The sequence below is a fragment of the Cannabis sativa genome, chromosome 9 (genome assembly GCF_029168945.1).
Source record: "Cannabis sativa cultivar Pink pepper isolate KNU-18-1 chromosome 9, ASM2916894v1, whole genome shotgun sequence".
Lineage (NCBI taxonomy): Eukaryota > Viridiplantae > Streptophyta > Magnoliopsida > Rosales > Cannabaceae > Cannabis > Cannabis sativa.
In genome coordinates this window covers 27,851,471-27,910,837 of record NC_083609.1, presented here as the reverse complement: position 1 = coordinate 27,910,837, position 59,367 = coordinate 27,851,471, and the positions used below count along the sequence as shown (strand labels likewise).

Genomic DNA, 59,367 nt, shown 5'->3' with positions numbered 1-59,367 from the left:
TTATTTGGTCTTGAGCTGCTGGAAAATATTGGAAAGATGTTAGTTTGAAGCTCAAGTTTAGAGCTTGAAGTTTTGGAGTTTAAGGCATGATTTTAATTATTGTGCAATCTGAAATTATGGGGTTTATTGTTGGATTTTAATGCATAAATATGTTTTTAATCCTATAATATTTGATAGCTGCTGTAAGTGGATTAATTGTAAATTTGGTTGTGAAAAGCAAGCTTGAGTTCATGGAACTCAAGCTTGGTGCTTTAATGGCACTTTTTGATTTTTAGTGCAATTGTTGGGTTTAAGTTGTGAAATATGTTTATTATGACATATATTGATGCTCTGGAAAGTTTGGGAATGTTTGGGGATGATTTGAGTGAGTTTTGGGGGTTTAAAGATTGAGAAATTTCGTGTTCTCTGCCCAGACAACCGGAATTCCGGTTGGTTCATCCGGAATTCCGGTTGGAGTTCATCGGGAAATGCTGAGATTTGTTTTGGCCATAACTTTTGACTCGGGACTCCGTTTGGGACGTTCTTTATACCATTGGAAAGCTCTTTTCGAGATCTATGTGATTATCTGTATTTGAAATGCCATGAATTTATTTTATGAATGTGAAATCAGGGGTTAACCCTATTTGTGAAAATCGCGGATTGTGTGTGACTAGGATTACTGGCACCTGGTCAGGAGCACCCCGGGGATTTGGAATCTCTACTATTGCGGGATAACAGGTAAGACAGTGATTAGCACGTAGAGTATGCGCAGTGGCGCTTATATTGAGAATGATATGCATGAATGTTTAAGTAACCGGGATTAGGGTTATTACCCTAATAGGAACGGTCTAATAGCCTAGGGTTATTACCCTAGTGATATATGTGTATAAATGCCATGCCATGTTAATTGAAATGAGATTTAAGGATTATGTGCTCAAGGCATAATCAGGTTGGACTCGGTACTCATAACCGAGATGAACCACTTCTAAGGCCTTAATGTATTTAGACGTGTGAGAGTAACACGTGGGTCTACGTCATGTAGATTTAATTAGATGTGTGAGCGCAACACATAGGTCTACGCCACGTAGACATAAATGGGCAAGATGAAATAATGATCAAGTCTGTGCTATACAGACATATATGAATGAGCATAATATATTTGTTATGATTTATCTTTATTTCTTTGGGCTTGGCTCACTACTCTCTTGTGCGGGGAAAGGGTAAGGCATTACCTGATCAGCCATGAGTTTCAGGAGCAGGGCGAAGAATGTACATGTTCATGCCACTTCAGACCAAGCGGGTTATGGGTCTAACAATGTTGACTTTTGTATTCTATTTTGCCGCTTAGGTCGGCTAGTAAGAAAGAACTTGTAATAAGTTTGTAAATATTTTTGGGATCCCAACTATTTTGAAAATTTTAAATATATTACAAGTTTATTTTGAGTCTGTTTAATATAAAAGTTTAAATTCTACGCTATTTTAATTAGTAATCCCGATTAGGGGATTAGGGTTTCATAAGCATTATGGGTAGCGTGCCTAATTATTTAGGGCGTTAAAATTTGGTATCAGAGCGCCAAGGTTTTTCAACTTCCTGTAGACCGGCCGAGCATGTACATTCGTCGTCAGAGATAAGCTCGACTCATGGTGCAGTAAGTATTGAGAGTAAATACTTGACTGTATGTGTGATCATCTGTTTACCGCTTTCCATTTTAGGCAGTATGCAAGCATCTTGAGTATGTATGTGTTATGTGATGCCATGCTATAAATGCTATTTGTTTATGTAAATATGTATGAGGTAAATAGATGAGTTAGGGTTTAAGGCAATAAGTGCGTAAGTGTGGTATTGGTGCTTAACTCGCTGGGGTTGCTGATTACAGGGGTACTAGTAATGGACCCTCCGCAATCATCTAGACCATAGGGCGAGCAAGTAGAGCCCGGGGTTACCCAAACCGATCCACCAGCACTGCCTCCACCTCCGCAAAATCCGGGGGATAATGCGGGGGCCGTTAATGCTAATCCTCCCGCTCGACGCGGCGGATGTTTCATGAAATGCGAAGTGTCATACTTCGTCAAGAGGAAGAGTTGCAACGTTTAAGGCAACAAGCTGCCCCAGTTAATCAAGGGTTACCACCAGCTCCTGTGCCAGTGGTGGGTAACCAAGGGTATATTATGCCGCATCGGGACTCTGTGTTCGAGCGGTTTGGGAAGCTGCAACCTCCGACTTTTCTGGGAGGCATTGATATTATTAAGGTTGATCAATGGATGAGCACGGTTACCCGTATCCTCGATAATATGGGGGTGACGGGAACTGAGAGGGTGAATTGTGCGGCCTTTATGTGTCAAGATCATGCCCGCGTATGGTGGGATATAGTGAATCAGACTCGAGATGTCAGTGTGATGACATGGGAAGAGTTCAAGAAACTTTTTGAAGAAAAGTTTTATAACGTTGCAGTGAGGACTTCACACCAAGAATATTTTGTGAAGTTGACTCAGGGGAAAATGTCTGTGGCCGAATATACTCTGGAATTCGATCGGTTATCTAAATTTGCTGGTGATCTAGTGCCTACAGATTTCACCAGAAAACAAAAGTATGTTCGAGGACTAAATGCTACAATTAGTCGGGACTTGAAGATTACCACATCACATGACACTCTGTATAAGAGAGTGGTAGACTTGGCCTTAATTGCTGAGGAGGCCGAGCAGCAAGTAATGAAGGAGCAGGCTGCAAAGGATGCCGCCATGGCATCAAACCCTCCTGCTGGTGGTAATGTCAGTAAGGGGACCGACAGTGGCAACCCTGAGCACAAACGGAAGGCTGAGGCTTCCAGAGCTTCAGGGGGAAATAGAAAGTTTCGGGGAAACATAGGTGGCTGTCAGGGTCGCGGGTTCTCATTCCGATCATATCCAGAATGTTCTAAATGCAAGAAGCATCATCCTGGTGAGTGTCGAGCCAAGGCATGTTTCTAGTGTGGCATGGTGGGCCACTTTATCAGAGACTGTCCTCAAGCCAAGAGAGAAGAGCCTAAGAAGAATGTTGCTCAGAACCCGGGGCAACCTTTCACTATAACTCAGGTAGATGCTGATGCTAGTCCGTCAGTTGTGACAGGTCAGTTATCTATTAATGGTTGTGCTTATACTGTGTTATTTGATTCGGGAGCTACTCATTCATATGTATCGAATAGAGTGATAGAAAGTTTACATAAGCCATGTGATATTTATGCTTCAGGGTTTGGAACCTTGTTACCCTCGGGAGACCTGATAGTATCCACAAGGTGGATTCGGTCCATATCTTTATGGATTGACGGTTGTGAGTTGACCGCCAATCTAATTGAGCTACAATTATCTAATTTTGACATAATCCTGGGAATAGATTTTCTGTCTAAATATGGAGCGATGATTGACTGCAAAAGGAAGATGGTGGTGTTTGAGCCCGACAGTGCTAACCCAGCGGTGTTCGTGGGTAAAGTTCAAGGGGCACGCATACCGAGAATATCATTGTTGAAAGCTAAAGACCTGATGGGTAGAGGTTGTCTAGGGTTCATAGTTACTACAGTGGACACTAGCCAACCTGTGACATCAGGGCCTGAGAATACGAGATTGGTATGTGAGTTCCTTGATGTCTTTCCAGAAGACTTGCCGGGATTGCCACCTGTTCGGGAAATTGAATTTGTTATTGAATTGGCTCTAGGAGTGGATCCAGTGTCTAAGGCACCGTACCGAATGGCTCCAGTTGAGTTGAAGGAATTGAAGATACAATTGCAAGAGTTACTGAATCTGGGATTCATTAGACCAAGCTACTCACCTTGGGGTGCTTCGGTTTTGTTTGTGAAGAAGAAAGACGGAACCCTGCGAATGTGTATTGACTACCGGGAGTTGAACAAGCTTACCATTAAGAACAAGTATCCTTTACCTCGAATTGATGATCTGTTTGATCAACTGAAGGGGAAGACGGTCTTTTCCAAGATTGATCTTCGCTCAGGCTATCATCAGCTGAGAATTCAAGAGGAAGATATCCCGAAAACTACGTTTCGTACTCGGTATGGACACTATGAATTTCTTGTGATGTCTTTTGGACTCACTAATGCCCCGGCGGCATTCATGGATTTGATGAATCGGGTGTTTAAGGATTACCTGGATAGGTTTGTGATTTTGTTTATCGATGACATTTTGGTGTACTCTGAGACAGAAGAAGAGCATGAATTGCATCTCAGAGCGGTTTTGCAAAGATTACGGGATCACAAGCTTTATGCTAAGTTCAAAAAGTGTGAGTTCTGGTTATCTCGTGTCTCATTTTTGGGGCACATAGTGGATAAATATGGGATCATGGTGGATCCGACTAAAATTGAAGTTGTACGGGATTGGCCAGTACCGAAGTCAGCTACAGAGGTCAGAAGTTTTTTGGGTTTGGCTGGTTATTATCGTCGGTTCTTTGAGGGTTTTTCAAAGATTGTTGTACCCTTAACGGAGCTGACTCGAAAGAACCAGAAGTTTGTTTGGACTGATCGGTGTGAGAAAGGTTTCCTGGAGTTAAAGCAACGCTTGATTACCGCTCCTGTACTAACTCTTCCTTCAGATAAGGAAAAGTTTGTGGTATATTGTGATGCCTCGAGACAGGGTCTCGGCTGTGTGCTTATGCAGGTTGGGAGGGTAATAGCTTATGCTTCTCGGCAGTTAAAGGAGTACGAGCAGAGGTACCCTACTCACGATTTAGAACTCGCAGCGGTGGTATTTGCGCTAAAGATTTGGCGGCATTACCTTTATGGCGAGAAATGTGAGATATACACTGATCATAAAAGTCTGAAATACTTCTTCACCCAGAAGGACTTGAATATGAGACAAAGACGTTGGCTAGAATTGGTGAAGGATTATGATTGTGAGATCCTTTATCATCCTGGTAAGGCCAATGTGGTTGCTGACGCTTTGAGTAGAAAAGGTCAGAGTCAGTTGAGTACTATGAAGCAAATCTCTCGACAGTTAGCAAATGAAATGACTCGAGCTCAGATTGAGTTGGTTGTGGGGCAATTGGCTAATATTACCCTGGAATCCACTCTTTTAGAGAGAATTAAAGAAGCACAAAAGCAAGATTCGGAGTTGATAAAAACCCGAGCTAGGGTTTCGGCTGGGAAGGCTAGTGATTTCTCAGTAGAGGAAACGGGAATGTTGAGATTTGGAAGTCGAGTTTGTGTGCCTATGGATGAAAACATCAAGAAAGAGATCATGGATGAGTCTCACACGACTCCTTATTCAATTCATCCAGGGTCGACAAAGATGTACCAAGACCTGAAAGCCATGTTTTGGTGGCCAGGCATGAAGAATGACATCACTGAGTATGTTGCCAAGTGCCTTACGTGTCAGCAAGTGAAAGCTGAACACCAGCGACCTGCAGGGTTGCTACAATCGCTGAAAATAGCAGAATGGAAATGGGAAGATATATCTATGGACTTCGTGGTAGGTATGCCTAGAACCACGGGACAATTTGACTCTGTGTGGGTCATAGTGGACAGGTTTACAAAGTCTGCTCACTTTTTACCTGTTCGGACGAATTTCTCCATTGATCAGTATGCTGAGTTATATGTTAGAGAAATTGTTCGTTTGCATGGTGTCCCAAAGTCCATTGTGTCGGATAGAGATCCGAAGTTTACATCGAGATTCTGGGAGAGTTTACATCGAGCTATGGGTACTCAGTTAAAGTTCAGCACAGCTTTTCATCCTCAGACGGATGGACAATCCGAGAGGACCATTCAGATTTTAGAGGACATGCTACGGGCATGTGTGCTTGACTTTGAGGGATCATGGGTAAAGTACCTTCCCCTGATCGAGTTTTCTTATAATAACAGCTATCAGGCAACAATCGGGATGGCTCCTTATGAACTTTTATATGGAAGAAAATGTAGATCACCCATACACTGGGATGAAGTGGGTGAAAGAAAGTTCTTGGATCCCGAAGCTGTTCAGAAAACAAGTGAGGCAGTTGATAAGATTAGAGCGTGAATGCTCGCAGCTCAGAGTAGGCAGAAGAGTTATGCTGATCCAAAGCGTCGAGATATTGATTTTCAGGTCGGGGACATGGTATTTCTCCGAATATCTCCGATGAAAGGCATAAAACGCTTTGGGAGGAAAGGAAAGCTTAGCCCGAGGTTCATTGGACCTTTTGAAATCCTTGAGAGGATAGGGCAAGTAGCGTACAGGTTGGCTATGCCCCCAGCGCTGGAAGCTGTACATAATGTGTTTCATGTTTCAATGCTTCGAAAATATGTCTCAGACTCGTCCCATGTTCTGAGTTATGAAGCATTGGAACTTCAGCCGGACTTGTCATACGAGGAACAACCAGTGTAGATACTTGATAGAAGAGAAAAAGTCTTGAGAAGTAAGACAGTGGCACTGGTGAAAGTACTGTGGAGGAATAGTAAAGTAGAAGAGGCAACCTGGGAACTCGAGACGGATATGCAGCAGAAATATCCAGAGTTCTTTAGGTAAATTTTGGGACGAAATTTCTATAAGGAGGGGGTAATTGTAATACCCGGAATTAAGAAATTGATTAGCAAAACCCTAACTAGATAATTATGTATAATGGAGGAATTATATTATTATATAGTTCAATATATGTGATTTTGTATGAATTTTAATATATTAACGACCCTGTTGGTGAGCCAGGGGCATTTTGGTAATTATGACCCGAGAAGGGTAAAATGATGAAATTAATTTAATTACGTGCTTAATAGAACTATATTATTATATAGTATGCCTGTGTTATCTTTTCAGGTGTGTTCTGACAGGTTAGCGCGGTATAGTCACAACCGGGAATTTCGGGCCGAACCGGGTTCGGGCCCGAAATGTAAATTAGATTGATAATTTGGCATTTTATTTGATGAATGATAATCTGAAATTTATTTGAAATTAATTGAGTATTGAAATGACTTATTTACCCTTGTGAGGGTGTAGGTGTGAATAATAAGCCATGAGGGCATTTTGGTCATTTGACCCTTATTTACTATGTTTGATTAAAATTGATTTTTGATGAAATGAAATGCAATTTTCTGGTTTTACCTTCACTCTTGGCCGACCCCCTCTCTCTCCCAAACCCTCTTGTTATTTCAAGTTGAATTTGAAGAAAATTGGTGTGAATTGGAGCTAATTTTTGGAGCTTGATTGTGGGGATTATTCTTGCTTAGTCTTGAGGTAGTCTCTATAGTTTTTAATTGAGTTTCTAATTGATTTTCCTTGCTGAATTTTATGGTTTAATAGCATGTATAGTTGATGTGTTCTTGTGTATGCATGTTGTTAAGTTTGGTGTTTAATCTTGGTGAAATTGCATGATTTGGTTGGGACTTATGTTTGTTGAGCTTGGAGTAAGATTTTAGGGTATTTTCTACGTTGAAAATACATGTTTTATTTGGTCTTGAGCTGCTGGAAAATATTGGAAAGATGTTAGTTTGAAGCTCAAGTTTAGAGCTTGAAGTTTTGGAGTTTAAGGCATGATTTTAATTATTGTGCAATCTGAAATTATGGGGTTTATTGTTGGATTTTAATGCATAAATATGTTTTTAATCCTATAATATTTGATAGCTGCTGTAAGTGGATTAATTGTAAATTTGGTTGTGAAAAGCAAGCTTTAGTTCATGGAACTCAAGCTTGGTGCTTTAATGGCACTTTTTGATTTTTAGTGCAATTGTTGGGTTTAAGTTGTGAAATATGTTTATTATGACATATATTGCTGCTCTAGAAAGTTTAGGAATGTTTGGGGATGATTTGAGTGAGTTTTGGGGGTTTAAAGATTGAGAAATTTCGTGTTCTTTGCCCAGACAACCGGAATTCCGGTTGGTTCATCCGGAATTCCGGTTGGAGTTCATCGGTAAATGCTGAAATTTGTTTTGGCCATAACTTTTGACTCGGGACTCCGTTTGGGACGTTCTTTATACCATTGGAAAGCTCTTTTCGAGCTCTATGTGATTATCTGTATTTGAAATGCCATGAATTTATTTTATGAATGTGAAATCAGGGGTTAACCCTATTTGTGAAAATCGCGGATTGTATGTGACTAGGATTACTGGCACCTGGTCAGGAGCACCCGGGGATTTAGAATCTCTACTATTGCGGGACAATAGGTAAGACAGTGATTAGCACGTAGAGTATGCGCAGTGGCGCTTATATTGAGAATGATATGCATGAATGTTTAAGTAACCGGGATTAGGGTTATTACCCTAATAGGAACGGTCTAATAGCCTAGGGTTATTACCCTAGTGATATATGTGTATAAATGCCATGCCATGTTAATTGAAATGAGATTTAAGGATTATGTGCTCAAGGCATAATCAGGTTGGACTCGGTACTCATAACCGAGATGAACCACTTCTAAGGCCTTAATGTATTTAGACGTGTGAGAGTAACACGTGGATCTACGTCATGTAGATTTAATTAGATGTGTGAGCACAACACATAGGTCTACGCCACGTAGACATAAATGGGCATGATGAAATAATGTGAATGAGCATAATATATTTGTTATGATTTATATTGTCTTGCTGGGCTTGGCTCACGGGTGCTCTACTGTACAGGAAAGGGTAAGGCATTAGCTGATCAGCCATGAGTTTCAGGAGCAGGGCGAAGAATGTACATGTTCATGCCACTTCAGACCAAGCGGGTTATGGGTCTAACAATGTTGACTTTTGTATTCTGTTTTGCCGCTTAGGTCGGCTAGTAAGAAAGAACTTGTAATAAGTTTGTAAATATTTTTGGGATCCCAACTATTTTGAAAAGTTTAAATATATTACAAGTTTATTTTCAGTCTGTTTAATATAAAAGTTTAAATTCTACGCTATTTTAATTAGTAATCCCGATTAGGGTATTAGGGTTTCATAAGCATTATGGGTAGCGTGCCTAATTATTTAGGGCGTTACAGTGAATCTGCTACATGGGTGTAAATTTGTACTAGGATTGTGCGAGGAAAATGACAAGTAATGTTTTGTGAGAGGAATATGACAAACAATGTTGTTTGTGTAATAAGCAATATTGGTTGGCTGGGGAGGAAATGTAAGAATGCTCTTTTTTAGAACTGATGTACAACATTTGAAACAATCTACATATTAATTTGTAATTTTGTATATCATGAAGTTTTACTATTTCCATTGCCTACTAAATTACAATACTAATTTTGGGATCTTAAACGTAGTAGTTTATGTAATGCAATTATATTAAGTAATAGTGCTTTTTTGGGTTCATTTTCTTGTGTCGTGGTGAAGGCTGAGCTGGTACAAGATTATTGGTCAAGTTGCAAATGGAAACTGTAGTTGATTGAAACTTCATTATTCTTGACTATTATAATTATTGTAATTCTACAACATCAACTACTAGCTGCGAGATAGAGAGAAAGAGAGAGATTATGGTTAGAAGAAGAAAAAAAGAAAAAAAAAAGAAAAAGAAAAAAAAATTCTAATTCCAGAAGAAAGAGAAGGAGAAAGAAAAGAAAAAAAATAAAGATTTTTTTTTTTATTTTTGTAAATTGTTTTTTATAATTTTAAATTATATTTTTTATTAATATTATGTGGGCCACTTAAAACGTAGACACTCTACCGTGACAGTTAACTGAGATTTTGGAACGAAATGGGTAAATAGTTAGGGTTTGGGTAGTTTTGCTACCAAAAAATTGATTTAGGTGGTTAATTTTTAAAAAATATAAAGTATAAGTAGTTTTGCCGCCAATATTCCTTCTAAAAAAATATTTTTCATGACGTGTTTGAATCTGTAGGCTGTAATTCGAAAGAAAGATTGTCTCTTTTATTGTTCTGATGCATAGTGAAAAATCAGTAATTAACTTGTGTTTTGAGCTCAATGTAGAACATGAGAGAGTTGTTACTTAGTAGTTTTATTGGTATTGTTTTTGGTGACCTGTTAACATATCTCAATATTTTTTTCCATATAATTTATCTCAATTTTTATCAACTAAAATAAATTCTTTGAGTAAAGAATTAGTATTTCACACCTATACTTAATCACACCCATAATAATTTATTGAAAAATAAAGTTAAGATTTTATGGTAACTGGATTATTTTTTTTCTTTTTGAATAATCAAAATAAAAATAAAAGTTACACCTCCTCATGGTTACATAAAATATTATTTGGTAACTTGGTTATGAAATAATGAGATTTAAGATGTACTGGGAGACTTTATCAGGAATGGGCATCATATCACCTATAATCTTCTCATTAGGGTAAATTAGTTGCCAATTGAACCTTTTAACTACATTGTGGGGTTTCTCTCCAGATGAGATGATTGGAGGTTTTTCCAATTTGACGGTCATTTGTCTTTAATAGGGGTTCTTATTGCTGAGTCTTTTCAAAAGTTACCTTTGCTGTCCCTAACTAAAAGCTTCCTTTTGTTCTGTTTTATTGTGCCGTTTTTTTCCACTGTGTAGTTGTTTTGGTTTAAGTTTTTTGAGTTGACTTTACCCTGTGAGTACATTTATTATTCAAAGGTTGGTTATTCCCCTACCAACACTGCTGCATTGATGAGTGAGTTGGTAAACCAGGTAAATAATATGGAAGGCATCATTAATGAAGGAATGAATGTCGACCAAAGGGAGGAGACTCAAACTCCCACTCTGATCCGTGAAGAGGTTACGGAAGTCATTAATGTCGATGAAGGGGGGCCCTCTGTAGAGGCTGAGAAGGACAAGAAGGAAGAGGAGCTGGATGTCCTACGTCGGACTTTTTTGGATAACATGACACTGGACTTGGAGCCTGACTTTGAGCTCAATGTCGAAGTGACACGAACAGGGGTGCTGGCGAGTTTCTTTGAAGGAAATGGTGTGTCAAGAACTAGGTTGAAGGAGATATTGGAGCAAATCTGGAAGCTTAAGGGTCACTGGAGATTCAAGACCCTCAAGCTTGGTGTTTGGGGAATCTTTTTTGATAAAGAGGAAGATTGTGTTACGGTCCTAGACCATAGGCCATGGCTCATAAACAGGAAGCTACTGATTGTTCATGAATGGCCTGAACATGGAAGTTGGAATATGGTGGACTTGACAAAAGCAGTTTTTGTTGGGTTTTGTGCCCTAAATAAAACTCATTTCAATATAATCAGATTTACTTATTAATATAGGTCAAAAATAACATTTAATGTTGCATGGTTCACATGATTTATTTCATGATTATATGTACATAATGTATGAATTCGCCTGAAACCCTTTTCACATACTTGATCATGTTTATTGTGTTGTCAACACATTGGAAAGTAAACATGACTATGTGAATAAAGTTTCCTAGATTTATCCGACACAGGGTATTACTGATATGATAATCTACAACAGAGTTTACTTGCATTTGGAGAAGTGCTATGTTCTTTCTAGAGCATTGGTTAAAGTAAAGCTCAGGTTGGATGCATGGAGTATGCATCGGAAGGGACCAATATTGAAATTTGACTTAGATTTATTAAACTTACCGTAATATCTATTCAAGTCAATGTCGCCTAGTTGATCCTAGATCAAATGATCTTAATCTTGTTATGATTAGGCTCAATCTTAAGAGGCTATTCGTGTTCTTTGATTTGTTAGTTAAGCCTACTTTTAGGTCAGGGTGATACGTACATTTTGGGAACACAGTAGTGCAATTGAGTGGAAGCGCTAACATAAACATGAAATCTATAGCTTCTATCTGGCGAATAGTAAGTAAAGGATGATCTCCTTCGAGCTTGACCAAACAAAAATAAATGGTGGAGATCTCATTTCAGATAAGCTGAAATATTATTTATACGGGGTTAAGTGTTTTAAGGATTAAATACATTGTAGGGTGTAACGGTAATCTAATCCCTTTACAGTGTAGATCATTCATATGGAGGATCATTGATCATATTAGGATTATAACAATGGATAACTAATGATGTGTCTATATGGTGGAACATATAGAGCATTCTATATACTGAGAGTGCAATTCTAAGTTCTATGCGTGGATTCAACGAAGAATTAATAAGTTAGTGAATTTTAGTTAAAAATTCTTGATCTACTTATTGGAAGCTCGGTTATATAGACCCATGGTTCCCCCACTAGTTGAGATAATATTGCTTGTAAGACTCATATAATTGGTTTTGATTAATCAATTATAATTCTCAAATTAGACTATGTCTATTTGTGAATTTTTCACTAAGTAAGGGCGAAATTGTAAAGAAAGAGTTTATAGGGGCATATTTGTTAATTATGATACTTTGTATGGTTCAATTAATAAATATGATAAATTACAATATTATTTAATAATTATTTATAGTTATTAAATAGTTAGAATTGGCATTTAAATGGTTGAATTTGAAAATTGGTATTTTTGAGAAAATCAGATGCAGAAAAGATAAAACTGCAAAATTGCCAAAAGTGAGGCCCAAATCCACTTGTATAGGGCCGGCCACTTTTGTAGGGAATTTAAACTGATATTTTCATTATTTTAAATGCCAAATAATTCAAACCTAACCCTAGTGGAATGCTATAAATAGATAGTGAAGGCTTCAGGAAATTTACACTTAAATTTTCTATTTTTCCTTCAGAGAAAAACCTGAGCCTTCTCTCTCCCTATCTGGCGGACCACTCCCTCTCTCTTTCTTCCCTCTTGAATTTTGAAATTCTTAGTGTGAGAGTAGTGCCCACACACAGCAAGTGATACCTCAATCATAGAGAGGAAGATCGTGAAGAAAGACTTTCAGCAAGAAGGAGTTTCAGCACTAAAGAATCAGAGAAAGAGATCCAGGTTCAGATATTGATAATGCTCTGCTACAGAAAGGAATCAAGGGCTAGATATCTGAACGGAATGAGTCATTATATTCCGCTGCACCCAATGTAAGGTTTACTAAACTTTATATGTGTTTATTTCATCGTTTTAGAAAGTTCATATTTAGGGTGTTAATCAACATACTTGTGAGTAGATCTAAGATCCTAGTAAAATAATTTCCAACAACTGGCCTCAGAGCCATGGTAATTGATTTGCTTGCAAGAAATTTGGACTTTAAAACGATTGTTTGATGTTTTGGATGGTATCATGTTGTATTGAGTGTTATATGATGATTGATTGATGTTTGTGAATTTTCGTGAAAAATAATTGAATATCTGTTTCTGGAATTATTTTTATTGGATAGTATGGAAAAAATTAAGCAAGTTACTTTTTTACAGAACTCAATTTCGATTTAATTTAAATTAGTTATGATTTTTTGAAGTTTCAAAAAAATCGGGTTATGATCCTGGTAAAATAATTTCCAACAGTTTTTTGGGTCAAAGCGACTGGACTACCAACCCCCTACCTTAACCGGACAAACACTCCCACATTGCAGCAAAGGCAGGGGATTACAAAGGATGTGATACTGTGGATCAAAAAGTTATTGTTCGACGAGGGTTTCTGAAATACCAGGTGGAAATCTCTACGAAACACCAGCTTTCGCCGGGATTTTTTCTTGACATTTACAGAGGTAGGAAGGAATGGATTCAATTCCAATATTTTAAGTTGCCGAAAATTTGTTACAACTGTGGTTATCTGGGTCATGATAAGAAGTTCTGGATAAGATCAACGCCTTACGCTTACCCTCCGGATGGCGATGCGGTTCCTGCGTTCGGGCCATGGATCAAAGCGGAATCGGCGGTAATCAGTTGTTTCAATACCAGGAACCAACTAGCCTTTTTCCGGGACAACACGAGAGGAAACACTACTCCGACTGCCCATGCTCCAAGCAAAGGTACAACGTTGCATGACAAAGGAAAAGGATAACTTCCTAGTAACGAGGGGAAGCAGCAGGGTCGGCAGGACACTTTGGGGAAGTTAAGCAAAAAGGCAATAAGGGTGCAGGGAGAAACAACAGAAGCCATTTCGGGGAAAGTTTTGAAAGTTGTCAACAACAATCCTACAGGCAAAGAGATTATTCAGTCTCAAAGTATGATAGATGGGGAGAAATCGAGTAAGAAGGTTTCTAAAGGAAGGAGAGCCAAGTCAGTCTCACCTCGTTCCTTGAGTAATCATCAGAAGGGAAAAAATATAGTTGTTGAGACTATGGAGGAAATAATAAAAAAATACTCCTCTCGTCCTTTACCTACAGCTAGAGATGCAGGTGTTATTACAACTATCATGGGCCATATGGGACCTACTTACAATGAAATGGTTGAAAAGCCTCACGTGGAGCTATGTGTTTCTAGGAAACCCCACAAACATCCGAACCAACTCATTTTCCATGGCCCATCTATGCCAATGAAATTGGGCTGACTGAAGAGCTTATGGGCCCTGCCCCAATAGATAAGTTAAATGACAATATTATTTAATAATTAATTTTTAGTTATTAAATAATTAGAATTGGCATTTAAATGGTTGAATTTAAAAATTGGTGTTTTTGAGAAAATCAGATGCAGGAATGATAAAACAGCAAAATTGCATAAGTGAGGCCCATTATCCAAGGTTCATGGCCGGCCACACTTATAGGCTTTTATCATTTATTTTTTCATTATTTTAATGCCAAATAATTTTAACTTAAACCTAGGTGGTTACCTATAAATAGATAGTGATGGCTCTCATTCACACTTAACTTTGTGAATTCTGTCAGATGAAAACTGAGCCTCTATCTTTTCTCTATAGGCCGAACCTCTTCCCTTCTCTTTTCTTCTCTAAATTTCGAAATCCTTGAGTGAATGAGTGAGTGCCCACACACATCAAGTGGCATCTCAATCATAGTGTGTAAGACTGTGGAAAATCAACCAACAAGAAGGAGATTCAGCATCAAAGGAAGGAGAGAAACAGAAAGGAATCAAGGGCTAGATATCTGAACGGAAGGAGTCATTATATTCCGCTGCACCCAATGTAAGGTTTTCTTAAACTCTTATGTGTTTATTTCATTGTTTTAGAATTCATATTAGGATGTTAATGAAACATATTTGTTAGTAAATTTAGATCCTGGTAAAATATATTCAACAATTTGGGCTTCAAGGACCGGGTGGATTGAGGGCGCTAAGATCTTTAGGTGAATGAGAGAGATCTAGAAGGAGAAATAGAGAGAGGAAGGTGGTGGCTCGAGATGTGGAGAGAGAAATAAGCTTTTAGATTTTTTAAGTTTTTGAAATAAAATAAATGAGAAGGATTTTTTTAAGTATAGTGTGAAATTATTAGGATAAAATGGTATAAATTTATTAGAAAAGTTTTTTTTTGTAATAGGGACTATTATTTATGATTAGTAAATGAAATTTCCCATTTTCTAAGAATTAGTTTGACTAGTCAGATATTGAAATATTGACAAGTATGTTGTTTGTTTGTAATATGTATGTTTGAAATCTGTTAAAACCTTTGGAAAACAACAAACTATATTTAAAGAAGAAAATAAAAAGAATAAAACTATGGTTTTGATTTGCTCTCCATGTGTGAGCATCATTGATCTCATCATCCTCGTATGACAAGAATATTAGACCACCTCTTCAGATCCATACTATTTACCTTTTCCTAAGGTACCCTCATTTCATTTCCAACCCAAATCTCAAATTCATTTTCTTTAATCAATCTTCAATTTAATTTTCAATATTATTCTCTCTATCAATATATTTTTAATTTCGTGTGATTAGGTTTGACAAATTTCTCTACAAACCAAATTGAGATACAAAAAATGGAATCTTTTGGATTGAAAATGGTAAAAAGTACTTTAGAATGGGTGACACTGGCTTTGGACGCTCCTTCTGCTGGAGCTGTTGTTTACGGAGTTCATATCGGCGGTACTCCACCTTCTCCAATTCAGATTCTGTACATTTTTTCCTATTCATATATTGGGTAATTTAATTTTACCAATATTTTGATCTTATGTTATTTTCTGTTTGTTTTCAGGACATTATTTTGTGGAAGGTCTTTTGTTCGTGGTGATCCTTTTCTTGTTATCCCAGAAAAGTTATAAGCCTCCTAAACGACCATTGACAGATAAGGTAGATGTTCTAAAATTCATATTCCTATGTTGAATCAAGCTATTTATCCATGTATCTTGTTAGATGTTTACTTTGAATAGTTCTATTTAAGGGTTTGATATGAGATTTATTCTTACTTGTTTAGTGAATGAATCTCTATGTAGGAAATAGATGAGTTATGTGAGGAATGGGTTCCAGAACCTCTTATTCCTCCTATCACAGAAGAAATGAAGTTGGAACCCCCGGTGTTGGAAAGGTGAAGTTAGTTCATCTCTTCATTGGGCTTGACCCTTTTCTATTATGATTTCTTCTCATGGTCGTTTTTATTTTTTAATTTCCTTGTACATTGGCATTGTTCAATAGTTTCCTTGTTCTCTCCTCCGAATACACAGGAATTGCTTCTAGTATCTTGTGTTCCATACTATGCTCTTAATGTGGTTACTACTATTTGTTATGTGTGAATGATGTTATGGTTGGGAGTAATTTCAAACAATTTAAACATTTTCCTTACAATTTAAGTTTTATTCAGTGCTGCAGGACCACATACAACTGTCAATGGCAAAGAAGTTGTGAACTTTGCTTCGGCAAATTATCTCGGATTAATAGGACATGAGAAGTTAATTGTAAGGACCAAAATAGAAACACTATCTTTGTAATCTTTGCTTTCTATTGTTTTGAATTTTGTCCTTGCAGTTTTCTTAGAAGGAGCGTTTCTAACAGTGCTTTATATCAGGAATCATGTACCTCTGCATTGGAAAAATATGGAGTCGGTTCCTGCGGTCCTCGTGGGTTTTATGGAACAATTGGTACAAATGAATTAACTTCAAAGAATTGCAGTAGATTTTATATCTATATTTATATTTTTTTTCAAAAGTCTTATAAGTTTGTCCTTTTGAATTAGATGTCCATCTCGATTGTGAAGGAAGAATCGCTAAGTTTTTGGGTACTACAGACTCCATTCTTTATTCCTATGGACTTTCCACTATGTTTAGTGCTATACCAGCTTTTGCCAAAAAAGGAGATATAATTGTTGTGTGAGTATGCCTACTCTTTTGAATTTGAATGAATGTTATTGAACTTGTTTAGCGTCGAGTTACTGTTATGAGCTCCTTGTATGACACCATTTTTCATTTCCTTTTCTAGAGATGAGGGTGTTCATTGGGGAATACAAAATGGTTTATATCTGTCGAGAAGCACTATTGTTCCTTTCAAGCATAATGATATGGAATCTTTAAGAAACACCTTGGAGAAGGTCACTGCTGGAAATAAGCGTGCTAAAAAATTGCGGCGCTACATTGTGGTTGAATCAGTTTACCAGGTGTCTATTGTCTTTTATGCATATTGAGTTTTACTCTGTTAATATGCTAAAATGTTTGTCAGACCCAGTTATATTGATAGGTATATAAGTAGTGGGAGTATGTGGGTCATCGTAGTTCGGAATGGGAATGAGCAGAAATATGATAATATAAAAATGAATGAGAGGAATGAGAAAAGCATGATGATAATTATTATATTATAAGTTGTCTTGACTCTTGGGAGAGTGCTGAGTCTTTTTGAATACTCAGTTGCTTTTCTATTTCTCTTTGGTTTTCTATAGTATTGGTTTTGAGTTTACCATTTCGATCCCAATTTCTATATTGGGGTACATCAAAGTTCTTTTTTTAAAAAAATGCAGCGACATTGATTTTTCAATATCCATTTAAGTTTTCCTAGGTTATTGATGACATGTAGGAGGCAGCATTTTGACATGTCTGTAAATATAAATATGTAACAGCTCTGGCCAAGGTATTGATAGTTTGTTTCTAAATTTCCAGAATTCTGGGCAAATAGCCCCTTTAGATGAGATTATTAGACTGAAGGAGAAGTATCGATTTCGTGTTTTATTGGATGAAAGCAACTCGTTTGGTGTACTTGGGAAAAGCGGAAGAGGTCTGACTGAACACTTTGGAGTTCCGGTATTTTTCATTTCATATTTCTCTTTCATGAATTGTTTTTCTTAAATAGAAAATTGAAAATAATATTAGAATTTCAATAGATTTAAAATATAGGTGTAATACATATGTTGGACTGGTGGTACAGGTTGAGAAAATAGATATAATTACTGCTGCAATGGGACATGCATTAGCTACAGAAGGAGGATTTTGCACTGGAAGTGCTAGGGTCATTGATCACCAGGTATGGTGGCAAGACTTTATCCAGAAGGCCTTCTATCGAGTGTTGTGTTTATTAGAAATTAAATAAGTAAAGAAACTTACAATGTTCTTTATTTTAGTAATGCTTATACATATTCTTGATCATAAACTGTATACACATCAATTTCAAGGTACTCACATCCTATAGTGCATGCTAACCCTTGACAGCGATTGAGTAGTTCTGGATATGTATTTTCTGCTTCATTGCCCCCATATCTTGCCAGTGCTGCCATTACCGCCATTGATGTCCTGGAGGAAAAGCCTGATCTCATAACAAAACTGAAGGAAAATATTGCAATACTGTGGAAAGGTTAGTTCGGGTCTCGCTACCAATTTATCAAGTGGTGTTAAAGAGAATGTGTTAGATTTAGCTTCAGTATCCACTCCAATGAATAACTGTGAGACACAACTATCTGATGATAGCACATAACCCACCCATACATGCGGGATTTCTGTCATCCGTGTGTTGTTATGAGATAGTATTCTAGAGTTCTATAATATGTACATGTGAGATTTCTTCCGTCACTGTGCTCTTATCTATAGTGCAGTTACTTTGAGTCAGCTAGAGGAGTTACCTGGTAGTCTTAAGATTGTGAAACTTGGTGGATAGACTGGTCTGGACCACCGCAAATTTTTAACATGTTTGAAATTTCAGGATTATCTGACATACCAGGACTTTCGGTAGCAAGCAATCCTGATTCACCTATTGTTTTTCTAACATTGAAGAAGTCGATGGGCTCATCAAAAGCCGACAGGGATCTCCTTCAAGAAATTGCTGACAGTGTAAGTAATTGGTTAATTGTTTCATCCTAATCTGAATAGGTCGATTTTACCACTGTTCCTAATTCCCCGGATTCTTCCTTACAGGTATTGAAGGAAGAGTCAATACTTGTGGTGACCTCCAAGAAATCAACACTAGATAAATGTCCATTGCCTGCTGGAATCAGATTGTTCGTCTCTGCTGGGCATTCAGAATCAGATCTGCTTAAGGCATCGGAATCATTGAAAAGAGTTGCAGCCTCAGTGTTGGAGCGTTGTGCTTGAGTGTGAAACACGAAGCCAATTAGCTTGTTTTTCTCACCTTGCCCCATTTGTGCAATTGCAAGTGATCAATCTAGCTCGGCCTCTTAGCATAACTGTCCTAGTAAAGAAAAAGAAAAGAACAATTTTGTAATGTAGGTATAGCTCAAGAAAGAATGGCCTCTGATTGTTGATAATCTTACATAATTTGCTTTACGGTTGATTATTACAATTGCTTTTGTTTTGTTTTGTATTTATTTGATTTTGCTCTTTAAGATGCCAAAGGTTTCATAATAATATTAGTCTTAGATCAAAATATTAGAAAGCAAATTACGAGATAAAAAAACTCTGATATTAGAGCAATGCTTTTTTCCTTATCAAAACAACAAGTACGAAAAATATAATTAGAATATGAGTAACCAAAATTATATATCCATAGCACAAAAAGTAGAAAATAACCAAATATAAATACAAATTTAAAATATGATCTACCAAATATACCACAATATAAATATAGAAATAATAATCATAATATTGAAATAGTTTTATACTCATGTACTGTACAAACGAAAATTATACATGCAAAATAAGAGACTTTATTAGATAGATCTATAACACTTCTTAATTGGGTGTTATCTATTAAATAATTTAACTATAAATATTAATTTTAAAAATATTAAACTATTAGGTTTTGATTCAATGACAAATAATAAAAGAGAAATTTAAATTTTTATACTTAATTAAAAAAAATATCAAAAAATATCACTTATTACACTATATTAAAAATATGTTTATATAGAAAATATCAAGCCCAAAATATCGGCCCAACTATAGGAACGAAGGAAGTGGCTACGTCTCTCGCTTCACGTCAAGGAACGAAGACAGCGGCTACAAGAGCGTCGTCGTCATCCGTACGTCGTCCGCTGGTGTTGCCGTCGGACAGCCACCGTCTGAGACCGGTTCAAGAGCAGTCGTCGTCAGTCATCTATGAGGGGCTCAAGAGCAATCCTCTGAGAGTGATTCGGTTCAGTTCAACGACGTTCTGTTTCAGATTTTTATTTGGGAAATTTGACAATATATGCTTAAAAATAGCATATATTGTTTTAATATACTAGGTAAAAAAAAAATAAAAAAAATACTCTCCAATTAATTTTAATCCCAACTTTACCCTTCCCATTTCAAACTTTCACTCTCCCTCTAACTCTCGGTCTCTCTCTCTCTCTCTCTCTCTCTCTCTCTCTCTCTCTCTCTCTCTCTCTCTCTCTCTCTCTCTCTCTCTCTCTCTCTCTCTCTCTCTCTCTCTCTCTCTCTCTCTCTCTCGTTCTCACGCAAACCAGACAGCCCACTCACCCCACTCACCGGACCACCTCACGGACCACCCCCTCACTCACCAGACCACCCACGACACCCACCCCATTTCTTCTCCACTGACGGACCACCCCCTCACCACCCGACCCCAGCATCCAGAGGAAATCGCGAAACCCATCTCAGACGACATCGCGAACTCTTCGAAGAAGAAATCGTGAAACCCCAGACGACCAGCAGAGGATATCACTAGCACCGGAGACGAGATCGAGAAACCCCAATTCGCGACACCCCCAAACGAAACCCAGATCCAAAACCATAAAAAAAGGTATTTTTCTAAACTTTTTTGTTGTTTCATTACTTTTTAATTGTTTGTGCTTCATTTTAAAGTAATGTAGTTAGTTTATGTTCAATTTGTTTGATTTCGTTTGAATTTCATTGTTTTGGTATATTTTCTGGTTTTTGTGCAAAATTTGCGACGTATCGCGACTATGTTCACGACATAACGCGATATCGTCTAGAAAAGTTGGGGATTTTCTGATAACCATGGTTTTCACGACGTGTTGGCGATATACTAGCAACATATTTAGCGATATTGCATTTAGTACGTAGGTTTCATGATTTTTATCGACTTGTATGTGTGTTTGGCGACATGTTTGCGATATATTAGCGATATATAACAGTTATACATAGGACTAGTTTTTCATCCTCCTTTTTGTGTTTAACGATTCATTAGCGATATATTAGCGACGTATTTGGCGATTTGATTAGGATTATGTTTAGCGATATATAGCGACATACGGCGACATGTTTCGCGACATACTTCTAACAAATTTGTTGACAATTTCGCAGATGGCTCCTGAACTTAAACTTCCAATTTCCTCTCATTTCACGGGACGTCTTACCTATCGGGGTACAGATAGGTTCAGATATATCAAGGCCAAGTTTACTGAGATGGATTTGGTTGAGACAGTGAAGGCTAGTCCTTTCGGACACTTTTGGGAAGCTGGAGAGTTGACTTTCTCCGGCGCGTTGGTCCGCAGCCTCCTCTTACGAAAAATGAAAGTGGACACAGAAAAGGAGGATGAGGTTTGGTTTCATGTAGGGAGAAATGACATGAGATTCGGACGGATAGAGTTTGGACTCATTACTGGCTTACCTATGGGTAGTGCCCCTACAGACGAGGAAATACACGCCAAGTCCAACGACCATCTAGTTCGGACTTATTTTGAAGGGAAGAGTTCTGTTCAGTTGGACTCCCTTATGCTCCAACTTGAGAGGTGCGAAGATAAAGATGATGCCTACAAGCTTGGACTGATCGCTTTCATTGAAGGTGTATTAGTATCAAAGGAGGGCAATGTCCAAGTTTGGCCTGAGATGTTGAAGTTTGTTAACGATCTCGAATTCTTCTTTAAGTATCCGTGGGGTGAGCGCGCTTTTCGTAAGCTGATGGAGACATTAGGAAAGAATATGCAACATTACAAGGATAATGTTGACAAGAAGAAGGGGAAGAAGATTGCTTAGGAGGCAAAGTACACTGTTAGTGGTTATGTACCTGCCTTTCAGTACTGGGCATATGAAGCAATTGAGAAGTTGGGGAAGAAGTATGCCCACTGCAACGGGACCAAGTTCCCCAGAATGTTGAGCTGGAAAACACCGGAGGGCCAGCGGAAACAAGATGTCAAGGCAACCGACATTGCACTGTTATTCAACAGTCGGGTATGTTTCTTTACTGTTCAGTATTTTATTTAAATTTATTGAAAATGAACATTCGCGACATTGTTCGCGATATGTTAGCGACATTATGCGATGTCACAAAAGAAATTGCTGCATCTCTTATCGCGACATATGTCGCGACATGTTATCGACATGTAGCGACATTGTGCTGCTTTTTGCAATTATCATAATTTTTGACTTCTTTTCACAGTTTTTAATTATTCTGTGTTTTCTTTTTTGTTTCAGTTGGTGGTGAAGAAGTGCTTGTTTCCCCGGCCCAGTGAAGAGCCATACTTCAAGAGTATTAATGAGGGTAAAGCCCCTCTTTCCTTTGAGATGGACGTAGAACAAACGGTGGACGTTGATGGTACACAGGAGTCTGTGTTTGAAACTCAAGCGAAGACCATCAACGAGGCCGTGACAAAGGAAAATTTAGTTCCACCACCACCGGCACCTGAAGTACACAAGCCATCTACTTCAGCAGGTCCTTCTGCTCCAACCAGTACAACTGTGGACACTGACCTTGTAAAGAGGTTGGATAGCATTGAGGCCCGGCTGGAGAAGCTTGAGTCCCAGTAGGAAGCCGTCATGTTGGCACAGACGGGGTTAGTAAATAGCCATCTCAGTATGAGGCGGTCCTTCACAGAGAGTCAGAAAGATCTGAAGGAGACTCTACTGGCTAAGATGGACGAGTTGATGGCTATGGTAAAAGGAGCGCCCACACCTGGAGAGCCCACACCTGCACCGCAAAATGAGGAACAAGAGGCGAGTGATAACGAAGATGTCTTCCCAGAAGATTGGGAAGCAGATGATAACGAGGCACCGTCAACTCCATTGGAAGCAATTATCACGGCCATTGGGGATACACAATCACAGGACGAAGTCCTACTTCTACCTGGACCCCCAGAAAATGTGCCATTTGTGAGGAAGAGGAAGCCGCCAAAGTACTTGAACGACTACACTGCGGAAAAGAAAAAGAGGCGAGTTCTTCCAGAGAACGTAGACCCGGAGAGACCAGTAGACCGTAGATTGTTTCGTACGTTCAAGAGGTGGTTGATTGGAGACATTCCCAATGCCCGACCTAGGAATGTGCACACCGGTGTTGGCGATGTCAAGTTCTTCACAACTTTGTTTCTTAGGTCGGATTGGCTTCACGATGATGTAAGTATTTAATCATTAATTAGTATTTTTAATTTTTTTTGCAACATATATTTTATTGTCGATGTGTTAGCGACAATGTCGCGACATTTTTGCGACATTGTTGCTGATACAGAAGTTTTTTCTTTCTGTTTTATTTGTCGACATATCGCGACATTGTCACGACATTCTCGCGACATGGTCACTTTTTTTGTACGTTCTGTTTAACGACATGTCGCGACATTGTCACGACATTGTCGCGACATTCGGCAAATTTATCTAACGACATTGTTCGCGACGTTTCGCGACTTTATTTACGACATTGATTGATTAATCTTCTCTTTTTTTTATGCAGCACATAGATGCCATATCACACTTGATGAGGAGGAGACGCCATCATTTTCCAGAGTTGTACCCTCAGCCAGGTGTGATTTTTGACACAACACTTCCACAATTCCTCATAGGCATTTGGAGAGCACGGTAGTGACATAAGTACGTTCGAATGGCCAGATGCAGTGAACCAGTACTATCTGGGTATGGAGAGCCGTTACATGCCATGTTGGAAGGATTTGAACTTCATATACTTCGTCCTGTACTTCGATCATCAAAAACATTGGGTTGCTGTTGAGGTAGATATTGATATGTGGCAGATTCGGGTGTACGATAATGATTTATCATGCACCACCGACGCACAGTTTGATGCCATCATGCTACCTTGGACTGAGTTGTTTCCACATCTGCTGAGGTCTACTGGCTATTATGATCAAGTGAACAACAACATTCTGAATGTGGACTTAGGGGACAGTAGCCAACTCAGATCAATGCATGCTAGACGCATGCCAAGTGAGGTGGTTCCCCAAAGTAAAACAAGGTAATTGTTAATATAGTATATTATTATTTCATTTGCCATTACTCTTTAAATGCAGTTCAGTCTCTAAATGTAATTGTTGTTAATTTTTCAGTGGTGATTGTGGGGTGTATGAACTTGAGTACATCGAACACCTAATGCTGAATCGGTCCTTGGACAACATTACAGACGATAGCATGAGAATGTTCAGAGATCGGTGGTGTGTAGACTTGTTTTATCAGAACTTAACTTGGTGAAATATAATTTACAAGGGTTGTAATTTTTTTGTATTTTAAGAACTCCATTACAATTGTACAAACATAGTGGCATAGTTTTTTTTAGTACTGTACAGTTTTTATATATGGAAAAGTGTTCAATTTTAAAATTTTTACTTACATGTCGCCACAAAATCGTTAACATGTCATGTAATGTCGACAAAATTTTGTTTCTGAGTGTTTGGTTTCATGTCGCTAAAGCACCTCGAACATGTCGTTAAAATGTCGATAGTAAAATCATGTTTTGACACTTCAGTTGATGTCGTCAACATGTCGCAATTATGCCGCGAAACGTCGATACGAAAGACGTTTCCACATTAAATGGTAATTAATGTGTGACATTTATTATCCCGCCTAACCAACTACTTCACTATGTCGATAACATGTCGCCCTGTGTCGTGACATGTCGCGAAAATTGCCCAGATTGCTTTGTGCATGACAAACATGTGTACAATTGTGTAATTCAATTTTTACATTTATTATCCCACCTTCCCAGCTACTAGTTTTCTCTATAAAAGCCAATTGTCTATCTCATAAGTTACATATTTTCTTTATTTTTACCCCTACAAGATAATTCTCTTAGCAATGTCTACTAGAAGGAACAAGGGCAAATACCCGATTCTTACTCCTGAAGAGATCAAGCAGGAGCCTGATTGTGGGGAAATTACGCCTCAAATGCAAAAAGTGCTTGACGACATGAAACGTTTTGAAGATGAACGGGTTATGAACGAGTGGAGGTTTCTAAAACTTGAAAAAAAATTTAACAAAACAGGTGTATGGCCGGCTCCACCACCAGGGTTCCCCGAAGGCTGCCGTCGCTGCAAGTTAGGATATTTAAATGGTAAACAGGTGAAGCTTGGATCTCTATGCAAATATTGCAAGGCTACATGTCGCTTCATGTCGCAAATGTAATCGTTAAACGTCGCTAGATATCGACTTTTCACTGAATAAATAAAAGTTCCATTAATGTCGCACAATGTCGCTAAAGTAATCGTGAAACGTCGCTATTTTTTAAATTTTTCCAGAATTGATAAAAGTTCTTCCTACATCGCACCATGTCGCTAGTGTAATCGTGAAAAGTCGCAGTTTTTAAATTTTTCCAGAATTAATAAATGTTCTTCCTATATCGCAACATGTCGCTAGTGTAGTCGTGGAAAGTCGCGATTTTTTAATTTTTCCAGAATTAATAAAAGTTCTTCCTATATCGCGACATGTCGCTAGTGTAGTCGTGGAAAGTCGCAATTTCAGGACCTTGTCCAGAATAAAATAAATTTCCGAACATATCGTGAAAGTGTCGCTACATATCGCAAAATGTCGTGAAATACACAATTATATACAAAAATCTGAGATAGTGAGAGTAAACAACCACATACACAGAAAATAATGTCGATAAAACATAGTCATACATAAAAAAATACAAGTAACATGTCATAAACCATAATAATAATAATGGATGCAATTTAAAAACGAAAATGCTGCTCAAACCCTGGCCTTGCAAGTAGCTTTGTTGTGTCCCAATGCGCCACAGTTTGAACATTTGCGTGGTTCCTTGACTTTTTGACCGTTCGATGGAAATCAGTTAGTCCGTAGTCTTCCTGCATTACTCTTTCTTGGACGACCTACAGGTTTCTTCTCCACTGGTACACCGATTCTCATGTTCTGCATGTGTTCTGGAAGCACCCATTCATCCTCCTCGCCCACAACATTAATTGTTGCATCGTAAGTATTCTTCCACGTCTCCTTTGTGTAATAGGGGGATGACAGAGCGTAGACACTGATATTCTGAGTAAGCGCTGCGGCACATGCATGGGGACAAGGAATTTTCAACAATTGGAACATGCCGCAAGTGCATGTTTTCTCAACTAAGTTCACATCTCCGCCTTTTTCAAAGTCAGAACCGTCAGCACCTCTTCCAACATTAAACAATTGTGCACCGTTACGTCTGTTCTTCTACGTCTACCATCCTCGTGTTGCTTTATCAAATCTTCCTCAAAATGAGTTGCCAAAGGGGTAACACACTTACTTGCCTTCTCGAGACGGTTAGCAAACCAATTTTGTAGTGTGAACCTTATGAACTCAACTAGAGTAGTTATTGGATATGCCCGGAATTCTTCAGTCACGTTGTTAAGGCTTTCTGCAGCGTTGTTTGTCATGATGTTGTACCTGTCTCCTAGACAATAAGGACGAGCCCATTTTTCTAATCCTATATTGTCAACATAAGCAGCGATGGGAGGATCCATCTGTCGGAGCACCTGCAAATGTCTATCACATTCCCTCTTCGACCATGCGTAAGCGGCCAACCATATTTGCGTGTAACATACATCAGTCTTGAACTTGTGGGTGACATTCATAGAAATATGTTTGTAGCATGCACAGTGGCATGCTTCGGGGAAAATAACCTCGACAGCATGTTCAATGCTTTGATGCCTATCCGATACAAACACTAAGTTTTCAACCTCCCCAATCGCTTCCTTTAACTTCTGCAAGAAATACTTCCAAGAGTCATGATTCTCGCTGTCAACAATTGCAAAGGCAATCGGAAACAATTGGTTATTTGCATCGTACGCTACAGCAACTAGCATTGTGCCCCCAAACCTTGTCTTCAAGAACGTGCCGTCGATACTAATCACAGGACGACAAAACTTAAATCCCCTCCTACAAGCAGCCAGTGACCAGAAACAGTACTTGAACCTGTTATCCTCTGTGATAATGTCTGTAATAGTACATGGATTCTTCTGTTCCAGCACGTAAAAGTAACCAGGTAACTGACTATAAGCTGCTGCTGGCGTAACCCTCGAATACATAAGTCCCTTCTCTCGGCACCTCCAAGCCTTCTCATAGCTCATCTTGATCCCATACTCCTGAAACATATCCCTTTGTATGTCTTTAGCTTTGTACTTAGTTCCATCTGATTTGAACTTGTTCTTAATGAGGTGGCCAACAACCCACGGTGCTGCTTGACGGTTATCAGCATGTCTAGAATCCAGGCTACATGTGTGTTCGTTGTGGAATACAGTAACCTCAAACATGTCACAACGTGCCCTCTTCCTCCCCCTCACTCTCCATTTGCAATCTGAACCCCTGCAAGTTGCATAAAAAACATCGGTCCCAGACTTCTTCACCATGAACTCAAAATTCATTTTCAATGCAAACCTTCCAACCACATTTTTCAATTCAGTCTTATTTGTATACAGCTTGCCAACATATATTTCCCCTGAATGTGTACCAGTAAAAGAAGTTGTATAAACATTATTTTACTCTATGTATTTCCTTGTCCACACAATAGGTTTGAATTTTGTACAAACTTCAAAATCAGATGGTACAGTACTACGAGGAGGACCTGGGCGGTTGCTACTAGTGCCTGGTGTTTCGTGATTTTCACTCCGAGGGGTTCTTCTTTCTTGGTCTTTCCTTTGCTCCCTTGGACGTGGTGGAGATGGTGGAGGTAGTTCTAACCTTAAAGAAGGTACCTCTATAGGTTCATGAACTTCCAACTCCGCATCACCATCCTCGTTCAAATCTACTATAGGATCATTGTTGTAAAATGCACCATCAAACTCATTGAACTGGTCAAATCCATAATCAACCCTATTATCCTCATCTATATTAGTAGGGGTCTGCTCATTCATCCCTACGGCTGGATCTGTTTCTGGGACAAAACTCCCAACAACACTTCTTGGGAGGACAGTTGGCGGAATAGGCCCCAAAAGCGCATGCCTTTTAACCTTAGTCACAAACAGTGGCAGCAAGTTCTCCACACTCATTTTTGCCTTCATTCTTAAGAACAATCTTACTTGACTATCTTTCACTAAAACTTCTGGCGGTATCATATTGCCTTTCATGTACATATAACACACCTCTATTTTCAGTTCATACACAATAGGGTCTATATCCAACTCTTCATACAAAATATCATTCATCTTTTCTAAAGTAGTGTCAACCTCAAACATTAACATCTTACTTTTTGGATTATTGAATATCCAGTTGAAACCTTCAACTGCCCAAGCCCCATCATATAGTACAACTACAAACACATTTGAATCTGCAAACCAAAATGACCACAAATTATAACAAACCAAGATGTCGCAAGATATCGCGAACCTATCGCTACTTATCGCGAACCAATTACAAAAAAAGTATGTCGACAAACGTCGCGAACTTGTCGTGAAAAATAAAAATATCCACAATATAACACAATAATTCTATGTGTCGCGACTTGTGTCGCGACATGTCGATACATGTCGTTAAATGTCATCCCTAACCTCTTGTCAGCTAGTAATCGCTAAATATCGCTAACCATGTCGAAAAATATCGCTAAAATTGCAAAAAAAACCAGTAAACTCGCAGACTTGCTGCATTTCGTGTTTCATTGACAAAGGGTGTCAAAAGGGTACATAAAAACCACGGATATGTGTAGATCTATTACTTTCAACATAAATACATCTAAATCAAACAATAATTACTAAAGAAATTACATACCCATTATTGTTTAAAGGAATGACTTTCTTAGAGCTTTGGTTGGGTTTCAAGTTCCCTTTGAGTAAGGCGGCCGAACACTAGCTCCGGTGGTGGCAATGTGTGTATTCTAGAGAGAGAGAGAGAGAGAGAGAGAGAGAGAGAGAGAGAGAGAGAGAGAGAGAGAGAGAGAGAGAGAGAGAGAGAGAGAGAGAGAGAGAGAGAGAGAGAGAGAGAGAGAGAGAGAGAGAGAGAGAGAGAGAAAGTGTTATGAATATTTTTTATTTTATTTGTTTTAGGGGTAAAATTGTAAGGGAAAAATGTTTTAAGTATAGTTTGCATAATGTAAAAAATGCTAGCATAGTTTTAGTGTACTATTTATTTTTAAGCATATATTGTCAAATTTCCCTTTTATTTTCACTTATTAATTTACTATTATTAGTTTAAATCCAATTAGTGTTTTTATGGGGTTAGAATTATAAGGAGTTCATTCCTTAATTAATTTTAATGTTGTGATCGTGTTTATGTGTTGAAACTAATTTAGTTTTTCCCATTAGTCTTGTCTTTTGACATGGTTCTTTAGTCTTTTCTTTTATTTTTTTTTGGTTCGATTCTTGTTGGTTCTTGTTTTCTTTTTTTGTTTTCGGGATTCTGCTAGTTGTGGTACGATTATGGAAGACGGTACAAGGGTGCATATGGTAGAAGTATTCAAGAAGGGGAAGATTGGTTGTGTTCAATCCAAAATTGCTGAGATAATAAACATTAAAGAAACTTTGAGTTGGATTGCAACTCATTAGTGGGATAGAGTCATGTTGGAAACAGATAGCTTGGTGTGTGTCCAAGCGATTCATAGCGGTATTTTTATGCCTTCACAATTTGGTCTTTATTGTTCAAGATGTTCGAAAATTGCTTTTGACTTTATCTTTTTGTTGATTTGTGTTTTCTAAAACGATCTGCAAATAAGTATTCATTACTTGGCAAGAGACTCTTGTTTCTCTACAGGTCGTCTGCTTCAGCTGAAGAACTGTTCCTCTGAAGTGCGTTATTGTTTTGAACGAATTAATTAATTAATAAATTTTATGATTTTTATTCAAAAAAAAAATATGTTTATATATAAGATACTTAAGTTAAACTCATTTTTTTTTTTGCCGAAAAACTTTTTTTGTTAATTTTTTTTTCAACCAATGGAACAACATCAACTCATGTAATGTAAAAATAATAGATTTTTTTAATTAGATAGACAACTTAAGTATAAAAACTCACATTTTCATAATATAACCCATAAATGGGTAATACCTATTAAGAGTGCACCCTTATTTATATATATACATATATTTAGATGTAGGAGCTTAAATTTTAAAATTTAAAGTTAAATTAAATATATGTTACCAATATAAATTATAAGGCAAGTCTACAATTCATTTAAAAGGGTGTTTAGATAAATCTTCTTTCTGTTTCACTATATAAGAGAGTTTTTTAATCTAATTTTTTTTTTATGATTATATATGTTATAACTCTTTAAGATTACTTGTAAAATTTTAGAACATTTCGAATAATTTACAATACTTAAAAATAAGATTTATATATTTTGTTGCATGCGTAACTATTTTTTTGTATATATTGTAACTTTATTTTTGACTCTGTAAATTATTCAAAAAAATTTTAAAAATTTACAAATGATTTTAAATAGCTACAATGTATGCAATCATTAAAAAAAAAATAAACTAAGAAATTCTACTCGATATCAAAACAGATAGAAAGTCTACTAAAAAAACCGTTTAAGGGGTCTTTTTTTTTTTTTGAAAAATGCGTTTATAAATAAAATTAAAGTTAGACCTCATGGTCATTACAAAAGATATTAACAGGTATAGTAGATATGTCTACCATGCCCGTGACATTGTTGGCAAACGCCCATTTAGCCACATTATGGGCCGCAAAGTTACAGTTTCTAGCTATAGAAGAAAAATTACAATTAGTCATAAAAGTAGAGAGGAGTTTGCAGGGACGCACATAGTTCTCAATCCCCCAAGTAGGGTTATCCCCTTTTAGGTTCTTAATTACAATCGCTGAATCACTCTCCACCAAAACAAAAGGATGATGCAAAGAAACCGCCGTCTCCATGGCTAAAAGACAGGCCGCGGCTTCTCCAGCGAGTGGGTCAGAGAAGTGTAGCCTTTTTGCTGCCACCCACAAAACTGATCCGTTATGGTCTCTCGCAATCGCAACAGCACACATAGTTTCACCTCCGACTTTGACATCGCAGTTGATTTTAACCCAATCTTCTGGCGGCGAAGACCAAGCACAGGTCTCGATAGGCTTGTGGAGGGGGAGAAGGCAGGAACCATAATCTGTGTAACAAGAAGAAATGGAGTCAATATAGTGCTTAATGTTACCCATTGATTTATTATGCACCTTGTCGTTGCGTGCCCTCCAAATCGTATCTACCACAATCGAGGCATAGAGGAACAACTTATCAGTATCAACTCCTCTGGATTTAAGGTTCCATAGAAAGGTAACCCAGTCCCACATCCGGGCTCCCGAATCCGGAACAGGCATAACCCCCCAAGGAGAGGATCGCCACAAGTGAAAGGCAAAGTCGCAATACAGGAACAAGTGCTCTGTGGTCTCCTCAGCCTCCCCACAAATAGGGCAGGAGACCTCCTCAAATCCCATTCTCTTAGCAAGAGGGGCTCTTAAGGGAAGAGCATTGGAAAGGATACTCCACCAATGAACCTTATGTCGCTCCAAAATCTTTGAGTTCCAAAGTTTGTTCCATAGTGCCGGAGCAATGTTGCACAAAGGAGCCCGAGCAAGGGCTTGAATAAGATAGGCAGACTTGGTTGAAAACAGACCATTTGATTCTTTTGTCCAGACCCATCTATCCCTTCCCTGGCCACTCGGATTACCGCCTCTTAAGATGTTACTCACAGTTTCCTGGTCAAAAAGGTTGCGAAGCTTTAGTGTGTCCCAATTTCCGTCTGGTAAAAGTAAATCCGACACTTTTTCCAAGCCCCGCTGTTGACGATAATTGGACTTAGGGTAAAAATCCGTACCATGGATAACCCAAGGGTCATCCCAAATACTTGTCTCTCTCCCATCGGATATTAGCTTGCACGCCCCTTTTCTTAAAATTTCTTTTGATCGCACCACATTTCTCCAAAACCAAGAATCGGAGCTCTTAACCTCACAGTCAAAAAACTGTTTACCCTTAAGGTACTTAGATCTGAGAACATTACAGCACAATGACTGTTCCTCAGTAAGCAGGGCCCAACCCCACTTGGCCATCAAAGCCTGGTTCATCTCCCCAGTCTTTCTAAAGCCAAGGCCCCCACGGGACTTGGGAAGGCACAACTGGTCCCAGGCTCTAAGATAGATGCCTCTATTACCTTGTTCACAGCCCACCAAAAGTCCCTCACCATTCCATCAATCTTAGATGCAAGCTTTTTAGAAAGCTTTGTCGTCTGCATCGTGTAAACAGGCAAAGCAAGCCCTACCGATTTAATCAACGTAGCACGACCAGCCTTTGATAACGATTTTAATTTCCACCCATGGAGTTTTGACACCAGGTTATCAAGGATGAAGTTAAAATCCGCATCCTTTTGGCGGGATCTAAAGAGTGGGAGGCCCAAATAGTTTATGTTACCCATTTCACGGTTCAATCCCGAGCACACGATGCCTCGTTTCATACCATCACTAGTGTTACTGCTAAAGAAAATGGAGGTTTTGAGCTTATTAATTCTCTGGCCAGACCAGTCACAAAACTTTTCCAGGCAATGCCACATACCCCTTGCTTCTTCAAGGTTTGCCCTGCCAACCAAGATCAGATCATCGGCAAAGAAGAGATGGGAGAGTTTGGGGCCCTCTCTACTTAGCTTTATACCACTTATGGTACCGTTATCAAGGGCGTGCTCAAGGATGCGCGAGAGGATTTCAGCAGCCCAGATAAAGATGTACGGAGATAGGGGGTCTCCTTGCCTGATGCCACACTCTGGGGTCAAACTGTTAAATTTCCTTCCATTGAGAAAAAGGTTGAAGGAAGTTGTTGTGATACATTGGCGTACCCAGTGGCAGAACTTGTCAGGGGCCTTGAAACTACGCAAAACGTGGTCAATAAATTGCCAACTTAGTTTATCGTACGCCTTGACCAGGTCAATTTTGATTGCAAAAAACCCCTCTTTCCCTTTTTTCCTCTTGAAGGAATGTATGATCTCCTGGATTAAAACATTATTATCTTGGATGTTCCGGCCCGGGACAAAAGCTGCTTGAGTAGGACAAATCAATCTGGGCAGGAACCCTCTGATTCTATTTGCAATGATTTTCGAGATCACCTTATAAATCACATTGCACAAAGAGATAGGTCTGAATTGAGATACTTTTTTAGGGTTGGTGACCTTAGGAATGAGAGTAATATTTGTAGCATTAAAGCCTCTATGCATACTCCCTGACTGGAAAAAGTCAACAACTGCATCACAAAAGTCTTGTCCCACAGAGTTCCAATAGTGTTTGAAGAAGAGAACTGACATACCATCCGGACCCGGTGCCTTCAAGCTTCCCATAGAGAACAGCGTTTGTCTAATTTCCTCGTGACTTGGGATCACCTCAAGCTCAGATTGCTCCAAAGGGGAGAGATGATCATGGATTAAGTAATCTAAGTTTTCCAGAGGGCCCTGAGGCGGGTTTTTGAAAATGTCACCCAGAAACCCAGTAAACTCGTTACCAATCTCTTCCCTATCAGTTATCCACACACCATCCTTGTTCAGGATACTATCAACCGAGTTTCTTCTATTACGAATCGTGGCGGAAATGAAGAAAAAATTAGTACACTTATCACCATCTCTAATCCAAGAAATCCTGGATCTCTGTTGCCAGTAAGTTGCTTTCCGCCTTAAAGCCTCATTAAGCTCATTCCTCACCTCAACCTCCGTAGCCCAACTTCTGTCACCAGCAGGAAGATTTTGGATAGCTTGTAATTGACCCTCCAACTTAGAGATGCAAGAATCCAACTTGCCAAATTGCACCCGGTTCCAGTGACTTAGGGCCAAGCGGGTCGCACCAACTTTCTTAAACACTCTAGCTGGGGCCCAAACATGGGAAACAGACCCCCACGCTTGATCCACCACCAAGGAGCTACGAGGGTCCCTTGTCCACCAAGCTTCAAATCGGAAAGGCCTTCTAGCGTTGGGGACAGAAAAATCGGTATTAATAAAGAGGGGTCGATGGTCAGAATTACAGGTTGTGAGCGACCGAACGACCGTCTTAGGAAAGAGTTGCAACCATCCATTATTAACAAGAGCTTTGTCCAGGGCTGACTTAATGTGATTAGCACCGTCTCTATGATTGTCCCAAGTCATGATATCCCCTTTAATAGGCAAATCAACCAGCGCATGACGGTTAACTAATTCCAAAATGAAGGGGATAAATTGATCCCTCCCCTTGGACCCAACCCGCTCTGAGTTGCTCAGCACAAAATTTACATCACCCAAGATTAACCAAGGGCCACCAAACTTTTCACCATTAACCATCAAGCTAGACCAAAATTTCTTCTTTTCATGGAAGTACGGAGGACCATAAACACAGGACAACAGCCAGGGGCTCCTTACAGGGTCAGAGTACACAAAACCGGTAATCTGATTTTTAGAAACATTAATACTTTCAAATTCAAAGCCCTCTTTCCAAGCTAAAATTAATCCCCCTGCACATCCCACTGCTGGCACTACAATATTATGATAAAAGTGAATTTTCTTTAGGGAACGTACCAGACTTGAAGCATCCACTTTTAGTTCGGTAATGAAAATGAAATCAGGATTGCACGACCGAATCAGGGCTTTTAACTCTAGAACTGAAGAGGTCTGCCCTAACCCTCTACAGTTCCATGCTACACCTCTCATGGCTCCTGTGGAGGAGATAATACATTCTCCTCCACAGGGGTTTGAGAGTGGACAGATGAGCCAGAGTCGAATTCTTCAATCACCAACGAATCAATAAGCGGGTTCTTCACAATACCGTCAGAGAGAGACAAGGAATCTGAAAAAACTTCAGAAGGGTCTTCAAAATCAATTTTGGATGCTCTATCTAGTTCCTGTTCCTTTGTGACCCAAGGGAATTCTCGGGTAACAGTCTGGTGTCTCTGAAATAGCTTATGGCACATCATATTCAAATGACTAGAACAAATTGGTGTCGAGCCTTCAACAAGCTTCCTCCTCATGAGCGGAGAATTGCAATCAAATCGCCGAAGAACCAAACCGGCAGCAAAAATCCCGCAAAACGTACGAATTTTAAGGAGGCCAAGCTCACCAAATTTTCCAAGAACTCTAACATCTATCACATGAGGTTTGAAAAATTTTGCCCAAAAACTACCCTCCTTAACAAGGTAAATACTAACATTACCCATCAATGAGCCAACCAATGAGCCCACAACGTGGCTCATTCGAAGAAGGGTATTGATCACCCACACGGCCAAGGGCCTCTGACCACTACTACCAAAAGAACCAAATTTAGGAGCCAACCCCATGGGCCCAACAAAATTGGAAGAAGGCTCACCCAATTGGCCAAGTAAAACAATAAAACCCAACCACAAAACCGGCCCACACAAGTGGCTAAAACACAAGCTCCCAGGCCCAGAAAAATGCATATTACAATCCCAAATCAAGTGCCAACTCAGCATTGAAGACTCCTCCACCTCGGGTCCCACACCACACCACTCACTAAAGTTCAAATTAAACTTCAAACGGTCATTAAGAAAATAAGGTACGTGAATAGTACCCTTTCCATGCATGCCAGAAAGCAAACACAAGGGATTAACAAAAATGGTAATCCCACCAACACGCGTGGGGAACCAAACAGCCAAACAGCTTCCCCTCCCCACTTCTCGAGATCCACCAGTCACCATCATCAATCTTGACAAACCCGCCGGAGCAAAACCGGCCAGGCCATGAACCGCAGCTCTCACAAGAACCATCTCAACCTCCGCAAGAGCCTCGGTCGGAGAAGTCGAACGTAGAATCCCACGAGAGGTAGCCTGCGCACTTTTCTTAACATGAACCCAAGAAGGTGACAAAACAGGACTAGTCGTATTATTATTCTCGTAATAATACTGATTATTACTACTCCTCGAATCGTTTCGATCCAACTCACTACTATACTCGGACCCACCACCACAATCACAGTAAACACTCCTATTCTCCAGTTCCGTCTCCGGCTCCGGTTCCTCCTCGGGCAAAATCTTTACTCTCCAAACCGGTCCATGATGATCGTCCAACACCGCCAAACACGCATGCAAACAGTTCCCTTCCTCTCTCCGCCAGATTCGAATCGTCGTATCCTCCGATCCACTGAACACCATCTTCTCCACCGCCACAACGCACAGAACCGCAAACCAATGACCCTGCAAAAACCCTCCGTGGTTGAATCTGGACGACATTCTCTCTTTCTCCCAGACATTTATGGTCCCGTCGCTAGATTCGGAATACAGAAACCTCGTTCCACCACCACCAGCGTCCGATCCCGAAGAAGACGATGAGCTCAGAGCTATGGCGTTGACCGGAGAAGGTTGGTATCGGAGAATCATAGTGGGAGTTTTAATACAGATGGTTAAACCTGCATTCTCTCTCTCTCTCTCTCTCTCTTTACTTGGATTGTTTGTAGGATTATGTTACAAATACACTAAAATAACAAAAAAAAAAAAAAAAAAAAAACATTATAAAATAGTTGTATGGAATTTTAAATATTTTTATGATTTTTATAATTTTATTTATAGAAAATATTCGTTTAAGGGGTCTACTTACTACATAAATTTTCTAAATTATATTATAACCATGAAAATGTTAAAATATTATTTCTTTCAGAAACTTCTATAATTATTTTCGTATGTAGTGTAAAAAGTGATTTAAAGGAATACCTACTAAATAACTATCTGTAGATAAAAAATTTAAAAAACAAAACAATAATAACATTTATTGTTGTGATTTTTTTGTTGTCTATTAAAGAACCCAGTTTATCGAGGAAACATCTGCAATAACTATAACAATAGATACTAACAGAAAAGGTCTCACCAAAACACCCATAAATTATTACACTTATGCCTCCATAAGAGATATAACCCCCTCGCACAAAACACTTTTCTGTTTATAAGAAGCCTAGCATCTCTGGTAAGCTCATATCAAAACTACTAAAGAATGAAAAAATGGAGAGAGAGAGAGAGAGAGAGAGAGAGAGAGAGAGAGAGAGAGAGAGAGAGAGAGAGAGAGAGAGAGAGAGAGAATATTATAACAAAGGGAATTAAAGCTTAGTTACATATGGTGTTTGTGTACATACATACATGTCCATCTGCAATTAGCAGCCAGCAGCTTTTAAAAATTTGTCATAAGGACTTGAAGGTGGTAGCTTGAAAGAATTATTATGTCCATACTCATGTGAACACAGGGCAAGCTGATCTCTGACTACAACTTGCTCCTTCTTTATCAACTTTAGGCCGCCATCTGTATACTCCCTTGTCTAACATAATAACAACGAAAAGTGTCAGTATGTCTGCCTTTTATCAGCACAAACAAATAGCTCAATGCCTGCTAAATAGCAGTTTTGAGTCTAACAACAAAAAGGAGAAAATCTAAGTCATGTACATGGTTGAACAATAACTAAACGCAATTATAAGATTGCATAATATTCCATATTCCAAAGGAGTTCAAGACCACTTTCAATTTTCATCTGAAAGGAAAATGATTAAAATGGTTTGTCTAAAACAGAAACATTACAAGATGTTAGAAAGTGAACAAAAGACATCATTTTATTTTTGCCTGATTCATTGACGAAAATCTTGCTAACCTTATCTGGAAAGGTGGGATAGTTGATTTCATTAACACTGGAAAGAGCTAGGGCATTTGCTTCTTGCTGCTGCTTAAAACTATGTAGTACTGACATCTTTTGTTGTTTACCAGTTACGAGAGCTTCGCATTGGTCTTTCATCTGATCATAGGGTATTGGTGTTGAAGAAACTGGGAAGCTTGCAACTTGTCGCGCTGTTTCCAAAACCTGTTGGTAAAATTATAACCAAGTTTATCCAGTGTATTTGAAAATTACAGCAAACTGTTTGCAGTAAAACTCAAACATAAACATTACATGCAATAAAAGGCTAGCCTTTCAAGTAAGACTTAGTTATGGAATATGGCTTTACTAAATGATATACTCTAGCATCATATTTCATTCAAACCACAGATTGGCCCTGTCAAAGGCTTATATGAATCAAAGTGCCCATTTTAATGACACTGAAACAGTTTAAAGAATCAACAAGCTCCCTAAGAAATATTTGATGAGATCAACGACATTTTACAATGTTCATAAACCATCCCAAAAAATTAAAAATTATTTCATGTTGAAACTGGGTATTAGTCAGACTTTCTCCCACTTAATGTGATTTAAGTTATGTTTTCATCAGATACTATATTAGGAAAACAACTCTTGCATTTTCACTTGGTGCATTAACATCCTTGGGAAACAGCTCTTGGACTTTCCCTTGGTGCATATACTCACACATCCTTGGAACTAAAGCTATTGTCACAAGATTATACCTTATACAAGTTAACAAAAACATATACCATGTTCGACTATGTCTTACCGATTCTAGAAGTTGATTAACACTCAAAATGTCAAGGCTGCTGATAGAGATTGATGTTTTGCGATCAGACTGGCTTCCACTTGGTTCTGGAAAAGCTTCTTCATCTGTCAATGCACCTCCAGGCATCACCTGATAGAAAATCTTGTCAGGGAAGGAACAGAAAAAAAAATTAAAGCTTACTACAACCATGGGATAGAAGTAAGATGCATGAAATTTACCTCATCATGATCAGGAAAATCTAGCTGGGCAAGAGGAGAGCATGGCCGCGGTGTTTCCATGAACAATGGAGCTCCTAACGGATATGCATCATCAGGAGAAAATCCCTGTAAGAGTTGCTTCTTGATGCTCAATAACTCATCCTAATGATAAGGGAACAAAGAGTGTCAAATTGCAAAACAAACCTAGATGTTGTCTTCGTATTCAAAGATATTATACAGAAGTTCAATAGGATTGACACATTTCTAAGTTGACCGGCTATCCTATCCTTCATTCCAAGACCAGCCAAAGTGAAAATTGGAATGCATAATCAGCATAAGATTTCTTTTAACCAGCAAGAAAAATTCAGGTGTAGTGTAGCCAGTTCATAAATTTCCAGTGTAGTCAGCAAAATTATAACTTTTTTTCAATATCCTCTTCCAATTAATGTACACTAAACTAGAATTTGTTCTACGTCAATTGATTTTCAACGTTATTGATATACTTTGTTTACAAGAACCTTCCTATATTTCACAAGTCCACATGATTAGCATTTCATTTGTTGAATCCTTCTATAGTTCTGTATGACTTTGGATTTTCCACATTTTAAATGCCTCTTAATAAACCAGAAAAAAAGGCAACTAATAAACTAAAGAAAAATTGATTCTCACCTCTGACAGTTTTGTGAATTTATTCATGAAGAGGGATATCACGGTTTCTTTTAACCGTTCTTCATCTAACTCTATTGCTGAAAGAGAATCCAATGCAGAAACTTCATCGTCCTGTGATCCATATGATATATCCCCCTTATCATACCCTGTAAAAGCCGCTTGCAGCCATGCATCATCAACCAATTGAAGATGAGGATCAACCTATAAATATCAATATTGAGAAAGGTTAAATAAATTACAGTAACCATTGTCAAGGAATTTGACAGGACAACAAAACAAAGAAAGGCCCATGAACTTTTGAATCAAGAGATGTTAGTGATTACCGTCTTATTTGTCAATGATGCCTTAACAAGAGGAATTAGCTCTGGGAAATTGCCAACCCTTGCGGAAAATATAATCATGAATGATGCAAAGGTAAAAAGAGACTTTCTGCGAGAGGGCTGCCCACCTAAAACGCATCAAATAAACATAAATTAGGACAGAGCACAACCATACTACATTACTATCTTCTCATTTTTAATAAATACCACAATACTGTACTTGACAAATCAATCAGTACAAGTGCATGTACAATTTTAATCGAATTTATTTTTTAAAATTTGATACATTTAAAAAAAAATCAAATTTAATTATTAACTTTCTATAAAAGTAAAAATATGACTAAAAATTTAAAATAATTTAATTTAATTAAACCATAAATTTGTCTATCAATAATATTATTCGTATTCCTATAATTGAAAACAATTAAAGAAAACATAAAATATATATTTATATTAATGACTTAAAATTTTAGCTTTTTAAAATATAATAATATTTTTATTCTTAAATTTAGATTTGAACTTTGAGATATATATTTTTTTTTTTTATAAATTTTGATTATTATAAGGAACGAGAACAAAGTAATTGGAACGATAAAAAGTTGAGAGCATGGGAACCTCTAGCACAAAAAGCAACAAATTCCTGAAATAAGCAAGAAAGAGATAATCCCTTTTCAATGGTAGAAACCCACAAAAATACCAAAATAATAATCATTCAATATCCCTGAGATTTCAGCTGAGCAATGATATAGAAATTCCATTTGTTCCTTTCCAAATTTCAACCAGGCAACCATAGAGAATAAATTAAGTTTGATAGTAAGCTAGTGTTTGGGCATTTAGTTGGAAAAAAAAGTGTTTCCTTGATAGATTTCAATATTTTTCTAATCTGGAAATGTGAAATGCAGTTAAATAGGTCCTTTATTTATTTTCTCAACGATAAAAGAGAGATTTTTAGGTTTTCATCTGTGTACTTTATTTCACTGAACAAAACACTTGGTCATAACCATTTTGTGGTTGATTTATTTCTGAAATGAAGAACCCTTAACTGTTAATTTTGGTTTTATACTTATTTCCTTTATAATAAAATCTATTCGTTCAAATACATAAATAGACAGTGTCACGTGCCAACAGTTCTCTACTATATACACATTCAACACCATGATTCAAATAAATGAGAGAAATATCAGAAAAATAATAAAGCCAAGTACCTTCTTTATCGAAAGAGAGAGCCCTGAGGGAAAATGCCAGCTGAAAGCATCTCACCAGCACCGTATGACTAGAGGACTATCACAAAACATTATACATAATCATATATGTTAGAAGAAATCGAGTAGATACAAGATAATTGGTCATGAAAGGTTATTGATAACATCATAACACACTTGCAAAGTCTCACTTTGGATCGGGTGAACATTAAAGCAATGTTATAAGTGTGGGCCATTGCTTCAAAATTTGCAGGAGTATTTTCAGCAGATGTTGCCTGAACCCAAATCGAAGAAAGCAATAGATTCACTTGGTGACTGCTTAACCGTAGTGAGGTTAACTCCTGTAAATTCAAAAACCAAATCACTGTGTGAATAACATGCAGACATGTCTGTTGAAAATTTTTGGTCGCTAAGTCAAATTTTGTTGTATGTAGGGAAAATGACTTTGCTTCCAATACATAGATAAGTTATAATCCCAATTTTTTATATGACAATGTCTTTTATAATTATAACAAACCTCCCACCAATTTTCGAGAAATTAAAAATAATTTACTGTGCCAAAAACACCAGTCAAACAACAATTTGTATGCATGTTTTTGAATGTTGTCTGAACCCAGATTCGGGATAGGAAATATTAACAATTTCTCAAAAACAAGTGGAAATTTTGCTATAAGTAAAATCTATATCATCATATAAAAACATTTAGATTATATCTTATCCAAGTGCTAGAAACACGAGAGTCCACGACCCCCCTACATTTTATAAGAAAAAGACTAATGACTTAAACTGTAATTTTTTAAGATATAAGTTCAAATTACGTACAGTTTTTCCTCCAAACAAATAACCCTTGTAGCTGTAGGATGGTGCATGTTGCTTCATATGGACATCTGATACCTGACTTGCCTCTTCCATCAGTCCATCAATGTTCTCTGCAGTGTCTTTACTTTCATCCTGAGAGGATAATCTTCCATTACCAAAATTCTTCAACTTACCGTCAGATAATCCAGAAACAGCCCCGGAAAATTTCACTTTCTGATCCACACAAGATGAAAAGACGGATGGCATAAGAACCATAGAGAAAATGCTATGTGCTCCAACTCGTGTTTCATGGTCTGGGTGGGTCATTGCCAGCAGTAGTTGATGAAACAGAGCATCAGGAAATGGCTGTAAAAAGCTTAGAAGTTCAAAATAAGAGCCTATTGCACATATTTACATATAGTAACATGTACAGGAAAGCTCACTAACCATCTTGTGATAATAAACATTAGGGACAGATGACACAAGCTTCGCTGTTTGGTAAATTGCAGATATGGTTGTTCTAGCAACAATGGTACTAGTTGGTATATTCTCAAGCACCACAGCCATCATATCAAGTATGGGACCAACATCTCCAACCTATCAATAGAAAAATATTTATCACATCCTGCTAAATGAGTAAATGTGAGGAAAATAAATAAAGAAATAAGAAATAAATAATCACCTATCTCTAGGTGCACTTTGCTAAACAAAGGAAAAGTTTCATTTTTAAGAAAATATTACAGTGACACTCCCATACTAATCTCTAAATTACAAGGACAGCCCTCTAAACAAAAGATATTACACTAAAACTCCTGAAAGAGTTACAGACACGTCCTTCACAAGTTTTTTTTTTGGAAAAGAGAAAGAGACCACGTCCTTCACGGATTCATTTTGACCAAAATTTGGTCAATCAATTTTATTTGAAACAAATGAATTTTTCTTATTTTATTTTTTTGGAAAAAGAGAGGTCATACGTCATGACCTCCTCCCAATTTATTAGGGAGCCTCACTTGTAACAGTCCCTTTTATTTTCACTTTTTATAACTCCGCACAAGAGACTCCACGACTCCCCTACATTTTGTAAGAAAAGACTAATGACCTAAATTATAATTCTTGAAGATATAATAAGTTATAAAAAGGTAAAAATTAAATTTCACTGTTACTACAATTATCTTGGTTGAGGGGGTGTCGATGTAATTTTGACAATCTTCACATTAGTATCCACTGAGAGAGAGAGAGAGAGAGAGAGAGAGAGAGAGAGAGAGAGAGAGAGAGAGAGAGAGAGAGAGAGAGAGAGAGAGAGAGAGAGAGAGATCCTATGCTTTCAACAAGCATATAAAGGAATTATGTCAACAAGCCAAGAGAAGCATTATCTTTTTATTTGTATCTAAGATGATCTCAATATATCCTATCATCTTCTACTGTTGATAATATCTTATCATCTCTTGAAAATCTTATTGTAATCCTTCCTTTCCTCGTTTATAAAAAAATTTAGTTTGCTATAAAAACTAAATAATAATAAAAGTTGAAGGCATATGACTCCAAGAACCCAAAACTTAATTGGCGCATGTCCACACCCTTTACATGGAAGATAAACATAAAACACAATCAAAAAGGTCCTATTTAATCATACTTTTGTCTTTTTCTCCACCACAGACAATCAAGTTTAGCAATAATTCTATGAAAGCACACACCAACCTTATCGGAGAGTTGTGAGATGCATCTTTCAAGGGATATCTGAACATCAGAATTACACTTATCTGAACTCTTCGGGTTGGATGCTTCAGCTTGATTTTGCAAACATCTACGCAAATGCTTCACCAGATCAGTTAGTGCACCAATGAGTGTCACTGAGGCCTGCTGCTTTGCATTTTTAGCAAGTTTTGTTGTAACATTAAGAATATTTATCTGTAAAAGAGGTTGTTTGACGACATTCTTATGATCCAAGTGCTTGACCAATATGGATAACAACAGATGGGAGTTCTCTCCTGGTATTTTGAGACTACATATGTCAATCAATAATTATATTTACACTAAGGCATGGTTGAAAAAACATTTTAAAGAAAAAAATTATTAAGGATCTAACTCTTACCTGATTCCTCTAAAAGTGATTGTAAATACATCAAAACAGGATATGCAAGTCCTTTCTCTGGGGACCAGTGGTTTTCAGAATCAAAATTTTGGAAAAGAGGTTCTAGTACACGACGAACAGTTGTAGCTTCCTTTGCCAATTTGGCCATATTACTCAAGCATATCCTAGACCAGTAAGAGGGTCTCTTGCTGTTATCCCTATAAAACATGACAAGTCAGCCAGAGGATATCAGAAAGCTATTTCGTAAGTAATGCATAAGAAACAAAGTAAACTATTTATTTAGCGTAGATTCAACGAATAATCACATTGTTGGATCCAATTCAGATTTTGTCACAAGTGTTGGCACTGAAACAACCATCTGATTCATTTCTGACGAAGTTGAATCATGAACATCAGCAATTGTGAGAACTCCCTGAACCTCTTGATCATGTGATTGAATTTTTCCTATCTTCTCCTTGGCATTATCAGGGTTGACTTGAAAATCCACAAAGTTTTCCAAAGTCACTGATATAATCTACACAACAGGATAATTTTCAAAATCAAGAATAAAAACTGTAATACACTTAACAATCAAAGATCAAATTCAAAACTTTATACAAAAGATATAAAAAAATATTATGATTATTTTGAGGGCCGTAAGAAAAACAGAAGTGGTAAGGAGTTGAATCGCTCACACTATCAAAGTCCATTGAGATGTGAGACTGCTCACCCATGAACAGAATCTGCATCCAAGATCAAGAAATATAAGCAAAATACATGAAACGTGCGCAAAAGAAACATAAATAAGTTCTCTAGAAAAGGGAACTATAATCATCACCCTCCCCTAACATTTTTTTTTCCAAATGGGAAGTTAACACTATGTTTGGTAGGGAGGAAAGAAAATAGGAAGGAGAGGAAAAGAAGAGGCTCATCTTTGGTAAAGTGAGAGGAAAGAAAATTTCCTCTTTGGTATTTAAGTTAAAATTGCAAGAGGAAAAATAATAATTTAGACACTTCTACCCTTAAATTACTTTTGTTATTTATTTTTATACATTAATATTACTCATTATTTAAAAGTTAAATTTTTATTCTTATAAAATAATTATTCACACCCTTCTCTATTTTTTGTTTCTATCTTTCACATTCTTATAAAAATACATTTAAATAATATACATAAATATATTATATATATTTTTAACTAGAATAAAAAAAAAATGTAAAATTAATGTATATACTATCTTTGACTAACATATATACATATATATAAAGATAAAAGATACATGAAAAAAAAAAAAAAGAGAAAATAAAAGAAGAAAGAGAAAAGGAAAAAAAATGTTGAAAACAAATTATTAAAATAAATATACATAGGATGCTTAGATTAATAATAATGATATTTACGTGAAATTTTTTTAAAAAATACATTATTTATTAAAAATAATATGAAGAGAAATTAATCAAGGATATTTTGGTAAAATAAAACTTTCCCAAAGAAAAATTAAAAATTAATGGTGGGTCCCACCTATTTTTTCTCCCCCATTTTCCTTTCCTTCTTCATTTTATCTCCTACCAAACACACATTCTTTTTCACTTCTACGAAAAACTTTCTTTCCTAACTTTTCACCTCTACCAAACAAAGGGTGTGTGGTTCCCTATTTTAAACACTACCCGAGTAGGCAATTCATTATGAATAGAAGTTTCAATATAATATCTCAATAGAACATACCATAGAAGCCAGAACTTGTAGTCCAGCTGCTCGCAATTGTAGAGCTACGTCATCATCTCCAACTTCTTGAGCTAATTGACAAAGTTTAGGAATGAGGCCCTCCAAGTTGAACATGTATGTACTATCCATCTACTTTTATATGAAAAAGTCAGATCAATCACCCAAATGTGATAAACGTTATAAGTTTTGAATCTGAAGGTCTATGAACAAATTCTAAATGGAACATAATTAAAGAACTATTCTGCGTCGGGATATTTAACGGTTCCCCATTGGATATAGAATAGAATTAATAAGGTTGTCTAACACAAACATCAATCATTTTTCCCTCCTTGTGTTGATTCAGAAAATTATTTATGAGAACATAAATTTCCTCTCTTTTTTCCCTTTTAACATACATTTAGGTCAACTTGAACTTTGGACCACTCACCCACCCACTTGAGCCAGCCTCAAGCGACCTTGAAAAAGTACTCCAGCATATTAACTACTGTATCCCTATTAATAGTATACTAATCAATTACTCTGGAAGAAAAAAAAAACAGAGTATCTCTAGCAAACATTTACCTGGCAACTTATAAAATCAACAAGAGTATTACAACCCAAAAGCCGCATGTCCAGCTGCCGAGTTTGCTCCAAAAGAGTCCGAACAAGACCTAATAAGCTACTAGCAAATAGTGGCCTGCAACCATTAAAAACACCAGTGAATATCATCATACATTTATGTGGCAAATCATAGAAAATCGTAAACAGGTTGCAAGCAACAACAGCCCATGATCAAACCAAAGGAAATAAAAAAACACAGTATGAGTTTAACGATGATACAAAATCTCTTGGATATCATTACACCCTTGCACTCCACAACTCTCAAACATAGGACTTGACTGACCACTTTCAATATTTACAAGACCACCATATAGTCCACATTGTCTTGTATTTCACATTGTAAATTGTAAGATAGTTGAGTAAAATAGAATAAAAGAAGATCTACGAAAGGGTTGACCCTTTTTAGATAATGATGCCTCCCATCTTGATGCAAAAAAGAAGGAAGGTTCTGCAACTCAGTAACTAAAACCTAAAAGTTCATAAAGCCTGCTTCTCACTTGTGGAAATGTGTATGCTTATCGAGGTCATGGCAAAGGCAATGGTTTATATGCACTCACAGTTTAAGCTTTCTTTTAGGCAATTTTGTAGGAGAGGAGCAATAAGTTTTTTGAAACAAGCACTTGTCATCTAACATAAGGACGGGAAGTGAAGCAAAAATATAACGTCATAAATTTAGAATTATATGAAACTTACATCTGGTCCTTGCATAACAGCAACAACTTCTTGTAAATGCTTAACACAACTTTTACAGATCCAAAGTTCTCATTGCGCAAATCTTTGTAAAATCTTTGCTCTAGGAGGTCTGTGATCTGTTAATGATAAACACTGGAAGAAATTATGCATTTAATTTTAATGGAAAAGGAAGAAAATTGCACCCAACAACAAACAACTACAATTTTACAGCAACTATAACAATCTCTAATCGCATTCACAATAAATGTCAGGAGTATCATAAATAATCCTAACTCTGGAACAAAATAAGAGGGATATTTTTTTTTTTTTGAAACGAGACAGAGGTCATATGTCTAAGACTGAGGTCCTCCATCCTCCAAAATTGATTAAGGAGCCTCACTTATGGCAGAGAAAAACCGTGGTAACAAAAAAAAGTGAAAACATTAGAATAGCTACAAACTTCTACACAAAACCTATGTTTTCAATACATAAAGCAAGAAAAACATAGGTATTACTATTTTTCATATGAAGTTCTTGCTTCTAATACTAGAACTAAACAACCTACTTCATAGCATTAGATCAAAAACCATTAAAAATTCATCTAAGAGCATGCATCTAAAAAATAGAAACTGTACAGAAAAATATAAGAAAAAACTGCTAAAAGGAAACGAAAACCACTTACTTTAGGAATTCGCAACGGATTTTTTGAAGCGTATACACAAAGTTTGGCGATTTTCCTATCATTCGGTTCAGCATCCTGGTAGACGGTGTTAATGAAAACAAGCAAGCATATAAGGACCCAGAAAATTATATCAAACAGAAAAGAAACAAGAAACACTATACTCAACTAAGCTTCTTCACTGGACACCCCCCCCCCCCCCCCAAAAAAAAAAAGTGAGAGATTTTAATACCATAACTGAAACATAACAATCTATAATTCAATAAATTGGATCCTACAGCTTAATTCCAATTGTGCAAGGCATGATATTGATAGTAAATGAAAAGAGAAGAAAGAAAGAAATGTAAACCTGATTACGAGGGAAGATATCAGAGATCAAATTCTTGTAGCGTTTCACAGGCTGTCTTGACCTTGCTCGCATGGAGGGACAGAAGAAACAGAGGTTGCCACAGGCAGGGATTACCCGCCTCGACATAACCCCCATTTTCTATCTCTCTCTGCAGACCCCTCACTCTGAAAACCCCAATCCAATGTTACCAAATATATATAATGTATATATATTTCTTACAACAGAAGAAAATTAAGAAAACTGGAAAAACCCCAATTGAGTTCAGAAGTGCATCTTCATCCTAAAACCCAAATGGAGTTGGTTTTATCCTTAAAAAGAAAAACCAGATACAATTCTAGAAGAGAAAGAGAAAGAGAAGACTTGGCAACTGTTGGTTTTAGAAACTATGAAATAATTATTAAATAACGGACTGTTATCTCCTAATTCAACCGAAATTAACAACAACGAAAGACAGATTCCCACCGATCGCGATCTGAATTAGCCAAACAAATCCAAGAACAACAAGTTTGACCTTATAAGCAAAATGGATTTAATAAAATGATTTTATTTTATTTTCTGATAAAAGACAAAATGATTGATATTTTTAAAAAGGAAAAGAGTGAAGTTTTTTATTTTCTTTTTCTTTTCTTTTCTTTACCTTTGAAAATCAGCTAACAGGATAGGATAGGGGAGAACTAAACAATTCCCTCAGCCTGTGTTTTGTTGTTCCTCTCTCTTGTACAATAATATCAGAGGAAAAAAATATATATTTATTTTAGAAAATTAATTTGTTTACGTAATAAAACATTTTTTTAAAGAGTTTTTTATTAGCTGAAAAAGAAAAGAAAATTTGTGATATCGTCACGCGACGGTGAGATTGTAAATGACGAGCGAATAAGAAGAAGACAAATTTTTGATAGAGATAGGTGGGACCCAGATTGTGTCCTTTGCCTGTTGCTGAAACTCTCAGTTAATAAATACCAAAAAGGACAAAAGCCCAACGGTCCCGAAAATTAAGGGAAGATAGCTGCCTTTTTATGACAAAAAAGTCCCTCAACTATTTGCTTTTTTGACTTTATGCCCTCACTTCTTGCTTTACTTTCATTACTAATCATTTATATTAGCTTAATTAATCACTCTCTTCTACCCAACAAATTTCCAAACGCCAATAATATAGTAAATTCGTAATAAGTAAAAGATTACAATGTCAAATTTACTATGTAATGAAGTTTTCTTATTTTTCTCTGTCCTACTTTTTCTTGTTCTTATTCTTATTCTTCTTTATGCTTTTTATTTACCTCTGTTCTAGAAAGATAATGTTATATGCTTTTTTTTTATTATTATTATTTTTTTCAATCACAATATTTTTTTTTGACACTACAAAAATGGATAATGGCCTCTGCAACAATTATAGTTAGCTTACTTCCTTGTACTTATAACTATAAACATTAGTTGGCATTAACTTGAGAAACATCAGTAGAAGTCAAGAGAAGAAATTAATACATATAATCAACTAATCATGATCTATGTAAATAAATAGATCATACACTGATTATTTTGATCATTTCCTTGTACCTATAAACACTGTACAAAATATATCGAGTCATGAAGAGTTATAAAGTTGTATTTGGTTTCACAATTCATTACTCATCCTCATATGATTATTGAACAGCTCACTTCTCTTGCAAGACAACAAAAGTTTGGCTCCTAGCAAAGAATCAATTAAAATATTAAAAATCTATGAGAAAATAAAAATATTAAAATATATAGATATATATTATGTAATTGTGACCCTTACCAAGTAGTTAGTCGATAATTAAAGCACTAATATATTAAGTTTGATTTGGTGTGTATGAGTGGGTTTTACACATAAAAAAAAAAGGCTAAAAAGCATTCATATGCAGCTCATCGTCTCTCCTTGATTTGGTCCCATATGGGCGACTTTATTTATGAATGAAGTGATTGGCATGGTATCTTTTGGTGCCTTAAAGAAACTCATATACACTATAGCCACATTTACAAGCCAAGAGTAGTTGTCTGTCTTGCCTCATCATCACACAATGCCACAAAGACATCTACCATGTGACTAGAGGTCTTGGCTCATATAAATTTCAGTCTCAATGCTTCATAATTGCACACCGCAACCAAAAGAAGTCCTACAAGTTCATTAATTAATAAATGAAGAATTTTATTAATAAAAAAAATAAACTTAAATAATTTTTAAAAATTACTTTTAATATATTTTTAAAATTTTTTATCGCATTATTTTATGTTAATTTCAATACTTATTTTAATTTTATTTTCATATTTTTTAAAAAATCATATATATTTTTATTTTTTAAGAAAATTTCATGTAATTTTTTTGTCATAATATTTAAAATGTAATTTAATTTTATTTGATAAGTATATTTTTTAAGAATATAAATCGAAAAAAAAATTAAAAACATAGTACAATTAAAAATATAAATTTTATATAACATAAAAATTATTAAAATAGAGTGTCATTACAAGTTTTTGGATCATACTAATTATTCCTACTTTATCCAAAATTCCATTTTCATAAATATTTCTTTATCTACTCTCTCTCTCTCTCTCTCTCTCTCTCTCTCTCTCTCTCTCTCTCTCTCTCTCTCTCTCTAACATTCCAACCGAAAATGGTACCCATTAGCTCAGAAAAAATGTCAACATTTCCTTAAGATTACCCACTTGAACGAAAATATGTTGGTAGCATTGGCATGTAGGTTCCAGATCAGCGGTGGTATTAGGCCCTGTTATCTGCGTTTCTCGAATGGGACACGTGGATTCTATGTCTGTAACACCCTAACTAGTATAGGCGTGTTAGCGTGATTTTTTTTAACGTACTGTGCAACTCATTGCTAATCAACGAGGTTATTGGAAAAACGTGAATAATTAAAATTTTGCTTTTTAATTAAAACATAACATATTATACTTATAAAATTCCGGGATCCCGTTTACAAAATACAATTACAAAAGTTTGCTATTCATTTACAAAAGATTTGTCGCCCAGCGACTAAACAACAAAAGAGCTGCTGTCCCGAGGATCGTACGCTCCAGGCCTAACCGCCCCCGACATGTATAATCTTCATCTGCTCGTCGTCACGATTCCTCAGCTTTAGCCTTGCCCTTACCTACACATGGAAATAGCATTGTGAGTCGACAGACTCAGTAAGAAAAGCATAACATAAACATACAAATAACTCGGGTTATAACCTGGCGCCCATACACCTGATCATAACCCTAATCCCCGTGTCCCACACGGTACTGAGTCTAGAACGTTCATACGATAATACCATCGACCATAATGCCAGCCTATACTCAATATGCTAGTCATACTCTAGCCATATTGATGTGACAGCATCGATCAGTATTTTAGCCAACATACATTTATCAATAATCAGTACAACTCTATGTATACTATTACTGCTATCAATGTAATCTAACAGGCATAAACAACATGCACGCTAAACATGTAATAACATATGCATGACATTATACTAATCTTACCTCAATTCCGAATTTAGGTGTGTCGGTCAACCTGAGTGGAATAACTGCTCGGCGAATTATAGGCTCCTAAATCACATCGATCAACACACATAAGTGACTCGCTAAATCACAACCGGGACTAAGGTTTAAAACCAAAACCCTATCTACTGCAACTTAATATAATAATATTCCAAACTAGCAGGGAAATCAACTAATTAGAAACCTGAAACTGACACGAAACGACAAGCTAAAAAACCGGTTTTCCCCCCTGCTGCGAAACCTGGGTAACCGATTTTACAAGCAGTGTAAAACCGGTTAACCAGTTTTACCCAGAAAACCAACAAAATTCAAACCCCTAACCAAATTGTTTCCAAACTCAACCAAACTTTCCAGACCTGCATATTATACCCCAATAAATATTTTCCAAGTGATAGAACAACAATCAAAGCTCAAAATCAATTTTCACCATTAAAGCTCCAAGTTTGAGTTCTAAAACTCAAAACTTGATAAAACTTACTAACATCCCTTAAATCATGCTCAAAACAACATTTCTAAACATATAATAACTTCTGAAAACTGTATCAAACCCTAACAGCAAGAATAACCACCAAAAACACAAAAACATGCATGATCCACTTCTAAAAATTTAAGAAACTTAAGAGAGTAAAGACAAGAGTTTACCTAGCACTTTATAACACTTAAATCCAGCTGAAACTAACTTGAATGGAGGACAAATTTCAGCAAGCCCTACCTGCCTCAAGGTAAAATCGAAAGAGAGAGAGAGAGTGTGTTGAGAGAAAGCTTTCTTTTTTCAATTTTTTCTTATTTTGATAAATGAGTAAATACATTTTTGTTTTATTTAGAAAATATATCAGCTATATTAGTTAATAAAAATCACATTTATTAACATAGGCAAACTCACAAAAAGACAAAAGGCTAATGGGGCAAAATGACCATTTTACCCCTCCCACACTAAACAACATAAAAGGGGTACTTAGGGGTATTTTAGGAAATTCTAAAATCCTGACTATTCCCGACATTCTCAATGTCTAAATTATCGTCGCGCTATACTAAGAATACTAAGATGTGATTCTAATAGCCATACACCACGTTTCAATATTGTCGGGCACAAAATACACAAAATTATGAAATTTCTATATGTGACGTAAAAATGCATTCTGAATTCAAATAAATCATCATAAATAATTAATTCAATACTAATAAATAATTTTCATAATTAAAATCCTAATTATCTGCCAATTTCCAGATTAAAGCTAAGCGGTCTTTACAATGTCAGCATCCCAGACCCATCAGTGGGACCCTCATCAATGGTAAAGTGGGCCAAGCCCATCTTAATATGTCCTTCTGGGAGTTATCTTGGTTCTGTACTCGGGATACCTTCCGCGTTCTACAGATAGAGCCCGAAAGACAACTCTGGAGTTGTGAGCCTAGAGGGGGAAGGATGCATCATGCTCGAAAGATTCTTCCGATTTCTCAATTTGTTTCCTCCTATAAATAAGGAAACAGCATCTGTCAGATTGGAAAATAATATCATATATATTGTGATTAAAGAGGAAACTTCCCATAATAAGTGTAGGGCAATTATTTCAAAATATTCTTCCATTATAGTTGGATACGGTTTTGACCTGATCAACTCAAGCCCGATTTGCTTAGTCAGCAGGTTGTATCCTTCATGGACTGGACTTCATGAGCGAGCCCATGGACATTATTCAGTTGTAAACTCCCTAATAGAGGGAAAAGGGAAAACCTTAATGTGGTTCTCCAACTACTATAAATACCCAACTAATCTCATGGATTAGGGGTTGAATTCTCTTATGTACTTTTGCTCAGGCGAATATATGAAAATACACTATATGTACTTGTGAGATTATTATAAGTAATACACTACTGACTAAAAGTGACTCATGGACTAAGGCTTGTTGATTAATGTGCAAATTTGTATATTTTAAGCCTCTAGTTGTATACATAAGATTAATTTAATTAAATATTTTTATGGTTTTAATTGTAAAATTATTTTAATTGAAATATTTAATTTATTTTGATTTTGTGTTAATTCTCAAATTTTGAGCAAATAATGATAATAATATATATGTGAATGAAAATGTAAGAACCCAAATGAGTCCAAGCCCAAGTTCCCAGCCCAACATATCAACGTTAATCACCATGGGCTCCATTTATCTATCAATACACTTCTCCTCAATCTATCTATTAATGGCCCTTTGTAGTTTGGTTGATATTCATTAATTGAGGGGCTTTGTCCACCTGGTCCATGTTGGGTTTTATGCCCTAAATAAAACTCCATTTCAATGTAATTCATTTTATCTAACATCAATAAAGAAACAAAAGTATTTTTCATTCATTTGTGTATGTTTTGGTTCACTTTATCAATTGCTTGTCTATTTGATTTATAAATTCATCTTAAACCCTTTTCACATACTTGATCCCGTTTATTGTGTTGTCATCACTTTGGAAAGTAAACATGACTATGTGAATAAAGTTTCCTAGATTTTGTTAGCCCAAGATATGTTTCCAAGAGGGGGGGGGTGAATTGGAAATTTATACTAATTTCGGTAAATCAAAACTTTTAACACAAAATTAAGCAATTAGCCACTTAATCAAATAAAAGCAAGTAATATGGCAAGCAATATATTATGACAAATAATCAAACTTGTAAAATAAAGAGTTTAAGGATTAGAAGATGCAAACTCTCGATTTTTACAAGGTTCGGTAGAACTATGCCACCTACGTCCTTGGTCTTCAAAGCTATGGACCTAGCTTTGAGTTCCAATATCGAGCCAAGTTAACGGGCTTGACTAACCCTTACAACCGGGGAATTTTTCACCAAGGTTTTTCCCAAACCTCTCACAATAGTTTTCTTCCAAGGACTATCAACCTCGCCGGATTGTTGAAGTGCCAATCTCACTTTTCTCGGGTTGTTTACAAAATTGGTGTCAACCTCACCTACAACCGAGTTGTTTTTCTACCGGTGCCAACCTCACCTCTCAATACAATGAATATGTAATTTTGAAATACAAAGCAAACTCTCTCTAATAAGATGGAAAACAAAGTAAAATCCTAGAGAGAATTGCAAGCACACTAGAGAAGATAAGAACAAGTTTGGCTCAAGTGTGTGTGGTTGGTGTGTTTATGAAAAGATGATAATTCTTTAGTTTAGAACACTTAGAATGATATTATATGATGAATAGAAGCTCAACCAACCTACATTTTTGAGTGAAAAACGAGTTTATATAGTGTAGGAATGAAAACTAGCCGTTTATAGCCGTTAGCACATTTTTCGAGGCCACTTCAGCCATGATCCGGAATTCCGGATTGGTTACAACCGGAATTCCGGTTGGCAACCGGAATTCCGGATGGGAACCGGAATTCCAGATGCAAAAGGTTCATTTTTTCGAACTAAAACGTGCATAACTTTTTACTCGTTTATCCGATTTCAAAAATTCCAGTTGCGTTCTCTTAGTTAAATAATATGTGATCTTAAAAATCAATTTAGAAAATTTAGATATCATTTTTTGTGAAATAACTTGTCGCACAAGTTAGTGAGCCAAACTTTTGAACTTATAAATCCTAGTATACTATGCAAATCACTTTAACAAGACTAAAGCAAATTTATACCATTTGATTGTTTGTAGTCTTGATGTAGATGAGCCTCCTATCTTGATTTGCATGTTTTTGATCCCATGTTGAATTTTCCCGAGAGTTGACTTTTGACTTTGACTTTGACTTTGACTTTGACTTTCGGGTTGACTTTTGACTTTGAGCTTTTTGAAGACCTCTTTTGAATAGGGTCTTGACTTGTTGATCCCTTGATGAATCTTTTGCTCTTATGAAGTATGAAGTAGTTTATATACTTGTTGAATCTACTTCTTTGATTATGTTTGACTTTACCGAGCAAATATAGATACTCTGTGAACTTGCTTGCAAAATGATCAAGAAAAGATTAGTAACAAATAATAATCAAATATTTGTTTATCATCAAAATAAATGAGTGAATGACTTTTGGTCAACATTCTCCCCCTTTTTGATGATATCAAAATATTTGATTATTTAAACGGAAAGAAAAAGTAAATTGAAACATGTTGAGTTTAGCTCCCCTTTAATGTATGCATATGTTGTTTATACCGTTTTACCTTTGCATATTTAATGTTACCCTTTCTTAACATGACAAAGCTCCCCCTTAATCATATACTCAATAAACTTGTTAATACTTGAAAACATAATATGATTAATGCCAAAATAATCAATTCTAATATTTCTCCCCCTTTTGATTTCATCAAAAAGAGTGGCAGAGGAAGCAAGGTCAAGCTAAATATATTTCTCCCCCTTAATCATACAAGATATGACTTGTATCAATGAAGCACAATGGGTAAAGAGAAATTTCAAAATGCATAAAAAGATGAAAGTTCATATAGTCAAAACAAGTTTAAACATTCAATCTACCCAAAAAAAATATGTCAAAAACCTTGAAAGTAAGAGATGCAGGTAAATAATGGCATGGTTATGATTTCAAACCTTTTCTCATACCTCAAGTATGATAAAACAAATGTGTTCATGCACTTAAATCAATTAGATGACAAGAGTTGAGACTTTTTGGTAAGTTTTTCAAAAAGTTAAGCAAAAACAACATATGTACCAAAAATTAGTTTTATGCATCCTTTTTGAAAAATTCTTTTTCTATCAGCTTAAACATGATTAATATGAAGTGTACAAGCTGGAAAAATAGAAAAAGCTTCAAAAATGAGAGATTTTGGCAAGTTTTACTCGTTTTGGTCATATAAGGTCATTTTAAGCAACTTACTTACTAAAAATTGATTTTATGCAAAATTTTCATGCAAAATCTTTTTTGACAGCTGATATATGATAAAACAAACATGCTCAAACAAGAAAATCAGAAAAATGTCAAAAATCATAACTTTTCGGTAAGCTTTTCGATTTGCTTAAAAACTAGAAATCTACCAAAAATGAGTTCTATGCAACCAAATTGAAAAATTATTTTTCCAGTAGGTCAAAAATATGAAATGTGAGGTGTACAAACTTACGGAATTGAAAAATAATGAAAATTGAGCACGTTTAGAGAAAAACACTCTTTTAGGTCTTAAAAAGTCAAAATTATGCAAGATAGTACCAAAATCAAGATTTGAGCATTATTTTTGAAAAATTATTTTTGAGACAGTTTATATATGAGTATTTAGAGATGTACAAGCTTTCAAAACAACAATTTTCTCAACAATATGAAATTTTGGCTAATTTCACCCATTATGGCCTTAAAAAGTTGAAAATAAGCAAATGACATACCAAAATTTTGTTTAAAGTATATTTCAATCAAGAAAAACCTTTAGGCGTGCTAAATACACTCATTTGGACATGTTCAAACATATAAACACATATACTAGCCAAATATGTAAAAATTCACATATTCACTAGTTCAAAGGTATGTCCAAAGTTCACCAAAAATTTGCATAATGACCTATAATGTGAATTTTTCACCATGTATAGTTCAAGAATGTAAAAACTCAACTAATCAAAACTTTTATTCATAGAAATAGTATGTGACATACCAATTAAGCATGTATGCATAAGAGAGTGAACAAGAAGGATCAAAAGCAAGTCAATTAGCCAAACACTTCAAATTTCATTTTCTTTTTATCTAGGCATCTTAATCTCATCAAAATAAGTAGAATGAATAAGAATGATATTACCGATTCCCGAATTTGTTAATTTAGGTTGTGTTCAAGAATTGACACGCTCTTTTTCTATGCTTTTTGAGACTTGTTGGTAATGTAGAAAATTGGCATTCTTCTTTAAGCATCAACACCCAAGAGCCAACTTTGGTTCCTCTTTATTGATACCTACAAAACAAACTAATATCTTTCTTTTGGGTACCCACATGAATTTGGGTCCTTTGATGTTAGTCTTTAAAACCTTTGGTATCCAAATAGCCTTACCAAAATATGCATTCTTTTTCACATGGCAATAGGATTTAGTATGACCATCTTGGTTACAATAAGTGCAAGTTAAGTTCAAATTACTAGATGATTTGACAAAGAAATTCCTAAAAAAATTTTGTTTCACACTAGTGTTATATCCTATACCACTTTTTGAAAAAGCACATTTTTGACTCCCAAGTATCATTTCAAAATTCTCTTTTCCTTTTGTAAAATTGTAAACCACCTTGTTTAAATCATCAATTTTAGCTTTCAAGTTTACAACATCTTTTTCAAATAAGGAACACTTTTTGCATTGGGTTTCAATCAAAAACTCAATTTCTTTGACTTTCAAAGCCTCAACTTCTTCAAGCAATAACCTTATTTTCTTTCTTTGAGTTGAGTTCTTAGCAAGCAATTTTTCAAAATCAACAAGCAAATAATTGAAGGATTTTGATAATTCATCATAAGACATATCAAGTGCATCATCATCACTTTCACTTTCAAAATCACTTGTATGGTTAGGATTACTTACCTTATCATCAATGGCCATAAAGCAAGTGTTGGCTATCTCATGTTGTTCATCTTCAGAACTTTCTTTCTCACTTTCACTCCAAGTAGCCATCATTGCCCTTCTTCTACTCCTCTTTCTCAAAGGACAATTCGTTTTCATATGACCGGGCTTTTTGCATTCATAGCAAATAATTTGATCATCTTTTCTTGAGCTCTCCCTTGAGTTGTAAAATCTATTTGCATTCTTCTTGAACTTCAAAAACTTCTTAAAGTTCTTTGTGAGTAGGGTTATATCCTCCATATCACTATCAACATCCTCACTAGCTTCACTATCATCATGTGAAGTGGATTTGAATGCAATTGTGTTCTTCTTCTTTTTATCAACTTCCTCTTCTTCTTGAGCATTCATGAAAATCTCATGATTCATGAGAGAACCAATGAGCTCTTCCAATGGTAGAGTTGAGAGGTCCTTGGCTTCTTGGATGGCAACTACTTTGCCTTGGTAGGCTTTGGTGAGACTTCTCAAAATTTTGGTCACCATATCCTTTTGTGTAAGTACCTTGCCAAGAGAGTTCAAACCATTAGTAATAGTTGTGAAACGAGTATACATGTTAGCAATGGTATCATGTTGTAACATCTTGAAATTTTCATATTGAGTAACTAAAAGTTGAATTTTAGTTTCTTTCATGGCACTAGTTCCTTGATGAGTTACTTCTAACATTTTCCACATGTCATGAGCCGAGGAGGCATGCTCAATATTTTTAAATATATCTCTATCTAGTCCACATATTAAAGCATACTTAGCCTTAGCATTCTTAGACATCATCTTCTTATCATTTTCATTATATGCATCATATTTCTTTATAGTTTCTACACCATCTACAACATGCATAGGAATGTAAGGACCATAACATACAATATGCCACAAATCATAATCAATGGATTGAAGATACGTTTCCATTCTAATTTTCCAATAAGGAAAGTCTACCCCATCAAAGAATGGTGCTCTACTTGTGCTTAAACCTTCTAGCATGTTATTGTGTGAATTGCTTGGAAACGCCATGCTCTAGATTGTGAAATCTAATCAAATAATTTGAGCCCTTGCTCTGATACCAATTGTTAGCCCAAGATATGTTTCCAAGAGGGGGGGTGAATTGGAAATTTATACTAATTTCGGTAAATCAAAACTTTTAACACAAAATTAAGCAATTAGCCACTTAATCAAATAAAAGCAAGTAATATGGCAAGCAATATATTATGACAAATAATCAAACTTGTAAAATAAAGAGTTTAAGGATTAGAAGATGCAAACTCTCGATTTTTACAAGGTTCGGTAGAACTATGCCACCTACGTCCTTGGTCTTCAAAGCTATGGACCTAGCTTTGAGTTCCAATATCGAGCCAAGTTAACGGGCTTGACTAACCACCCTTACAACCGGGGAATTTTTCACCAAGGTTTTTCCCAAACCTCTCACAATAGTTTTCTTCCAAGGACTATCAACCTCGCCGGATTGTTGAAGTGCCAATCTCACTTTTCTCGGGTTGTTTACAAAATCGGTGTCAACCTCACCTACAACCGAGTTGTTTTTCTACCGGTGCCAACCTCACCTCTCAATACAATGAATATGTAATTTTGAAATACAAAGCAAACTCTCTCTAATAAGATGGAAAACAAAGTAAAATCCTAGAGAGAATTGC

General features: G+C 36.6%; 4 protein-coding genes and 1 long non-coding RNA gene across 8 annotated transcripts; 3 read left to right on the top strand and 2 right to left on the bottom strand.

Moving 5' to 3' along the window:
• The first annotated feature begins 7,037 nt into the window (after positions 1 to 7,037).
• LOC133030753 (uncharacterized) lies at positions 7,038 to 9,098 on the top strand. The gene is made up of 2 exons (XR_009684292.1): positions 7,038 to 7,158; positions 8,535 to 9,098. It is a non-coding gene; the product is annotated as an uncharacterized LOC133030753 (long non-coding RNA).
• A 6,091-nt stretch (positions 9,099 to 15,189) lies between these two features.
• LOC115722810 (long chain base biosynthesis protein 1) lies at positions 15,190 to 19,338 on the top strand. The gene is made up of 13 exons (XM_030652142.2): positions 15,190 to 15,429; positions 15,544 to 15,690; positions 15,800 to 15,894; positions 16,038 to 16,129; positions 16,403 to 16,496; positions 16,607 to 16,679; positions 16,775 to 16,907; positions 17,017 to 17,191; positions 17,688 to 17,828; positions 17,953 to 18,048; positions 18,234 to 18,375; positions 18,721 to 18,848; positions 18,933 to 19,338. The coding sequence occupies exons 2-13, from the start codon at positions 15,585 to 15,587 to the stop codon at positions 19,107 to 19,109; spliced, it is 1,452 nt and encodes a 483-aa protein (XP_030508002.2). The 5' UTR covers positions 15,190 to 15,429; positions 15,544 to 15,584; the 3' UTR covers positions 19,110 to 19,338.
• Positions 19,339 to 22,733: 3,395 nt separating this feature from the next.
• On the top strand, positions 22,734 to 24,347 carry LOC115700259 (uncharacterized). The gene is made up of 4 exons (XM_061104818.1): positions 22,734 to 23,267; positions 23,599 to 23,668; positions 23,754 to 24,114; positions 24,206 to 24,347. The coding sequence occupies exons 1-4, from the start codon at positions 22,734 to 22,736 to the stop codon at positions 24,345 to 24,347; spliced, it is 1,107 nt and encodes a 368-aa protein (XP_060960801.1).
• A 6,303-nt stretch (positions 24,348 to 30,650) lies between these two features.
• LOC133031335 (uncharacterized) lies at positions 30,651 to 32,120 on the bottom strand. The gene has a single exon (XM_061104817.1). The coding sequence runs from the start codon at positions 32,118 to 32,120 to the stop codon at positions 30,651 to 30,653; it is 1,470 nt and encodes a 489-aa protein (XP_060960800.1).
• A 4,626-nt stretch (positions 32,121 to 36,746) lies between these two features.
• LOC115723242 (protein SEMI-ROLLED LEAF 2) lies at positions 36,747 to 48,494 on the bottom strand. 4 transcript variants are annotated; one of them, XM_030652679.2, is made up of 20 exons: positions 48,348 to 48,494; positions 47,711 to 47,874; positions 47,365 to 47,439; positions 46,704 to 46,819; positions 45,972 to 46,086; positions 45,411 to 45,539; positions 44,383 to 44,430; positions 44,014 to 44,222; positions 43,709 to 43,905; positions 43,315 to 43,604; positions 42,064 to 42,213; positions 41,641 to 41,982; positions 41,010 to 41,159; positions 40,822 to 40,897; positions 39,620 to 39,744; positions 39,297 to 39,497; positions 38,649 to 38,789; positions 38,431 to 38,559; positions 37,641 to 37,847; positions 36,747 to 37,313 (listed from the first exon to the last, which is right to left on the bottom strand). In XM_030652679.2, the coding sequence occupies exons 2-20, from the start codon at positions 47,843 to 47,845 to the stop codon at positions 37,152 to 37,154; spliced, it is 2,997 nt and encodes a 998-aa protein (XP_030508539.2). In that variant the 5' UTR covers positions 47,846 to 47,874; positions 48,348 to 48,494; the 3' UTR covers positions 36,747 to 37,151. The 4 variants fall into 4 exon arrangements, with proteins under 4 accessions (XP_030508539.2, XP_030508540.2, XP_030508541.2 ...); XM_030652680.2 differs by lacking the exon at positions 48,348 to 48,494 and adding an exon at positions 48,173 to 48,284; XM_030652681.2 differs by lacking the exon at positions 48,348 to 48,494 and having other exon boundaries at positions 46,704 to 46,835; positions 47,711 to 47,727.
• Between the last annotated feature and the right edge of the window lie 10,873 nt (positions 48,495 to 59,367).

Bases quoted from the DNA above. Each gene is read 5' to 3' on its own strand.
- LOC115722810 (XM_030652142.2), top strand. From the start codon at position 15,585: ATGGAATCTTTTGGATTGAAAATGGTAAAAAGTACTTTAGAATGGGTG. The intron at 15,895-16,037 runs GTAGATGTTCTA...ATCTCTATGTAG, and splicing joins AACGACCATTGACAGATAAG to GAAATAGATGAGTTATGTGA. The intron at 16,130-16,402 runs GTGAAGTTAGTT...AGTTTTATTCAG, and splicing joins GAACCCCCGGTGTTGGAAAG to TGCTGCAGGACCACATACAA.
- LOC133031335 (XM_061104817.1), bottom strand. From the start codon at position 32,120: ATGAACCAGGCTTTGATGGCCAAGTGGGGTTGGGCCCTGCTTACTGAG.
- LOC115700259 (XM_061104818.1), top strand. From the start codon at position 22,734: ATGAGGCGGTCCTTCACAGAGAGTCAGAAAGATCTGAAGGAGACTCTA. The intron at 23,669-23,753 runs GTGTGATTTTTG...TCGAATGGCCAG, and splicing joins AGAGTTGTACCCTCAGCCAG to ATGCAGTGAACCAGTACTAT. The intron at 24,115-24,205 runs GTAATTGTTAAT...TTAATTTTTCAG, and splicing joins GTTCCCCAAAGTAAAACAAG to TGGTGATTGTGGGGTGTATG.
- LOC115723242 (XM_030652679.2), bottom strand. From the start codon at position 47,845: ATGGGGGTTATGTCGAGGCGGGTAATCCCTGCCTGTGGCAACCTCTGT. The intron at 45,540-45,971 runs GTAAATGTTTGC...ATATAAAAGTAG, and splicing joins TTGATTTTATAAGTTGCCAG to ATGGATAGTACATACATGTT. The intron at 38,790-39,296 runs GTGAGAATCAAT...CCTTATCATTAG, and splicing joins AATTCACAAAACTGTCAGAG to GATGAGTTATTGAGCATCAA.